The sequence below is a fragment of the Ranitomeya variabilis genome, chromosome 6 (assembly GCF_051348905.1).
Source record: "Ranitomeya variabilis isolate aRanVar5 chromosome 6, aRanVar5.hap1, whole genome shotgun sequence".
Classification (NCBI taxonomy): domain Eukaryota; kingdom Metazoa; phylum Chordata; class Amphibia; order Anura; family Dendrobatidae; genus Ranitomeya; species Ranitomeya variabilis.
The window spans coordinates 14,077,820-14,149,908 of record NC_135237.1 but is presented as its reverse complement, the minus strand read 5'-3'; the positions used below and the strand labels follow the sequence as shown (position 1 = coordinate 14,149,908).

The 72,089-nt window shown below is 48.7% G+C and overlaps 1 protein-coding gene across 2 annotated transcripts; it reads right to left on the bottom strand.

The window, feature by feature from the left end:
* Nucleotides 1-35,494: 35,494 nt before the first annotated feature.
* LOC143783358 (uncharacterized) lies at nt 35,495-60,178 on the bottom strand. 2 transcript variants are annotated; one of them, XM_077271764.1, is made up of 4 exons: nt 59,936-60,178; nt 38,666-38,767; nt 38,499-38,579; nt 35,495-35,926 (listed from the first exon to the last, which is right to left on the bottom strand). In XM_077271764.1, exons 1-4 carry the CDS (start codon nt 60,110-60,112, stop codon nt 35,717-35,719), a joined length of 570 nt encoding a protein of 189 aa, XP_077127879.1. In that variant the 5' UTR covers nt 60,113-60,178; the 3' UTR covers nt 35,495-35,716. The 2 variants fall into 2 exon arrangements, with proteins under 2 accessions (XP_077127879.1, XP_077127878.1); XM_077271763.1 differs by lacking the exon at nt 59,936-60,178 and adding an exon at nt 44,481-44,839.
* Between the last annotated feature and the right edge of the window lie 11,911 nt (nt 60,179-72,089).

Sequence of the window (72,089 nt, the reverse complement as noted above, 5' to 3'; positions counted from 1 at the left end):
ACTGAGCACTCCTCCCATCACCATGTGGTTTTTAATTGCATCTCATCACACTTGGTCCCGGCCAACCCATATGTAGGCTTTGCTGAACAGAGGTGTGCACATTCACCCAGGCATACAGACATTAGCCTTCGGTAAGTGTTCACATTTGGACAGGGAGGTCAGGGACCCATCAGTTTTATGAGACCACCTTGACAATTGGTTGATGGGCTCACACTATTTGATTATATCAAATTCTGTGCAAAATGGAAGGAGTATCATACCACTGCAAATCTACCAAGACCCGGCCGTCCCTCTAAACTTTCATCTCAAACAAGGAGAAGACTGATCAGAGATGCAGCCAAGAGGTCCATGATCACTCTGGATGAACTGCAGAGATCTACAGCTGAGGTGGGACAGTCTGTCCATAGGACAACAATCAGTCGTACACTGCTCAAATCTGGCCTTTATGGAACAGTGGCAAGAAGAAAGCCATAAGCCAAAGATATCCATAAAAAGTGTTGTTTAAAGTTTGCAACAAGCCACCTGGGAGACACACCAAACATGTGGAAGAAGGTGCTCTGGTCAGAGGAAACCAAAATCAAACTTTTTGCCAACACAGCTCATCACCCTGAACACACCATCCCCACTGTCAAACGTGGTGGCAGCTGGTGGCAGCATCATGGTTTGGGCCTGCTTTTCTTCAGCAGGGACAGGGAAGATGGTTAAAATTGATGGGAAGATGGATGGAGCCAAATACAGGACCATTCTTGAAGAAAACCTGTTGGGAGTCTGCAAAAGACCTGAGACTGGGACGGAGATTTGTCTTCCAACAAGACAATGATCCCAAACAAAAAGCAAAATCTACAATGGAATGGTTCACAAATAAACGTATCCAGGTGTTAGAATGGCCAAGTCAGAGTCCAGACCTCAATCCAATCGAGAATCTGTGGAAAGAGCTGAAAACTGCTGTTCACAAACGATCTCCATCAAACCTCACTGAGCTCCAGCTGTTTGCCAAGAAAGAATGGGCAAGAATTTCAGTCTCTCCATGTACAAAACTGATAGAGACAAACCCCAAGAGACTTGTAATCGCAGCAAAAGGTGGTGCAACAAAGTATTAAGTTACAGAGGCCGAATAATATTGCACGCCCCACATTTCAGTTTTTGAATTTCCACAAAAATGTAAAATAACCAATACATTTCGTTGAACTTCACAATTGTGTTCCACTTGTTGATTCTTCACCAAAAATTTACATTTGGTATCTTTAACCTATATTGGGGACAGAGAAGAACTGTGAGGACCTTATCAGACGCTATAGGCATTAAGGGACTACAAGACCACCGCGCTATAGGAAGGTTTTCATCTCCAGCTGGTAAATGGGAACTCTGGATTCGTTTCCAAGCCGGCCGGACCCTGCCTGTACCGGGGATCTGGTGCCCTGGACTGTGGCTGCCTGCTACCATCAGTAAACCAGGTAAAGAGACTGCACCCCTGTGTCCTCTGTTCTTTACTGCATCGTTCACCTTCTCCATCTACACATGGGAGCCCTGGGGACCTACTTCACCTGTGGGAAGTTGTACCATCTAGCTGCCATACCATCACCCCAGAGGACCCCTTTAAGCAGCGTCGGTCCCTACTGACCGAACACCACAGGTGGCTTCACGAACAAACTTTATTCCTAAAACCCCTTTAAAGACTTTCCCTTTTACATGAGCGCCGAGGGCCACAGACCGGGTCGCCGCCACCATGACATCCCTCTTTAAGCTAACCAGACCCGGTGCTGAGTACCCCACGTCCCTGGCGGGCGTCTCACTTTGGTGTCACGAACAGGATGGACTAACCCTGAAACCCAGGTCATGTGCGCCTAAGAGACTGTGCCTAAGGCCGGCCTCACACTTGGCGTAAGACAATACGCCACGTATTATACGTCCGTACTACGGCCGTAATACGGAGAAATGTTCCCAAAATAGTGATCCGTAGTCAGGGTGTGTCAGCGTATTTTGCGCATGGCATCCTCCGTATGTAATCCGTATGGCATCCGTACTGCGATATTTTCGCGCAGGCTTGCAAAACCGACATCTAATGGATTTATGTGCTCAAATGTTCGGGAAAACATATATACAGTATATATATATATATATATGTCATTGAGACACACATATATATATTCTGTATTTAGATTTCATTCAGCGCGATATGTGTTAAAAGCCGGTAATTCAATTGCCGGCTTTTCATTTCTCCTGCACAAACCCGACAGGATATGAGACATGATTACATACAGTAAACCATCTCATATCCCTTTTTTTTGCATATTCCTCACTACTAATGTTAGTAGTGTGTATGTGCAAAATTTCAGCGCTGTAGCTGCGTAGCTGCTGAAATAAAGGGTTAAATGGCGGAAAAAATTGGCGTGGGCTCCCGCGCAATTTTCTCCGCCAGAATGGTAAAGCCAGTGACTGAGGGCAGATATTAATAGCCAGGAGAGGGTCCATGGTTATTGGCCCCCCCGTGGCTAAAAACATCTGCCCCCAGCCACCCCAGAAAAGGCACATCTGGAAGATGCGCCTATTCTGGCACTTGGCCACTCTCTTCCCACTCCCTGTAGCGGTGGGATATGGGGTAATGAAGGGTTAATGCCACCTTGCTATTGGAAGGTGACATTAAGCCAGATTAATAATGGAGAGGCGTCAATTATGACACCTATCCATTATTAATCCAATAGTACGAAAGGGTTAAAAAACACACACACACATGATTAAAAAGTATTTTAATGAAATAAACACAGCGGTTGTTGTAATAATTTATTGCTCTCTCAATCCATCAGGAACACCCTCGCTTGGCAAAATAATAAACGCACAAGATACATACCTTCTGATGTCCGATCACGTCCCACGATGTAATCCATCTGAAGGGGTTAACTAATATTACAGGCAGGAGCCCTGCTAAATGCAGCTGTGCTCCGTGCCTGTAATCCCCGGAGAATGAAGGAAATGTAGGTCATTGACCTACATTTCCTTCAGTCGCGGTGATGCGCCCCCTGGTGGATGTCCTCATATGACCTGGAGCGTGGGAAAAAGTTCCCAGGCTGCAGTTCATGAGAACATCCACCAGGGGGCGCATCACCGCGACTGAAGGAAATTTAGGTCAATGACCTACATTTCCTTCATTCTCCGGGGATTACAGGCACGGAGCACAGCTGCATTTAGCAGGGCTCCTGCCTGTAATATTAGTTAACCCCTTCAGATGGATTACTTCGTGGGACGAGACGGTTCACCAGAAGGTATGTATCTTGTGCGTTTATTATTTTGCCAAGCGAGGGTGTTCCTGATGGATTGAGAGAACAATAAATTATTACAACAACCGCTGTGTTTATTTCATTAAAATACTTTTTAATCATGTGTGTGTGTGTTTTTTAACCCTTTCGTACTATTGGATTAATAATGGATAGGTGTCATAATTGACGCCTCTCCATTATTAATCTGGCTTAATGTCACCTTCCAATAGCAAGGTGGCATTAACCCTTCATTACCCCATATCCCACCGCTACAGGGAGTGGGAAGAGAGTGGCCAAGTGCCAGAATAGGCGCATCTTCCAGATGTGCCTTTTCTGGGGTGGCTGGGGGCAGATGTTTTTAGCCACGGGGGGGGGGGGGGGGGCAATAACCATGGACCCTCTCCTGGCTATTAATATCTGCCCTCAGTCACTGGCTTTACCATTCTGGCGGAGAAAATTGCGCGGGAGCCCACGCCAATTTTTTCCGCCATTTAACCCTTTATTTCAGCAGCTACAGCGCTGAAATTTTGCACATACACACTACTAACATTAGTAGTGTGGAATATGCAAAAAAAAGGGGGATATGAGATGGTTTACTGTATGTAATCATGTCTCATATCCTGTCGGGTTTGTGCAGGAGAAATGAAAAGCCGGCAATTGAATTACCGACTTTTCACTAACACCGCTGCGTATTTCTCGCAAGTCACACTGCTGGTCCGTGTGGAATCCGTATTTTTCTCGCCCCCATAGACTTTCATTGGCGATTTTTTTGCGCAATACGGTGACAAACGCAGCATGCTGCGATTTTGTACGGCCGTAGAAAGCCGTATAATACTGAACCGTAATATACGGCTAATAGGAGCAGCCCCATTGAGAATAATTGTGCCGTTTATTTTGCGAGTTTTACGGACGTAGTTTATGCGCTCATACGTCCGTAAAACTCGCTAGTGTGAGGCCGGCCTAACTGTGATTTATTGAGAGACTGTGGATTGTGAATTGCCGCCAAAACTGCCGCCATTATAGCGCCATGGGGAGCACGAGGGAAGAAGGGGCGTACCTTCATGGGCGGAGCCAGCCAAAAAGAGCGCAAAGAAGGAAACGTGTGCCGCGCTGCTGGAGGAACGCAGAAAAGTGAGGACGCCGTGCAGCAGAGCCGGAGGTGAAGACGCCGTGCAGAGGCCCTAGATAGAGGGCCAGCAGAAGCGCCCAACGCAAAGGAATTGCTGCAGACCGCTGACAGGAGGAACCGCTACAGACTCCGGAGGAGAGACGCCGGCTCCTATAAGATTAGCAAGGGGGATAAGCCATGTCTGACCTGGGAGGAGAGTTGGCGGCAATTGCAGCCACAGGCCCTGTGATGCCCCAAGACCCTGCAGTGGACGCAGCCGCAGGCCCCATACTGCCCTCGGGCCCGCAGGGCCCACAGCTTCTACTAACCGGCCGGATCCTGCTGCAGCTACACTGCCCATCATGCCACTGTCCATGCCCTATATTCCTGGAGCGGCCTGGCTTCCACAATATTCCGGGGAGTCCCATACATTAAGTGACTTTAAGGAAAGGCTCTGCAACCTATTTGAGGTATATCCCCTGGCCGAGCATCAAAAGGTCAGCATCTTAACTAGCCAACTGATTGGCGCGGCCCTAAGAGAAGTAAAATCCTGGCCAGATATAGAAAAATGAACTGTGCTGCAGATATTTGCCAGACTTAAAACCACCTTTGACACCCTCACCGCTGCAGAAATCAAATGAAGTTTTTTTGGGTGCAAGCAGAGAGCACAGGATAGCATACGGGACTATTCCCTTAATCTACAGGAGGCACTGCGAGCCATCAGGAGGTGGAACCCTGCCATCAGGTCCCAGTTGAGGCCGACGCAGAGATCCTGGATGATGATCCCTCAGCAGGACTGCACTTCCAGGTCCAGAAACTGACTAAAAGCATAGCTGCACTAGCTAAGACTGTGCAGTCCCTGCAGGAATCTCCGAAGGAGAAGATCAAGCTGGCTTCCAGACCGGAGGACGTCCCCTGACGTCGACGGAAGAGGATCCCGCCGACCAGAGGAAGGGACAACAATTGCTATCAGGATGGACGACCCATCTGCTTCCGCTGCGACCAGACCGGACACATCGCAAGGTACTATCATTTAAACGAGCAACCCCTGGGGCAGAGGGCCAACCCCCAGGAGTAGGATGATCAGGCCCACAAAATTGGCACGCCAAGTACGTCGGAGGACGAATGATCCTCCCTATTGTGATCGACGGCATTCCGATGAACGCTTTACTGGACACTGGCTCTCAGGTGATGACTATGCCTTATGTTCTCTATAAATGATATTGGGCTGGCACAGACATTACTCGTGGCCCAGATAGTGATTTGACAATAGTAGCCAGTAATGGTCAGCCGTTGCCACAGGTGGGGTATAAGGAAGTCACCATTAAAGTGGGGTGGGAGAATTGAAGGCCCAAGGAATGGTGATTGTTGATATTGACCGGCGAGAATGTAACCCCATGATGACTATTGGTACTAATGTTATTGAAAATTGTCTTGCAGAGGTTATTGTCTTATTACAACAGGTGGCTGAAACTGCTGGTTCCAGTGAGCAGAGAGTCCTGCAAAAGGAAATCAGAGCTCTGGTGCAGAGACAGCAGGTAGAACTATCTGGTGGAGAAATTGGCTGTGTCACTGTGAGTGATTCAAACCCCATTGCGATACCCCCCAGGAGTGAGATGTTAATATGGTGTCGGGCAGCGATAGGCTTCAGAGGTAAAGACTACCAGGCCCTGGTAGAACCCGTATATTCAGACAGCAGGCCCACAATCCTGACAGCCAGAGGAGCGGTTGAAGTCCGCAAGGGGAGGGTGCCAGTACGTGTCCTTAACTGTGGAGAGAAGGAGGTCCACCTAACCAAATATGCCACACTTGCCAAACTGTTTACTGTTGATAATAATGTGATACAGGCAACAGAACCCTTGGTTCGTTAGACCAGGCGGAGGACAATGGCTCTGCAGGACAGTTAGAGGATTGGTGCCAGAATTTACACATGGGCACTGACTCTGCCCCATCACACCAGAAATGTGGGGCTTACCGGGTGGTTCATGAGTATGAGCGGGTATTCAGCAAACACTCAATAGATTTTGGGCAGGTAAAAGGGATTCAACATCATATCCCCACAGGAGATCATCCGCCCATTAAAGAGAGATACCGTCCTGTACCCCCAGCTCATTATCAGTGCGCCAAAAACATGGCGGGCGACTCAGAATGCTCTCTACGTACAGGTTGTTGGCCCTCTACGTGGAGATTGTATGTTCTCCACGTGAACAGTGTATGTTCCCTAGGTGGAGGGTGTATGTTCTCTAGGTGGAGGTAGCATGTTTTCTACGTGGAGCTTGTAATTGCAAGTTCTCTATGTGGAGGTTGTACAGTATGTTCAGGTTGTATGTTCTCTTTGTGAAGACTGAGTGTTCTCTTCCAGGAGTTTGTGCATTTTATTTTCGGTGTGTGGAAGTGTTTACAGTTTTTCAGGACATACAAGTGATTACAAAAAATAACGTTCTTATTTCAATGTATTAACAAGCCTTCAATTAAGACACAAACAAGAACATTCATCAGTGTCTACATAGAGGAACAACGAGAACAAGAATATGACGTGGAGCGAAAAAGTGCAATTTACACATAGTAATAATTGAAATATGAAGGAGAGATTAAAAATTTGAGCTGGATCTTCAGACTGATGTCCTTGAACCCTTCTTCTAACCTGATCTGGACTTACTATTTTGCTCGATGTTTTTCCAGCCTAGACTGGACTTTTTGTCTGTTGTTCTTGCATGATCTGGCCTTTGGTTGTCCTAGAAAACTTCTAACCTGATCTGCATCTTCTGACCTTATTTTGTTCTAGATACATTTTTGTAACCTAGTCTAGCCCCTTTGTTTGGTGTACTTAAAACTTTCTCCTTCTCCTAACCTCATCTGGTCCTTCTGTGGTGAAAGATACCTTCTTCCAAGCCAAGACTTGGCCTTCTGGCTATTGTCCAAAATGTATTCTCTTCGCCTGGACTAAACCCTCCTTCTATTCCATCCTAGAAACTTTTTTTTAGCTGATCTGGATCATTCTTTTATGCTGAATTCCTTCACCTAACATAAACTGGACATTCTGGCTGTTGTCCTAGATACCTTCTCTTAGTTTTTACTAGACCTTTTGTTCTTTTAGTTACATCTGATTTTTTATATCTGTTGTCCTATATATTTTTTCCTGGCCTGGATTCCTCTTGCTTTTTTTAATTACACTTCATTGGCTTTTATTAATTTTCCCGTCAGTCTCTGGCGCAATTTCGACTCTGTATAGTGCTACGCCCATTGCTGCAGAAGAACATATTAAGCTAAAGACACACTCTCAGTTCTGAGTTTATGAGAGTTGCCGGCCATTGTGTTGTCTTTTCCTATAAGTGTGAGATTAGTTCTCACTTCTACTAGTGTACAGCTGTACAGCCTTCTACACACAGCAAAATGGTGTCTCCGGTGGTACTCGCAAAATCTGCCCACATCTCCTGGGGATGATGACACGAGACTGTTAATCAAGGAGTTGTGGTAATAGCGACTTCAGCTCCCTAGACAAGGCATTCCTGCCCGGACAGGTTGACATTTGCATATGTTCAGCGTTCCTTCCTTGACTGGTAATAGGAATAATTAGTGCTTGAGGGAAAGTCCAGGCGACATTGCTGAATCCCACAGGTGTCAAAATTTAATAATGAAACTGTGCTGACACATTAAGTAGTAAGAATAGACAGTTCTTAAAGTTGCAGAGAAGCTTCTCAAGCAGCTCATCCCTGAAGACCCACTACTCTGGAGCAATGGTCGGCAGTCTTGTCTCATTTCCGCTTGGTTGGTCTTGTCTTTTGTCCAATTTTGGGGATTCATCATCCAATAAAGGAAAACAAATGAGTTAAACAAAACTGTATTACTAATAGAGATAAGGGAACTTGTTCAGAAAACGTTCACCAATCTCAAATTTGGCCCCAATATAACATATTCCGATTCGTGTTCGTATCCCTGAGCATTTTTCCGCAGAGTTGGTAAAATTCGGTCATAGTTCGGTAAATAATGATATTTTCAGCTTTTGTTAAAACTTTGGCTTGGATAGTGGTGCTGAATGATGACCGCGGTACGGGGGGATGTGGTTTTATGAGGGGAGGGAGTGGTCATAGGTCATTGGAGCAGGAGTCCACATTTCGTTTGCGCTAATAGTGTGTTGCAGTCAGGATTCAGGAGGTCACATTTCCTAATCAAAATCATTTGAGATAATAATCTGATGCAGGCAACAGGCCTCATTTCATAATCAAAATATTTTGTGCTAATTCCGTGGTCTCACTACCAGTCCACATTCAACATATAAATCTTTTATTCTAATTCTGTGGTCTAGCCATACTATATCAGCTAATAAATGCTGATTATTATCTTGGAGACAGGTGACAGACAGGTCTGGGCTTAGGGTTGTAAAACAGCTGGATAAAAGAGGGGAAGGGTACATCCAACATGAAAGCAAAATGCAAGGTTGTGGTGGAAGGGAGAATAGGCTCGGTGCTCTAGGTAGACGTGGGGGAGGTGATAATGTTACTGAAAGCCCTAATGAACAAACACCGGCTCCTTCTATCCAAAGACAACTGACAACTTGTGTTACTGGACGGGATACTTGACTCCCTTTCTTTGGCAACCACACAGCGGTACGCCTTATATATGAGGGCCAAAAAGAATATATGCTCCAGTGGATGGCAAGCACTGCATCAAGTGGCCTTTCCGCCTCTTCCTCCACTTTATCATCAAACACAGCACAATCCTCAGTGGTGGCACTCCAATCAGCCTTGTTTCCCCCCACATCACAACTCTCCAAACTCCCAACTGAACCAGAGGATGCATGGGGCAGGGCCTGGGACAGGGCTTGGGGCAGCATTTCTAGCTTATACATTGATCAGTAACAGGAGGATGAGTGACAGGTGTAGGCCTGGTGTTCTGAGAGTCCTGCCAAATTTAGGCCACTAACATGAAGGAGACCCAACTTGGAGTCCAAACATTTCCAAACATTTGTGGCAGACTCCACTAAAGTGTCAATTTTTCCAGAGTAGAAATAGTATAATGGAGCTCTAACACACCTTCCATTTCAGGCAACTCATCAGATGGAAACACAACTTGGAGTCTCCAACTTTCAAAAACTTGTAAGTAACATCAGCAGCAGTAGCAACAGCAGACACAGAAGACACCACAAAGATGTAACAAGCTGCAATAATGTGAGATCAATACATGACACTAAAAACTACAACATCGCCTAGTTTGCCCAGTCTGCGACTGGGGTGCAAAAGTCATTGGAGATCTATGAAAGTTAGGCAGTCTACACTTTAAGGGGACAGCCGGCTGCGCTTAACCCGTCAGGACACCACCAGCAGCACTGAAGACACTTTCTGAGAAAACACTGTCTGTCGAGCACAATAAAACCCCCAGGGCGTGACAGGTGAGCTCAGACCACCCTTTCATTTTTGAAGACCAAAATTAAAAAGGGTCCAAACCCCCCTGATGGCATTGATATTGAGCTCCAGATACTCCTGTACCATCCTCTCCAGTCGTTCACAACATGTCAGACTTGTACTCTGTTCTGCTGGTGCACGGACTGGTCTAAAAATGTGTAAAATGACTCTCAGAAATTGCTTATGCCACTTACACCACTGCTGCTGCTAATGTTTTTGTGTTGACGTCTTGATGTTCCAGGGGTTGATGTCTAGAACTGGGATGCGAACTGTGTGCCTCACTGCTATCTTGGGGAAAACCACTCTTAAGATTGTCTACAAGCGTGTTTCGATACTCCAGCATGCGCGCGTCCCTTTCCAGGCAAAATGTAATCTTGTATAGTACATCTAACAGAATGGCAACCCAGTATTCAGCACTATTTATAATCCTAACAATAAGGGCAATATGTTGCGGATCGTGAAGCAAGAGTGCACTCATGTGTCGGGTGTTTCCATGAGGTCCAAGTTCACGATGTGTTGGTGGCTGGGTAATACTCCCGCCAACCACGGACAACAGAGAGGGGATCATTATCCCCTTCATTGCCTGATTGTTGGACAACCAACACCTCATCCTCTTTGACCTCCTCCATTTGTTCCTCAGCTCCTGCACCTTCACTAACAGTTTGTCTGGTATCATGACCCCCTCTAGATCACTGTAATCCAGCCTCCCATGGCACTCGTGTAGCGCCCCCACCGCCGCAGGGCCGAGGGGTACCCGGTACCGGGCCTCTGAGTCTCTGCTTCTGGGGTTGTCACGGCGGCTAGGCCCCGGTCCGTGACCCTGCCGTGGGGCGCACAGTGAATGTCTGGGTGTGGATGTCGGTGGTGCAGTTGTGGGGTGCAGGTCGCGGTCAATAACGAGGACACCAAGTTGCAGTCTCTTTACCTCTTTACTGGAGATCTCTGAGTCCTCAGTCCAGAGTAAGGTCCACCAGGCTACGCAAGTCCGGCCGGTCCAATGGCACCTCCAGAGTTCACTTCACAGGTGGAAATCGGTGCCTTCCTTCTTAGCGCTATGTGTTGTAGTCCTTCCCTGCTATGCTTACGGAAAGTACCCCACAACCGTTGTGTCTGTTTCTTAAGTTCCCTCACAACTCGATTAAATGATGTTCTTCTAATCTTCCGTCCCTTCCTGATGTTACAGTTAGAACGGCACCCGTTTGTCGGGTAGGCCTGGAGTTCTTCCGGGACCCTAGAGACGCCCCTCTCCCGCAATTGCCTCCCAAGACTTCATAGGTGATTTAGGTGAGACAGCCCGCCTTAAACTGACTGTCCTGCCGCTGTTTAGAGTATTGCTTGAAGCTGATTATTGTAATACTCCCTCGGTGTTCCGGCCACCGGTAGTGCGCCTCAGTAGGATGTTGCTCCGGTCTTACAGCACGACCCCTACTGGTATTCTCCTATTGCTTGATCTCGTTTCTCACTCAGCACAATCTATCTCGCTTCTAGTCCTTTCTTGGGTCCCGCCGCTTCCCGGAGCTGGCGCGGACCCGTTACGTTCTTTTCAATGCCAAGCCTCTGTCAGGATCCCACCCCTGACAGAGACCCTACTGTCTCTTCCTCCACAACACCCTCTGCCACCAGGTGTTGCTTCGTCCAATCCAGTCAGCTTTCTGATCTAACTTCCTGCCTGACCCCCAGTTTACCCACTATGGTGGGGAGTGGCCTAATGAATAGCACCCTTAGCTCCCCCCGGAGGGCCAGCTGTGAAATGTATTGGTGTCTGTGATACCTGATCAGATGAACTCCTTCAGTGCCATCGGACGCACCATGGCTCCCCATAGTGGCGGAGCCACAGTACTGCAACGACCAGGACTCTGGGGCGCTGCACTCGCATTTGTGATGACAGTAGATTACGGAATTCCACAAGCTTGCTGCTTTGAGGTAACCCTGGACTCTGATGTCTTCTTCAAAACACACATCCAAGCTCTTTCCACCTCCTGACAACTACAGCTCAATAATATTTCCCAGATCCACACATTCCTTAATCAAGAATCTGCAAAAAACACTAGTGCTTGCCCTCATCATCTCCCGCCTCGACTACTGCAACCTACTGCTTTGAGCCCTCCCTTCTAAGAATCTTGCACCCCTCCAATCTATCCTAAACACCGCTGCCCGACTAATCCACCTGTCCCCCGCTATTCCCCAGCCTCTCACCTCTGCCAATCCCTTCACTGGCTCCCCATTATCCAGAGACTCCAGTTCAAAACCCTAACCATGACATACAAAGCCATCCACAACCTGTGTCCTCTGTTATGATCTGGTGACCTTGGAGCCGCATGAAAAGTTTCTCTGGAGTCGGTGGAACCTGTACTGACTGCAAATCCTGAACTAACACCGCAACTAGAAGTAGCCGTGGGGTGTGCCTAACAAACCCTAGACACCTCGACACAGCCGGAGGACTAAATACCCCTATAGATGGAAATAGGAATGCTATCTTGCCTCAGAGCAGACCCCTAAAGGATAGGCAGCCCCCCACGAATAATGACTGTGAGTAGGAGAAGAATAGACACACGCAGGTAGAAAACAGGATTTAGCAAAAGAGGCCACTCTAGCTAAATAGGAAAGGATAGGACAGATTACTAGGCGGTCAGTATTAAAACCCTTCCAAAAATATCCACAGCAGATAATACAAAAAGTTCCACAATCTAACTAAAGACATGGAATGTATATCTGCCACTCCAGAGAATCCAACAAGACTGAGAAAATACTGACACAGTCTAAGCTGGACAAGAAAACACAAAGATGAGCACTGAATTGTGAAGCACACAGCATGTGTGCAACAGGAAAAAAAAACCAGACACTTATCTTTGCTGATTTGGCAGAAAGGCAGGAGGAACCAGGTCAGAGGTCCAACACCTCCCAACAATTGACAACTGGCAAGGACTAATGAATCCTGCACGCTTAAATACCCCAGTCAGAACTGCAATCAGCAGAAACACCTGACCAGGACTGCAACCCAGGGACAACTGCATTACCACCTACTACCACCGGAGGGAACCCAAAAGCAGAATTCACAACAGTCCTCCATACATCTGTGACCTCGTCTCCCGCTACTTACCAGAACACAACCTCCGATCCTCACAAGATCTCCTTCTCTACTCCCCCCTTATTTCCTCTTCCCACAATCACATACAAGACTTCTCTCGTGCTTACCCCTACTCTTCAACTCTCTACCCCAACATATCAGAATCTCGCCTACCATGGAAACGTTCAAAAGGAACCTGAAGACCTACCTCTACCGTCTCGCCTATAGACTGCAGTAACCAAACCACTGCACGACCAGCTCTACCCTCACCTACTGTACCTTCACCCATCCCTTGTAGATTGTGAGCCCTCATGGGCAGGGTCCTCTCTCCTCCTGTACCAGTCGTGACTTGTATTGTTTAAGATTATTGTACTTGTTTTTAATATGTACAGTTGAAACCAGAAGTTTCCATCCACTGTATATAAAGACACATCTGCAGGTTTTTCTCAATATCTGACATGAAATCAGAATAAACCTTTCCCGTTTTAGGCCAATTAGGATTACCATCATTATTAATATTTGCCATATGCCAGAATAATGAGAGAGAGAATGTTTGAAGGCATTTTTATTATTACTTACTATAAAGTCACAAGTTTCCATCCATTTCATTAGTATTTGGTCCCATTGTCCTTAACCTGAATGACTTGGGTCAGACATTTGGGATCTCCTTCCACAAGCTTCTCACAATAGTTGGTTGGAATTTGGGTCCATTCCTCCTGAGAAAACTGGTGTAACTGATCCCAGTTTGTGGGTCGCCTTGGTAGCACCGGACTTTTCAGCTTGACACATTCATTTTCAATAGGATTGAGATCAGGGCTTTGTGGTGGAGGCTCCAAAACATTGACTTTGTTATTCTTAAGCCACTTTGTTACCATTTTGCAGCATGGTTTGGGTCATTGTCCATTTGTAGGACCCATTTCCACCAAAGCTTTTATTCCTGGCTGATGTCTTGAGATGTTGCTTCAGTACTGCCACATAATCTTCTTTTCTCATGATATCATCTATTTTGTGAAGTGCACCAGTACCTCATGCAGCAAAACAACCCCACAACATGATGCTGCCTCCACTGTGTTTCACAGTAGGGATGGTGTTCTCAGGCTTCCAAGCTTCTCTCTTTTTGATGATCATTATGCCCAAAAAGTTCAATATTAGTTTCATCAGACCACAGGACATCTCTCCAGAAATTAAGGTATGTGTTCCTGTGTGCATTTGCAAATATTAATCTGTCTTTTTCATGTTTCTCTTGGAGTAATGGCTTCGTGGCCTTTCAGCCCATGTTGATACAGTACTCAATTCACTGTGGACATTGACACAATCTTACCAGCTACTGCCATCATCTTCACAAGGTATTTTGCTTTTGTCCTTGGGTTGATAAGCACATGTCGAACCAAAGCACATTCATCTCTGGGACACAGAACCCGTCTGCTTCCTGAGCAGGATGATAGCTGGACATTCCCATCTTGTGTATATTTGCATATAATTGTTTGTAAAGGTGAATGCAGCACCTTCAGATAAAGTTGTGCTCAAAAGTTTACATAGCCCGGCAGAATTTTTGCTTTCTTGGACTTTTTTCAGAGAATATGAATGATAACATCAAAACCTTTCCTCCACTCCTGGTTAGTGATTGGATGAAGCCATTTATTGTCAAACTACTGGGTTTTCTCTTTTTGAATCATAATGACAACCTAAAACATCCAAATGACCCTGATGATAAGTTCACATACTACATTTCTTAATACCATGTAATGCTCCCTCTAACATCAATGACAGCTTGAAGTCTTTTGTGGTAGTTGTAGATAAGGTTCTTTATTTTCTCAGATGGTAAAGCTGCCCACTCTTTTTGGAAAAAAGCCTCCTGTATATGTAAATTCCTGGGTTGTCTAGCATGAACTGCGCTTGTGGCTCAATGATACTGAGGTCAGGAGACTGAGATGGCCACTCCAGAACCTTCACTTTGTTCTGCTGTAGCCAATGACAGGTCGACTTGGCCTTGTGTTTTGGATCATTGTCATGTTGGAATGTCCAAGTATGACCCATGCGCAGCTTCTGGGCTGATGATTGCAAATTTGCCTCCAGTATTTGCTGATAACATGCTGTATTCATCTTTCCTTCAACTTTGACCAAGTTTCCTGTGCCTTTGTAGCTCACACATCCCCAAAACATCAATGATCCACCTCCATGCTTTACAGTAGGAACGGTGTTCAGACAATAAATGGCTTCAACTAACCACTAACCATGAGTGGAGAAAAAGGTTTGGTGTTATCATTCATATTCTCTGAAAAAAGGCCAAAAAGTTCAGCCGGGGTATGTAAACATTTGAGCACAACTGTATCTGGAAATTGTACTGTCTGTCTGGATGATCCAGACTTGTGCAAGTCCACAATTCTCTTCCTGATATCTTGGCTGATTTCTTTAGACTTTCCTATGATGCTGCGCAAAGAAGAAGTGCGTTTCAGGTGTGCATTAAAATACATCCACAGGTGTCTCTAATTAACTCAGATGTTGCAAAAAAAAACAGAAGCTTCAAAACACATGATATCCTCATATGGGCAGTCCAGAATTGTATACAGCAGGGATGGGGAATCTTTTTTCTGCCAAGGGCAATTTGGATATTTTATACCGTCCTTCGGGGGCTGTACAAACTCTGCCCACACAGTACAGCCTGACTCTGACTCTGGTGTCAGGACGTGATCTTTCATTGCATGCCCTTCAGTGTTCAGTAGTGAACACTGTGTGTGCTAACAGAGCAAGAAGAAATTAATGAGCTGGTGGCAACCAAAACACAGCTCCCTGCCCAAGAATGCGGTCCCTGAGAATCTGCACGCGGGCCTGATAAAAGGTCATCGAGGGCCATTTGGGGCCTGAGGTTCCCCACCCCTGGTTTAAAGGCATAGTCATCTTAGTGTATGTAACCTTTTGACTTTGCAGTAAATAATAAAAATGCCTTAAAACTTTCTCTCTTTCATTATTCTGGCATTTGGCAAATATTAATAAATATGGTAATCCTAATTGGCCTAAAACGGGAAAGGTTTATTCTGATTTCATGTCAGATATTGGTTTTATCTGCATACCCCTTTTCACATGTAAAGCTCGTGGAATAAATGGCGCTACAATAATAAATAGTAGTAATAATACCGCTGTGCGACTGCCAAAGAAAGGAAGTCGAGTAGACCGTTCAGTAATAAAAGTTGTCAAAAAGCTGCGCAATTATATTATTTCTACTCCGTGGAAGTTGATGACACTTTACTAGTGTGTGACAATCATTTTTGGAAATGTTTGGACTCCACGTTGGGTCTCGCTCATGTGTTTTTCTTGTAGCAGTATGGCTTCCAGACCGGCAGGCCCGCACTTACTTCCAGTAAATTACAGTGTTACAGTGTTACTATCCTTAAATGTTTGTACTAATAGTAGCCTACAAAGAGTGTGGCTCAGCCTGAAAGCAGGTACAGGTGTTGCATGTGGTATCAGGAATCCCAGCACAGGGGTCTACACCGACCCCTCACCCAGCACAGGAGGCCGACACCGATCCCCCTCCCAGCACAGGAGGCCGACACCGATCCCCCTCCCAGCACAGGAGGCCAACACCGATCCCTCACCCAGCACAGGAGGCCGACACCGATCCCTCACCCAGCACAGGAGGCCAACACTGATCCCTCTCCCAGCAAAGGAGGCCGACACCGATCCCTCACCCAGCACAGGAGGCCGACACCGATCCCTCACCCAGCACAGGAGGCCGACACTGATCCCTCTCCCAGCACAGGAGGCCGACACCGATCCCTCTCCCAGCACAGGAGGCCGACACCGATCCCTCACCCAGCACAGGAGGCCTACACCGATCCCTCACCCAGCACAGGAGGCTGACACCGATCCCTCACCCAGCACAGGAGGCTGACACCGATCCCTCACCCAGCACAGGAGGCCGACACCGATCCCTCACCCAGCACAGGAGGCCGACACCGATCCCTCACCCAGCACAGGAGGCCGACACCGATCCCTCTCCCAGCACAGGAGGCCGACACCGATCCCTCACCCAGCACAGGAGGCCTACACCGATCCCTCACCCAGCACAGGAGGCCTACACCGATCCCTCACCCAGCACAGGAGGCTGACACCGATCCCTCACCCAGCACAGGAGGCCGACACCGATCCCTCACCCAGCACAGGAGGCCGACACCGATCCCTCACCCAGCACAGGAGGCCGACATCGATCCCTCACCCAGCACAGGAGGCCGACACCGATCCCTCACCCAGCACAGGAGGTCTACACCGATCCCTCACCCAGCACAGGAGGCCGACACCGATCCCTCACCCAGCACAGGAGGCCGACATCGATCCCTCACCCAGCACAGGAGGCCGACACCGATCCCTCACCCAGCACAGGAGGACTACACCGATCCCTCACCAAGCACAGGAGGCCGACACCGATCCCTCACCCAGCACAGGAGGTCTACACCGATCCCTCACCCAGCACAGGAGGCCGACACCGATCCCTCACCCAGCACAGGAGGCCAACACCGATCCCTCACCCAGCACAGGAGGCCGACACCGATCCCTCACCCAGCACAGGAAGCCTACACCGATCCCTCACCCAGCACAGGAGGCCGACACCGATCCCTCACCCAGCACAGGAGGACTACACCGATCCCTCACCCAGCACAGGAGGCCGACACCGATCCCTCACCCACCTCGTCTTCCTTGAAACGTCAATTTCAAGCTGTAAATGCTGTCTGGACCCCGATACCTCATGCATGGTCCATGGCTGACTGCTGCTGTGCTATTATCACATTTCTACTCTGTGTCAATTGATTCTACTTTTCCTGGTGTCTGCCCCTAATTTTTGGAAATGTTTGGACTCCACGTTGGGTCTCCTTCATGTGTGTTGCCTGAATTTGGGAAGGCTCTCAGAGCACCAGACCTACACCTGTCACTCATCTCCCTGTTACTAATCAATGTTTCAGCTAGAAATGCTGCCCCAAGCCCTGGCCCTTGCAGCCATGCTGCACAATTATACTATTTGTACTTTTGGGTCCATTGATGCCACTTTTCCTGGTGTCTTCCCCTAATTTGGGATGTTTGGGAAGCTTTTTGACCACCTTAAGGTGTTGTCTATACGTTTGGTTTTGCCTCCCATTGAAATAAATGTGGCTTGGGTACGTTTGGTGAACATTGTCAGTGAACAGCGGGACGTTCGCCGAACCGAATTTTGAAAGTTTTGCTCATCTCTAATTACGAACACCATCAATGAATGAGGGCAGTAAGGGGTCTGGGCACTATCCTCTAACCCATTGTATCTAGTAATTGTGACACTATAGGGTCTGGTCACTTTTTCATCTGTACCATTATTTCTAGCAAGCAAGCAGCAAAAGGTTTGGGCATTGTTTCTTCTAAATAACTTTACTTAAATGGGCAGTAATGAGTCTGGGCACATTTTTCATCTAAGTCATTATATGGCATCTAGTGAGTGGGGCAATAAGGGGTATGGGACCTGTTTCTTCTATTCCATTTTAGGTAATGAGTAGGGACAATAGGGGTTTAGACACAGTATTGTACCTGCCACTGATCTCTCTAAGCCATTGTATCTAGTGCATTGTACAGTAATGGGTCTGGATCTGATCTCTCTCCTCTAAACCATTGTACCTAGTGTGGGGGACAGTCATAGGTGTGGCACTATTCCCACTAAGTCATTGTACCTAGTGAGTAGGACAGTCATGGGTCTGGCACAGATCCTTCTCTAAGCCATTGTACCAAGTGAGTGGTACAGTAATGGGCATGGAGCTATTCCCTCTAAGCCATTGTATCTAGTGAGTGGTACAGTAATGGGTCTGACACTGATCCCTCTCCTCTAAGCCATTGTACCTAGTGAGTGGGACAGTAATTTGTGTGACACTAATCCCTATCCTCTAAACTATTGTACCTAGTGAGCGGGACTGGCACTGATCCCTCTCCTCTAAGCCATTGTACCTAGTGAGTGGTACAGTAATGGGTGTAGAGCAATTCCCTCTAAGCCACTGTATCTAGCGAGTGGTACAGTAATGGGTCTGGCACTGATCCCTCTCCTCTAAACCATTGTACCTAGTGAGTGGGACAGTAATGGGTGTGACACTAATCTCTATCCTCTAAACCATTGTACCTAGTGAGTGGTACAGTAATGGGTGTGACACTAATCCCTATCCTCTAAACCATTGTACCTAGTGAGTGGGACTGGCACTGATCCCTCTCCTCTAAGCCATTGTACCTAGTGAGTGGTACAGTAATGGGTGTGGCACTGTTCCCTCTAAGCCATTGTATCTAGCGAGTGGTACAGTAATGGGTCTGGCACTGATCCCTCTCCTCTAAACCATTGTACCTAGTGAGTGGGACAGTAATGGGTGTGACACTAATTACACAGGCCAACAAAAAACAACTTTTTTTATGTTTCTTTGATGAAAATAGGCAAATATTACTAATTTTGGGTCGAGAAACTCAAATATACCCACAGAATTGTTTAATTAGCTCTCGTTTTTTAGATACACGCCATGGAAGTATGTGCTGTAGGTAGCGAGAAGAATTCATTACAAGAGTATAAATTGCACAGTACAGTACACATATTTAGTATCGCCGCGTCCGTAACGACCCAACCTATAAAACTGTCCCACTAGTTAACCCCTTCAGTAAACACCGTAAGAAAAAAAAAAAAAAAACGAGGCAAAAAACAACGCTTTATTACCATACCGCCGAACAAAAAGTGGAATAACACGCGATCAAAAAGATGGATATAAATAACCATGGTACCGCTGAAAACGTCATCTTGTCCCGCAAAAAACAAGCCGCCATACAGCATCATCAGCAAAAAAATAAAAAAGTTATAGTCCTCAGAATAAAGCGATGCCAAAATAATTATTTTTTCTATAAAATAGTTTTTATCGTATAAAAGCGCCAAAACATTAAAAAATGATATAAATGAGGTATCGCTGTAATCGTACTGACCCGACGAATAAAACTGCTTTATCAATTTTACCAAACGCAGAACGGTATAAAGAAATTCATGAATAGCTGGTTTTTGGTTATTCTGCCTCACAAAAATCGGAATAAAAAGTGATAAAAAATGGTCACGTGTCCGAAAATGTTACCAATAAAAACGTCAACTCGTCCCGCAAAAAACAAGACCTCACATGACTCTGTGGACCAAAATGTGGAAAAATTATAGGTCTCAAAATGCCACGTATATAAGTGCCACGTATTTAAGTGCCACGTATAAGTGCCACGTATTTAAGTGCCACGTATAAGCAAAGTAATGATGGTAAGCAGTCTTCACAAGTGGAGTAATTGGTCTTCTTTGGTTGGCAAATGTCACATAACCACACACGTAACAAAAATTGTTAACAATATTTGCACATTTACGAGGCATTTTCAAAGTGTAAATTCTCTCCACAAAATTACTGCAACAAGAGAAAGAGACTTCAATTAGTACAAACTATGCAGACACAATTTATAAAATGGCTGACATTGGTTCAACAGGTCTGTAATCAGGTTTACCAATACACATTTGTTGAAAATTCAAAATTTCCCTATTTTCCTGCATAATAATCTTAAATGACCTGTATCTCAGCAACAAGAGCTAATAATGATTTTTAAGTAACATATTCGTTTTTAGGATGCTAAAATTATTACAAACCAGCTATTTTCATTTCAGAAACATTTTCACTGTTGGCCAGTGTTATCCTCTAAACCATTGTACCTAGTGAGTGGTACAGTAATGGGTGTGGCACTGTTCCCTCTAAGCATTGCATGTAGTTTAATGATTCTGGACACCAGCCATTTTCTGTAATGCAGGACAGATATGGGGTCTAGACATTGTTTTTTTTTTTTCAATCTATTGCATTTTTCAGAAAGTAAAAGGGTCTTTACATTATTTTATCTAAGCTATTATATCTAATTATACAAATCTATAATATTATAAATATATAAAATAATACACACCTAAATTATGTCCATTAAATGATTACATAGATCCTTACGAAGCACAATTACATTGTATATCAATGAAAAGTTGTAACTGCAGTACCAATATGATAAAAGGCTCTACGGTGGGTACATAATCATCCAATAATTTCCAAGCACATTTTGATGTGGTATTCCATAATGGATAAGCGCAACCAATTCACCACCTCCCTGCAGGAGTTATGTCAGGCGGCCTCCTAGGGAAGTCACTGACATAGTGAAACGCGTCTTAAGGATAAAGCTTTTTACAATTTCCACTGTAAAGTCGCGGGGCAAGTTATGAAGGATATTCTACTAGGTTAACTTTTTCTATTATTGTATTTCAGATCCTCGTTCTACAGTGTCTTGCGAAAGTATTCAGCCCCCCTGGAACTTTTCAACCTTTTCCCACATATCATGCTTCAAACATAAAGATACCAAATGTAAATTTTTGGTGAAGAATCAACAAGTGGAACACAATTGTGAAGTTGAACGAAATTTATTGGTTGTTTAAAATTTTTGTGGAAATTCAATACCTGTAAAGTGGGGCGTGCAATATTATGTTCCCTCCCCAGTGTCAGGTGACTCATTAGTGTTACCAGGTGTCAGGTGTGAATGGCGGCAGGGGTGGAACATGGGCTGTTATTGCTCCCACACTTTCACAGTGGTCACTGGCTCCTCATGGCAAAGAACTCTCTGAGGGTCTGAAAAAAAAGAATTGTTGCACCACAAAAAGATGGCGGAGACTATTAGAAGATTCCCAACAGCCTGACACTGCGCTGCAGGACGGGGCCAAGACCATACGGACTGATCCAGGAGACATCTGTGCAGCTGGTCACTCCTGGAGGATTGTCTGGACTGGACACATGGTAACACACAGGGCCGGACTGGCCATCGGGCACTTCTGGCAAATGCCAGAAGGGCCGGTGCCAGTAGTGGGCTGCTGAACTGTTCCTCCCCCGCCAGTGCCGCCGCCGCCGCATTTAACTATACCGGCGTCTATGACGCCGGTATAGTTCAATGCAATGATGGAGGAGAGAGCGTCACCTGACGCCCCCTCTCCCATCATTCCCCGCTCCGCCTCTGACAGTACACTGCGGGTGCGCGATGACGTCATATCATCGCGCACCTGCTGTGTCCCGGGCAGACTGCAGCCGCGGAGACAAGAGACAGGAGCCAGGAGCAGCGCGGGCAAAAGGAAAGGTGAGGAGAGTGTTTTTTTTTTTTTTAACTGGACTGTGGGCCATTATCGGGGGGGGGGGGGGGATGTGGACTCTGCTGTATATACCCCTGTGTGGGCTCTGCTGTATACACCCCTGTGTGGGCTCTACTGTATACTGTGTGGGCTCTGCTATATACACCCCTGTGTGGGCTCCGCTGTATACACCACTGTGTGGGCTCTGCTGTATATACCCCTGTGTGGGCTCTGCTCTATATACCCCTGTGTGGGCTGGGCTGTGCTCTGTATACCCCTGTGTGGGCTGGGCTGTGCTCTGTATACCCCTGTGTGGGCTGGGCTGTGCTCTATATACCCCTGTGTGGGCTGGGCTGTGCTCTATATACCCCTGTGTGGGCTGGGCTGTGCTCTATATACCCCTGTGTGGGCTGGGCTGTGCTCTATATACCCCTGTGTGGGCTGGGCTGTGCTCTATATACCCCTGTGTGGGCTGGGCTGTGCTCTATATACCCCTGTGTGGGCTGGGCTGTGCTCTATATACCCCTGTGTGGGCTGTGCTCTATATACCCCTGTGTGGGCTGTGCTATATTATGCAGGCTGTGCTATATACTATAGGGGGTATATTATATTCTATGGGGGAGGCCATGTTATATACTATGTGGCTGTGTTATATACTATTGCGGGGGTATATTATATTCTGTAGGGGAGGCTGTGTTATACTATGGGGGTATATTATATTCTATGGGGGAGGCTGTCTTATACTATGGGGGGCTGCATTATATATTATGGGGAGGTGGGCTGTATTATATTCTATGGGGGGCTGTATTAGATTTTATGAGGGATGATTGCATCATACTCTGATGGGGCTGCATTATATTCTATGGGGAGGAGGTGGGCTGTATTCTATTCTATTTGGGGCTACATTAAATTCTATGGGGGGGGCTGTATTATATATATATTCTATGAGGGGTGATTTCATCATACTCTATTGGGGGGGCTGCATTATATTCTATGGGGGGTTACATTATACTCTGTAGGGTGGTGGCTGCATTATACTGTATGTGGGCTGCATTATACTGTATCGAGGACTATGGGGAATACGTTATACTATATGAAGAACTATGGGGTGCATTATACTATGGGAAGTGAATTGTACTACATGGATGACTATGGCGGTGCATTATACTATATGGAGCACTATGAGGAGTGTATTATGCTCTGTGGAGGACTGAGCAGTGTATTTTAATATATGGAGGACTATGGTGCACATTATAATATATGGAGGACTATGGGGTATATTTTACTAAACAAGTAAAATGCTGCATATTCAGATTGTTTTTGCCGGAACAAAAATCATTGTTCTCAGCAGCACATCGCCAGCGTAAACTGTAGATGTGCTGCTGATAACATGATACTGTATGGTCATCTGTTAGTGATCTATTAGTGATCGTTCTGTCCCATCATTCTGTCTCAGACGGTGGAAAGAGGCCGGGAAACAAGCGTTGAACAACTTCAGTATTGTCGATCAAACTCATTTAGCGGCCTGAGATCAGCGCATGTAAATACAACCGAAATGCTTTTGTGTGATGTGCAATATGTTAGCATTTGGGGCCCCATTTTAATCTTTGCCTAGGGCCCCACTTTGCCTAAAACCGTCCCTGCCTACAAGTGTACAAAGGTATTATACAGTCACCGTGTGACAAGTGGGCCTGTGTAACTTCAAATGCCAGGGCTGAATTTTAGTCCCAGTCCGGCCCTGGTAACACATGATCCCCCACAAACATCCAGAGACCCCACAAATATTCACAGACTCCTCACAAGCCTCTGATACTGTTGGAGGCAGATTCTGGGGTTGTAGTGACCTCTACAGGTGAAGTGCAGTATTACCTGTGACCATTTGTGACAGCTGCTGCTTGTTGTTTGGTGGCTGCACAACTGTCGGTGACATAAAATATATATTACATATAAAAAAAGGAATACAATGAACATCAGGAAGTTTTATTAAGTTTATTCAATAAACTGTTCACCTGAAAGTGGCAAATCTCATCTTGTATCATTGTGGCAGTACCAGATACGTCCAGCAGAGGGCGGCACTGAGCTCCTGTCAGCACAGATCAGCGCTCATCATTATAGAATATGGACATATAATATGGGTACATATAATTATATATAATATGAAGGGAATGAACCGATCTCAGATCAGTCACTACAAAACCAAACCGGTCCGTGCCCCCGATAGACGGCGTCGTGGTGTATTCATCCTGCACACGACATCTCAGCCCTGAATTGTATCTATTTCATGAAGGAAACAAAGATGTAAATCTGTGGTAATGAATGTGCGTTCTGTCTGATTTAGCGGCAGACCCGGTCATTTTCGGTGGAGCGTTAGTCGGCGTCCAATCTCCATGCGATGCGTTTAGCAGAACGCGGAGATTTCCCGCTGACGAAGGGAAACACGAGGCTGAAAAGGCAGAAGAAGTATCCGGGGGCCGCAGCAGGAGCGTCATCACTTCCCCTCTTCGTCTTCAGGCTCTTTCCCATTTTCACACCTCTGCTTGCTGTCAGTAAATAGGAACGTTCTTGTTTACACCCAGAGGCTAACAATCTGCATTTAATATTTCTTTGTTACAATATATCAGTACAGACCATCCAATGTTACAATCCTGACACTGACACTTTGTAACAAGCCCTCACCTGTGAGAATAGGGGGGACCGGACCATGGTGGGATTCTGTCTGAGGGTCTGCTACAATCCTCATTGAGCTAAGCTGCCAGAACTGCAGACTGATACATTGTAACAAACACTGACACATTGCAGTATACAGAGTATATAGCTGCTCGTATACGGAGGGCGCTGTGTGGTTTGATGGTGTCGCTCCGCGCAGGAAAGCTGAAAGGCACCGTGTACAATGCTGGAAGTAAGTTCCACCACGTGTGCCAGTGATGTAGAGAAGACCAGGGGTGGACAGATGATGGGTGCAGCGGTACAGGGGCCACATCCACCGCAGGCGGCATATATTCGGAGCTGTCGGCTGCAGGGGGCCCAAATATTGTTCCCTCACAGGGGTCTCTTCTACCCACCAGTGGAAAGACAACACGTGATCCCGGCCGAGCGCCCGGTCCCCCAGGAGGATGCAATACTCTCCACTGAGCTTTTGGTGTCTGGTTGGAAGCAAAGAACGTTTCCATTCACTGGCAGCAAGCAGCACATTTAATATGGAGGAATTCACAGTGTTCTGGAATATGGGCGACGATTCCTCGGTGCTGGGCAGTGGATGATGTGACATCCTAGATACAATCAGACGGGTGAAGGGGCGACCACTGTAAGACCCCCGTGACTCGGGAGGAGGCTGAAGATACAGCCCAGACATTGCTGCTTAGGAAGCTTCCCTGGGTCCTGGGAGAATTCAGAAATCTGCGTCCCGATCGTTACGGCCTTCACAGCGTTCTGCAAAAACATCAAAGCATTAGACACAAAATGTATCTGATGTTGTGGAACTACGTAATGCTAAGACCTCTGCTGGCTGTCAGTGAATGGACGCATTCTAACAACCCGCCCTAATCGCAGTGAAGGGACAGAATTCACATGCATTGTAATCACAGTAGGATCATTGAGGGGCCGGGATGGCGCACAGTGATGGGTCCAGCAGAAGACCACCGGGTGCAGGTGACACTGGAGCAATCACCAGCGTCTACCGTGGGACGAGTCTGTGATCCGACCTTACAGGTGATCTGTCCGGTGTGTGCCGCCGGGATAAATGGAAACACCAGAGCCGCTCGTACATTTATCATGTGAAATCCTGGATATTGTGTAACTCCGGGGCCTGAAACTTCTGTAACCGAAATGACCTCATTTGGGAGCAGGGAGAACTTTTGGGGTCCAACACGGCACCATAGAAGCCCCTCATCTCCTGAGCCCAGAAATCCCGTCTGAGCAGCTCATGAAGAACAAGGAAGACGCTTTCTAATCACTCATTTATGGACATTATGCTGATTTCTGTCCTGTGTGTGGATTTGTTGTTCCTGATATCTGGGGAGAATTTCATGTCACTAGCACCTTTACCAATAGATTTACTGAGAATATTGATGACGTGTTCAATCCTTATTTCACTGCTGTATATATGTGTGCGCGTCAAATATGTCTTATATTCTAGGTTCTTCAAAGTAGCCACCTTTTACTTTGATGACTGCTTTGTACACTCTTGGCATTCTCTTGATGAGCTTCAAGAGGTAGTCACCGGGTAGTCCCAGAGGTCAAACAATTCGTCTCCTTGATGGAGAATTTCAGAACTTTCCTCCCTGTAGATGATTCCTGAAAAAAGTAAAGAAAGAAATAGAAAAGGAAACTCGCCATCCGGGAGCGACATCAATTGTTCAAAATGGAGAAATAAAAACCCCAAGTTTTAATATACTTTCTATTCTAATTCTCTATATTTCAAGATCTCCGCTTGCTGTCAATCAGTAGGAGCCTTCTGGTGGATTGCGATGTGTCCTGGTTACATTTATCGGAGCCGGCCAGCTGAGCGGCCATCACATCACTTACAAACATTCTCCTTCATTGACAGAAAGCAGAGATCCTGAGAATTGTGACGATTTGATGGAAAGTGTATAGGGACATTGCAGATCTAGATAAATAATGACATGTATGTACTAATAGTGAAATATTCCTGTCTGATGAGAGCTTCCCCCCATGCAGCCGCCATGTTACCACTCACCTGCACATCTTCAATCTTCAAGAGCTTAAATAGGAAATCCTGAGCCCACAATGTGCTACCAAAATGGACAATGTCTGCAATGAGATTGTGAGGGGGGATGGGGGCGGCCGCCATGGAGAAGACGTGGCTGCAGAGGAGCAGACACTGGAGGGAGCGGTCCATCCCTGGGGTCAGAAGCTGCAGCGAGGCCCCCGCTATCACCGGCTGATGTTCGAGGACTCACAGTCTCAAGGGTCTGGTCAGCAAACACTCGCGGCTCGGGTGCACATATTTCTGAGGACAGGGTGCGGCGATGGCGGGAACACCCCCATGATATTACAGGATGGCCCGGACGTGTGATACTTTGTATCTTTCTGTGTGAAATAGAACCTTCTGAAATCTGAATCATTTCACTGTTGCGATCCTTCCTTATTTCAGTGTTTCTTTGTGTTCTACTTCAATTAAAGGGGGTTGCCATGATTTTTTTCCTCCCAGAAGTGTCGTACATGTTCACAGTAATAAACGGAGCCGATTCTCCCGCTCCCTGGTCCGGTGCTGCCGCTCCACAACTGACCTGTTCCCTGCATGCCACAGTGATGTCACGACGTCAGCAAACATGACCGCTGCAGCCAGTCACTAAGCTCAGCAGCTCCACTGATGTGGACGGCACAACGGCTTGGCTACGGCCATGATGGGCGCTGTAGTTATGATGTTACCGCTGCAGCCAGTCACTAAGCTCAGTGGAGCGCCCCGTCAGGGCAAGGGGGTACTCCGTACCGAGTCCTGCGGTTCACAGGGGGATGTCACGGTGGCTGTGGCCCGGTCCGTGGCCCTGGGACGTCCGTATAAAAGGTGAAGGTCTTTAAAGGGATAAAGTTTATGTTTGTGACGCCACCTGTGGTATTCGGTCAGGGTGACCGACGCTGCTTAGGGGTCCGCTGGGGTGATGTTATCGCAGCTAGATGGTATACCTTCCCACAGGTGAAGTATATCCCCAGGGCTCCCGGTGTGTAGATGGTGGATGGTGTGAGGCGCAGTGAAGAACGAGGACACAAGGTTGTAGTCTCTTTACCTTTACTGAAGGCTTCAGCATCCACAGTCCAGGGCACCAGATCACAGGGCAGGCAGAGTCCGGCCGGTTTGGAGGCAAGTCCAGAGTCCCCTTATCCAGGTGGAAATCAGTAGCCTTCCCTTGCGCTGCGGTGGTGTAATCCCTTACTGCTTAAGCTTCACATAAGGGTCTCACAGATGTAATGTCTCACTCTGTCCCCCATATATGATAGGACAAACCCGTATGACTGGTGGCTTGAGGAGGTTTATAGGGACTCTAGCATGCTCCGGCCTCTGAGGAGTGCCACTGTGCCTCCTGGGTGTAGGTGCGGACAGGTAACATGCAATTAGCTGTCCTACCAGTCTCTGAAGTAAGGCATAGAGGTCCTTACTACCTCGGTGTTCCAGCTACCAGTGTTCTGCGCCTCAGAAGGAGGAAGCCTGTTCGGGGCTGGTCCCCTTCTGGTATCCTCTCCCGTGCTTTGCTTTCCTTCACGCTCACTGCAATACAATTCTGCCTTCAAAATGTTTCTTTCTGGGAGCTGCAGCTCTTAGGGCATGCACAGCTCCGTGGACCCTCTGTCCTCCTCAGACGGCTGTCTGGAACTGACTGTGTCAGGAACTCACTAACTTTCCCTACAGACTACCAGTTATATATGCAGAGTCACCTAGTAAATAGGATCAAAAGCTCCCCCTAGTGGCCTGGAGTGTGAATGTGTTGCATGTTTGTGATACCTGGATGCAGTTATTCTTCCTTGCCTCCTTCACGCTCGCTGCAATACAATTCTGCCTTCAAAATGTCTCTTTCTGGGAGCTGCAGCTCTTAGGGCAGAGGTCCCCAACGTTTCTGACCTTGAGAGCCACATTCAGCTCTGAGAGACGGTCGGGCACCACATCCAGCCTTGAGAGAGGGTTGTGAGCCATATTCAGATCCCGCCCCCTCACAATAGTGGCAACCAAAGCCCCCATACAGGCATAATGGTTAACCAAAGCTTTTTCACAAAAATCACGCCAAAGCCGTATACTAAGATCCAGGGGTTCCCACAATACCCCTGCAGCGCCCCAGAGTCCTGGTCGTTGCAGTACTGTGGATCCGCCACTAAGGGGAGCTATGGTACGTCTGATGGCACTGAAGGAGTTCATCTGATCAGGTATCACAGACACCAATACATTTCACAGCTGGGCCTCCGGGGGGAGCTAAGGGTTCTATTCACTAGGCCACTCCCCACCATAGTGGGTAAACTGGGGGTCAGGCAGGAAGTTAGACAGAAAGCCTACTGGGTTGGAACCAGGCAACACCTTGTGGCAGAGGGTGTTGCGGGAGAAGATTCGGTAGGGTCTCTGTCAGGGGTGGGATCCTGACAGAGGCTTGGCAACTTGAGCGAACGTAACGGGACCGTGCCTGCTCAGTATAGCGGCGGTGCCCAAGGAAGGATAAGAAGCTAGATAGATTGTGCTGAGTGAGAAACGAGATCAAAGCAACAAGGAGAATACCAGTAGGGGTCGTGCTGTAAGACCGAGGCAACATCCTACTGAGGCGCACAACCGGCGGCCGGAACGCCGAGGAAGTATTACAATATCTAGCTTCAAGAAATACTTCAAACCAACGGCAGGACAGTCAGTCACAGGCGGGCTGTCTCACCTAAATCACCTATGCAGTCTTGGGGGGCAACTTGTGGAGAGGGGCGACTCTAGGGTCCCGGAAGAGCTCCGAGCCTACCCGTCAAACGGGTGCCGTCCCAACTGTAACATCAGGGAGGGACGGAGGATTAGCAGAACATCATCTAATCGAGTTGTGAGGGAACTTAAGAAACAGACACAACAGTTGTGGGGACTTTCCGTAAGCACAGCAGGGAAGGACCACAACACACAGCGCTAGGAGGTAGGCGCAGATTTCCACCTGTTAAGAGAACTCTGGAGGTGCCATTGGACCGGCCGGACTTGCGCAGCCTGGTTATCCGGACTCCGGACTGAGGACCCAGAGATCTTCAGTAAAGAGGTAAAGAGACTGCAACCTGGTGTCCTCGTGATTTATTGCACCGCACCACTACAGCCTCACCACCACCATCATCCATCATATCTTTCACTGTAACGCCCCTCAGCAGGGTCACGGACTGGGCCTAGCCACCGTGACAACCCCAGAGCAGAGACTCAGAGGCCCGGTACCGGGTACCCCTCGGCCCTGCGGCAGTGGGGGCGCTACAACTTGGCGTCACGAACAGGATCTACTTAAGCCTGAAGAATCAGGTCATGTGTGCCTTGGAACTGTGATTTATTGTGCTTGGACTGTGCTTTATTGCAAGGATTGTGCTGCGCCATTTACTGCCAAAATCTGCTGCCATTACAACGCTGAGGAGAGCGCAGGAGAAGAAGAGGGGCGTGGAGTGGGCGTAGGCAAGCTGGAGAGCGCGAAGGACAATGACCGCCCAGTCTAAATATTTCTGTGTCCTGAGGACGTGTCCGTCAACAGCCGAGGTCCGCCTCCTGATCTTGTTTGGAGGGTGGAGACCATGGAGACGGGGCCGCCCACGAAAGAGACCACGGGAAGAGGACACTGGAGAAGAAGAGAAGATGACGACGCCGGGAACACCCCGTGGGACTGACCCGATTCGGTCTGAGGCTGCACGACCCGACACAGCTCCAGAGGCACCAACGTTGCGCGGACTGACCCTCACAGAGTCACCGATGGGCTGACCCCCCTTGCCACCGTCTGAGGAGTGTGCGGCTGCAGCCGAGGCCCGACAGATAGCACGCCGCTTGGAGGCTGATGCCCGCGTGCTCGCTCGGCTGGGCCAGCCCACGGAGGTCCGCTTGTCTCCGGTGTCCCCTGCTCCGCCCAACCCAGCCGCGGCTGAAGGTACGCTGCGGGCGCAGGGCCTGAGGATCCTGCCAGAGGCAGAACATCTGCGGCGCCTAATGGCAGCCTGGCGGAGCAGGCCTCAGCCTGCGGCCCAGATTGATCTAACCAGTGTGGAAGAGACCCCACCGTCACACTGGGGCGTGGTGGTATCCTTTAACTGCCGACACAGAAGGGGAGTTATCCAGGAGATCGGGGAGCCACTGCAGGTCCGTGTTGACCGCGAGGAAGTCGAGCCCTGTGGAGGGAGGTATGACTCCGACCTGGAGCCTGGCGACACCGTGACCTACACCCGGTGGAGGAAGGAAGCGGGTGGAACCGGCTGGATAGCGCGGGGCGTCCAGCGGTGCGTCGCCCTGCAGGCTGCTACCGGAACGCTGGAGGATGAGCCTTCTGCGGAGAAGATGCCAGAACCAGCCCCCGAGGAATCTCAGGAGGTCCGGGTCCACCGCGTGCCTCTGGGTCGCGCTCGCCCACACGCAAGGAGGGCATCCCGGCGTGGGATCCTGTCGCTGCTGGAGCCAGGACCGGCCCTTACTACCCCAAGGCGACCCGTTGGCCGGGTGAGGCCTGGAAGAAGGCCGTCCCCTGCACAAGAAGACTGAGTAAGCATAAATGCTTTATTAATGTAAATAGTTAACTGTTTCTCTGCTGTTTTGCTGCTAAAACCCATCTAGGGTTAACTCTTAAAGGGATCCCTTTGTTGACCCGGGATCCCTATTGTTTTGTTTGTTTTTCCAAGTTTTGCACAAGTTTCCAGAACTGCCGCAATCATGAACAGTGCATGATACAAACTTTCTGTAAATAGTTTGCACCTTCTTAAAGGTGCTCCCTACTGGTTTTACTTAAAGAAGGACTCTTTGTGAAGATACCGCACCGGAGCCTTTGCTGAGTATGGACTGGTAGCTTGAGAAGATGTGCTACCTCATAAAGACTTGGTCCCCTCTTAAAGGGGATGTTCACTTGTTGCACTTAAAGAATGGTATTGCTTTAAAACTGAGAGATAGCGATAATGTCTTGACAAAAATAAAGTGATGATGCTTACATGTGAAAGTTATGTGTATTTAACAAGTTAATTGTGAAAGATGTTTTATAATGTTGATGGAAGAACGAGGACAGAAAGTGAGCCCGTCTGGGGTTAGTTAGTGAGTCCTCTTAAGAGCCATATAGAGATGGCCCATTGGTTCTCAACAGAAGGAAAAATGTTATGTTCTATACTGTGTATAGTAGTTGAAAAGACAGAAGGCTCGGGCTGAAAGGAGCGGTCCTGTAAGAAAGGAGAGGCAGTAGGTCTGGTGCCGTTAGGACAGGCGGTCCTGCAGATTTAAAGAAGGAGAATGTAAAAGTTAAATTACCTTATAATGTGATTATAAGAAGGTCTTTAGTGGATTCAGAGTGTACGTCCTTAAAGGCAATGTTAAATTATTGTTCAAGAATTTGTACTAAGTAGAATACCCGGTTGGGTAAGAAAAGTTATTTATAGCATGTTGCTATGATAATTAACCATGTTTGTAACGTTCAAGTGTCCTCACCTCTCATAAAGGGAAGCTCTGTTTAAATATACTTATTGTTATTGCACTCAACAAAATTGTATGTCTTTTTGCTAACCTGTATTGTTGTTTTCTTCCCAGTCCCGGAGTACTGGATTTAACCGGGGGGAAGTGCAGCACCCCAGAGTCCTGGTCGTTGCAGTACTGTGGCTCCGCCACTAAGGGGAGCTATGGTACATCTGATGGCACTGAAGGAGTTCATCTGATCAGGTATCACATACACCAATACATTTCACCGCCGGGCCTCCAGGGGGAGCTAAGGGTTCTATTTATTAGGCCACTCCTCACACACTGGTAAAACTGGGGGTCAGGCAGGAAGTTAGACAGAAAGCTGACTGGGTTGGAACCAGGCAACACCTTGTGGCAGAGGGTGTTGCGGGAGAAGATTCGGTAGGGTCTCTGTCAGGGGTGGGATCCTGACAGAGGCTTGGCAACTTGAGCGAACGTAACGGGACCGTGCCTGCACGATATAGCGGCGGTGCCCAAGGAAGGATTGAAAGCGAGATAGATTGTGCTGAGTGAGAAACGAGATCAAAGCAACAAGGAGAATACCAGTAGGGGTCGTGCTGTAAGACCGAGGCAACATCCTACTGAGGCGCATAACCGGCGGCCGGAACGCCGAGGGAGTATTACAATATTCAGCTTCAAGCAATACTTCAAACAGCGGCAGGACAGTCAGTCTAAGGCGGGCTGTCTCATCAAAATCACCTATGCAGTCTTGGGGGGCAACTTGTGGAGAGGGGCGACTCTAGGGTCCCGGAAGAGCTCCGAGCCTACCCGTCATACGGGTGCCGTTCCAACCGTAACATCAGGGAGAGACGGAGGATTAGCAGAACATCATCTAATCGAGTTGTGAGGGAACTTAAGAAATGGACACAACAGTTGTGGGGTACTTTCCGTAAGCACAGCAGGGGAGGACCACAACACATAGCGCTAGAAGGAAGGCACAGATTTCCACCTGTAAAGAGAACTCTGGAGGTGCCATTGGACCGGCCGGACTTGCGCAGCCTGGTTATCCAGATTCTGGACTGAGGACCCAGAGATCTTCAGTAAAGAGGTAAAGAGACTGCAACCTGGTGTCCTCGTGATTTATTGCACCGCACCACTAAAGCCTCACCACCACCATCATCCATCATATCTTTCACTGTACGCCCCTCAGCAGGGTCACGGACCGGGGTCTAGCCACCGTGACAACCCCAGAGCAGAGACTCAGAGGCCCGGTACCGGGTACCCCTCGGCCCTGCGGCAGTGGGGGGCGCTACACCCCCATTCAGTATTCTCCTATAAAGCCCTCCCAATACACTGGCACATCCGGCTTCAAACATCTCCTCTGACAGGTGGTGTCATCTTGCCTCCAGCGTACCATACTTAAATCATCTCTAAACCCCTAAGACCAGAATACATGTGCGTCCAGATCTGATCTTCTGTGCAGGGCTGCTCACAAAATTCACCATTTTCAGATTTGCTCTTCATACCTGTTTGCTGGAACTGGAGCTAATTCACCAAGCTGACAGACAGCCGCGAGCCACAATTCATGGGACCGCGAGCCACATGTGGCTCCTGAGCTACAGGTTGGGGACCCCTGTCTTACAGCATGCACAGCTCCGTGGACCCTCTGTCCTCCTCAGACGGCTGTCTGGAACTGACTGTGTCAGGAACTCACTAACTTTCCCTACAGACTACCAGTTATATATATATGGGGAGTCACCTAGTAAATAAGAGCAGAAGCTCCCCCTGGTGGTCTGGAGTGTGAAGTGTTGCATGTTTGTGATACCTGGTTGCAGTTATCCCTTCTTTGCCTCCAAAGGTAGCATCACTCTCCCCGTGAGGAAAGCAATACCACTGCGACGACCAGGACCTTGGGGCGCCACATCAGCAGCTCCACTGATGTAGATGGCACAGCAGCTTGGCTGCGGCCATGATGGGCGCTGTAGTTGTGATGTTACCGCTGCTGCCAGTCACTAAGCTCAGCAGCTCCACTGCTGTAACATGCCATCTGGTTGCTGGTCTTCCTCTTTGCCTTGTTTCTCCTAATTTTTCCCACCGTGATGTCCTTCTCCAGTGACTGTAAACTATGTAGATCATGTAAGTGTTTTCCTTCCCCCTCTCTCTTCTACACTTCTATCAATCCTTCCCTTATTATATTATACTTTTACCTCTAACAATACTTTATTCTTGTCTACCTTCCTTCTTACGTTTTTCTTCTTTTTTTTCTTTTTCCTTTCTTTCCTCTTGCTTTCTTTATCTTTTTGCCCACCCTTTCTCTTTTTTCATCCTTCCACTCTTTAAATTGTTCCTTCTTTGTCATTCCTTTTAATCTTTACTCTGCTTTTCCTCCTTTTCTACCTTTCTCTTTTTGTCCTTCCTTTCTTGTCATTCTTGTCTCTCCAACTCCTCTATTCATCCCCTTTCCCTTCCTTTCTCTCTATCTCTTTTCATCTTTCTTTTCTGTTTCTTTTTGATCCTTTCTTTCTCTCTTTCCATCTTTTTTTCCCTCTTTTTGTTCCTCCTTTCTTTTCATTCTTGTCTCTCCGACTCCTCCATTCATCCCCTTTCCCTTCCTTTCTCTCTATCACTTTTCATCTTTCTTTTCTGTCTTCTTTCTCTCTTTTCATCCTTTTCCCCTCTTTTTGTTCCTCCTTTCTTTTCATTCTTGCCTCTCTGACTCCTCCATTCATCCCCTTTCCCTTTCTCTCTCTTTTCATCTTTCTTTTCTGTCTTTTTTCATCCTTTCTTTCTCTCTTTTCATCCTTTTTCCCTCTTTTTGTTCCTCCTTTCTTTTCATTCTTGTCTCTCCGACTCCTCCATTCATCCCCTTTCCCTTTCTCTCTCTTTTCATCTTTCTTTTCTGTCTTTTTTCATCCTTCCTTTCTCTCTTTTCATCCTATTTTCCCTCTTTTCGTTCCTCCTTTCTTTTTGTTCTTGTCTCTCTCCCACCATTCATTCCCCCTTCCGTCCTATACTTTCTTTCTTGCCCCATCGTTTCCTCTTTTACTTCCCTCATTCGCATTCTTCCTTCCTCCCATTTTGAGAGACGGATAGACGGAGGAGACGAGACAAAGGATAAAGTGAAGATGACAATAACTGTAGGCTTATCCCGTGTAAACGCTCATCTCACGGCCTTGGCTGAATGTGATGCTTTGCCGGCAGCTGCCTGGCGTTGGGTGATCTGGCGCAGGACACAATCTGCCTGATTCCTGACCCCTTTAGCCGTTTTCTGTGTCTCCTGCTCAGTAACAGCTGACACCTTTTATCTGCACTGATACATTGTAACAAGACCATAATACAGTCACTGTTTTCCAGTGTGCAGGCCCATCAGCTGTGCTAGCAGGACTGAGCCAGTGCTGGTTTTCATTCACTGACAGCAAGCAGAGAGATCTCATTCCTAAACTTTATTTAGTTTCTCCTTGAGCCGACACCATCAAAAGACAAAACTCCAATAATCACAGGCGTAGAAGTGGTTACAATGATTCAGTATCAGAGAGAACACATGAAGCTGCTGCCTCATCCTGCCGGGGTGGCTGTCATCTGTACACGTTAGGAGTAGTAGTTCCTATTAATCTACAGGGTTTCTCCTCTCGGACGACGTCTGGACGACATTATTGACCTGAGACGTTTGGGTTCCTATTTGAATTGAACATCTCGAAGATGCAGGCGACGCAGGAGGACACGGCGTGGCTGCCCACAACGCTCTGGTCATCAAACTGACGGAAGTTGGTCTCCACTTTCTTTTTGCCGCTTTTTAAAAGCTTTAGAAAGTGATGAGTCTTCGTGCTTGACTTGTGCTCTCCACTCTGCGAAGCTGCAACCTGTGAAGGACACGAGATTGTGACATCTTATGTAAAGAGTGTGGTTATTCATATACGAGAAAGTAAGTCTGGCATGAGATAATAAGTCAGAGGTCAGAGTGAGATAGTAACTCAGGTCAGAGATAATAAGTCAGAGGTCAGAGATAGTAACTCAGAGGTCAGAGATAGTAAGTCAGAGGTCAGAGATAGTAACTCAGAGGTCAGAGATAATAAGTCAGAGGTCAGAGATAGTAACTCAGAGGTCAGAGATAATAAGTCAGAGATAGTAACTCAAAGGTCAGAGATAGTAAGTCAGAGGTCAGAGATAGTAACTCAGGTCAGAGATAATAAGTCAGAGGTCAGAGATAGTAACTCAAAGGTCAGAGATAGTAAGTCAGAGGTCAGAGATAGTAACTCAGGTCAGAGATAATAAGTCAGAGGTCAGAGATAGTAACTCAAAGGTCAGAGATAGTAAGTCATGAGTCAGAGATAATAAGTCAGAGGTCAGAGATAATAAGTCAGAGGTCAGAGATAGTAACTCAAAGGTCAGAGATAGTAACTCAAAGGTCAGAGATAGTAAGTCAGAGGTCAGAGATAATAAGTCAGAGGTCAGAGATAGTAACTCAGGTCAGAGATAATAAGTCAGGTCAGAGATAGTAAGTCAGAGGTCAGAGATAGTAACTCAGAGGTCAGAGATAATAAGTCAGAGGTCAGAGATAGTAACTCAAAGGTCAGAGATAATAAGTCAGAGGTCAGAGATAGTAACTCAGAGGTCAGAGATAATAAGTCAGAGGTCAGAGATAGTAAGTCAGAGGTCAGAGATAATAAGTCATGGGTCATACAGTAGATAATAGGTCAGTGATCAGAGATAAGTTAGAGGTCAGAGATAATACGTCAGTGATCTGAGATAATAAGTCTGAGGTCTGAGATGGTAAGCTGGTGATATCTCAGACCTCGGACGTAACATCTCAGACCTGTCTGGTTACACACTACAAGATAAAAAAAATAATTTCTCTCGGCAGCCAATTATTAGACAGAAATGTTTTTTTTAAAGTCATTGTATTGGGAAATCCTCTTCTTCACTTGATAGAATCATTACTGACCTCGTCCACTGCAGTTGATCACTATTGATCTCCATCACTTCCTTCAGCCTGATACTACTGACCACCGCACTTCAGCTGATCACCAGTGACCCCTCAGCCGCCCCTCATTTCTGCTTCACGCTGGCTAATCGTTATTGACACCTCCACCTCATCAGTAACGACCCGCATCTCTCAGATGATCAATATTGATCCCCTCCACCTCACCTGATCATTATTGATCCTCTTCATCTCAGCTGATCACTATTGATCCTTGTCCTCTCACTTGATCACTATTGATCCTCTTCATCTCACCTGATCACTATTGATCCTCTTCATCTCAGCTGATCACTATTGATCCTCTTCATCTCAGCTGGTCACTATTGATCCCCTCCACTTCACCTGATCACTATTGATCCCTTCCACATCACCTGATTACTATTGATCCCCTCCACTTCACCTGATCACTATTGATCACCTCCACCTCAGCTCATCACTATTGATCCCCTCCACCTCACCTGATCACTATTGATCCTCATCATCTCAGCTGATCACTATTGATCCTCTTCATCTCAGCTGATCACTATTAATCCTCTTTCTCTCAGCTGATCACTACTGATCCTCTTCATCACAGCTTATCACTACTGATCCTCTTCATCTCAGCTGATCACTATTGATCCCCTCCACTTCACCTGATCACTATTGATCACTTCCACCTCACCTGATCACTATTGATCCCCTCCACCTCACCTGATCACTATTGATCCTTGTCATCTCAGCTGATCATTATTGATCCTCATCTCAGCTCATCACTATTGATCCCCTCCACCTCACCTGATCACTATTGATCCTCTTCATCTCAGCTGATCACTATTGATCCTCTTCATCTCAGCTGATCACTATTGATCCCTTCCACATCACCTGATTACTATTGATCCCCTCCTCATCACCTGATTACTATTGATCGCCTCCACCTCACCTGATCGCTATTGATCCCCTCCACCTCACCTGATCACTATTGATCCTCATCATCTCAGCTGATCACTATTGATCCCCCCACTTCACCTGATCACTATTGATCCCTTCCACATCACCTGATTACTATTGATCCCCTCCTCATCACCTGATCAATAGTGATCCTCTTCATCACAGCATATCACTACTGATCCTCTTCATCTCAGCTGATCACTATTGATCCCCTCCACCTCACCTGATCACTATTGATCCTCTTCATCTCAGCTGATCACTACTGATTCTCTTCATCTCGGGTGATCACTACTGATCCTCTTCATCTCAGCTGATAACTATTGATCCCCTCCACCTCAGCTGATCACTACTGATCTTCTTCATCTTAGCTGATCACTATTGATCCTCATCAGCACAGCTGATCACTATTGATCCTCATCATCTCACTATAGATCTCGTTCACATCAGATGATCACTGTAGATTCCCTCCACTTCAGTTATTCATGAGATGGCAATAATCAGGAGCCCTAGGAGGGCAGGACACTTACCGAGGAGTCCATATCCTGGCAGATGACATCTAGACGCTTTCTGTCTTTCCCGGGCAGTGACGTTGTGCAAATTTTCACAACCTGCAAAACAAAATGTCAAAATTGGGGCTAAAGTCTATGGCGAAATCTCAGGTGTGAACGGTGCCGCTCTGCAGCCTCGCACTCACCCCGTCCTCCTTGAAGGGACAGCTTCCTTCTTTTTCTGCTGATTTGGAGCAAATCGTCTCCTTGATGATAAACGCCATATTCTCGCCGTCACGTGATGCGTCCTGAGGAGAGACGGCATGAGTTACTGTCTTCTAATCACCTTGTTTAACCCCTTCCTGGCTGGTTGGGGGGCACAGACTTGAACACGAGGTGTCTTAGGTCTGTCTGCGCTCCTCCATATACCCGTGTAACACCCCAGGTAGCCGGTTGTTACAGTGATGTTGCCTTCCTTTCGGGAAGGGCGATATCATGCTTGGAGGTAAGGGGGATTCCCTTTACCAGGTAGTACACCTACATGCAACACATTCTGAATCCAGGCCAGAAGGGGGAGCTCTGAACCCAGATTCAGGGGAGCTTCCCTCAGATATATGTGTTCTGGTCTGGAGGAGGAGTTAGTGAGTCTGTAGCAGACAGTGGAGGAGAGAGGAGTGAGAGCAGAGAGTGGAGCCGTGCAGCCAGGACTGTGCTGCAGCTCCAGGAACAGAAGATAACCTGAAGGGTTGGATTGTTAGTGAGCATCTGAGGAACGAAGCACAGGAGAAGGAAGGAGCTTAGAGGGGAACTGTGACCGGACACCCTCTGAGCTGAAGCGCGGGAATTGGGCACCGGGAGCCTGAGGCTGTGTTCAACTCTAGGTCGCACAGCAGAACCAGAGGACAAAGGATTTTATGTGATTTGCCCGCACCCACACCTGAAGGTGCAGCAGTACACGAAGAGCCCGGGTCGTGATAGAGACCCTATAAAAAGGCTCACACTGCCCACCATACAGATACCTGTCCCAGGACAGGAGAGAGGACATTGCCACAAAGCCACAGGCAGTGAGGACCTCGCATACGAGCGTGAGCAGGAAGGCTTACGGACCTCACCTGGGAGAGGGACCCACCTTTGCCTCCAGGCCGGCTGGACCACATTACTACCCATTGCTGGAACCCTGGACTGTGGCCTGATTCAACCAGTAAACCAGGTAAAGACTTTACAACCCTGTGTCCTCCAATTATTTGCCGGCATACACCATCCCTGAGCAGCACACCGGGAGCCCTGGGGACCCTGCTTCACCTGTGGGAAGCAATACCATCTTTCTGCCGTACCATCACCCTCAGAGGACCCCTTTAAGCAGCATCGGTCACTCCTGACCGAGTACCACAGGTGGCGTCATGAACTTTCATTACTTCACCAATCCCTTTAAAGACTTTCCCTTTTACTTGGGCGCCCAGGGCCACGGACCGGGTTGCAGCCACCGTGACCTCCCCTTTAATAACGATTGGACCCGGTACTGAGTATCCCCATGGCCCTGGTGGGCGTCGCACCTACACGGTTCCTCCTGGAAATGTCAGACATTTCTCTGGAAAATACTTAAGTTTCTGTCTGGAAGAATGAAGAAGCTCAGCAATTTCCCGCAAGTGAGACCCTGCAGTCACCGCACACATTAGATGGCCGCCGGACGATCGGGGCTTCAGCCGTGGTCTCTCCCGACTCACAAGCACTGGAGCGATCGCTCGGCCGCACTCCGGCGTCCTCCATGGGAAAGAGATCATACTACATGACATCGACTGCTGGGTGGTGGAAGATCAGGGCTCCGGGACCCCCAGGATCAGTAGCGTAGCTACTGGGGGGGCAGAGGGGGCCATTGCCCCGGGCCCAGTCACCTGAAGGGGCCCTCCGGGAGATCCACTGCGGAGTCTGAGGTGTCAGGAGAGAGCAGCACAATGCCGGCTGCAGAGCCTCCCTCCGTGCAGAGTGCAGTGTGGTCTCACCCCAGGAATCTCTTCCTGGCTGTCAGCAGCTGCAGTTCCTTTCTGGCTGTGCAGTGTGTGCACGCTTGGTTTGGCTGAGGCACGCTGGGTCCTAGTGCCCTCCTTGCATCTATCTGGACACTTCCTGGTTCTCCTCACTGTCTGCCTGAAAACTTCATCAGTAAGTGGGGATAGAATTTATTAGAGTAATTCTATTTAGGCACATCATGGTCACTGTGGGGGTGAATGGAAGAGGATTGTGGTATTGTGGGGGCTGAAGTGGGAGAGGAAGACAAGGCACTGTGGGGTAAATGTGAAACGATAGGGGTTATTGTGGGTGTGCAGGGGGACAGGGCACTGTGGGGGTGAATGAGAGAGGATGGTGGTATTGTGGGAGGGGGACAGGGTACTGGGGGTGAATGGGAGAGTCTGAGGGTATTGTGAGGGCTGACGTGGGTAAGGGGGCACTGGGGGGCTGATTATTCTTATACTGTTTAATGTTATGAGATATTCACTCCATCATATGTGAGGGTATGTGTCCCCGAGGTGTATTGGCAGCGCTTTGGACGCAGCAGATACCCCGCTCCACCCAAAGCGCTGCCCCCTGTTGTACGTGCAGTGATTCCGCATATATTCAGGTGGAATCACCGCATCCTATTCATAGACTGTTTTATTTATCTTGTGGAGACGGAGCATCTCCACAAGATATATAGACATGCTGCTGTCTAGAAAGACGCGCCACATGTCCGGTTATGCAGGTCTGCCACCTGCGTCTATGTACGCATAGTGGAGATGGGATTTCATAAAATCCTCTCCACTATGCTGTAACATCTGGAAGCTGCGGATGTACACAGCGTCCAATCCCCAGCAAAAACCCAAGCAATACTCCCTGTGGAAACATACCCTAATAGTTGCTGTCCTGGGGGCTGGAGATGGGGAGGTCGGGGGCTTTTTATTATTGCGAGCTGGGTCTTTTATAAGTATTAGTTAAACAAGCATAGCAAAGAAGGTCAATATTACTATAACAAGGATAAGTATTAACATAAGGGTGCAGACAGACACTGTATAACTCATGCGACGATCGCATTGCAATCCTCGGACTGGCCCTGACACCTCTCCTGACATAAGCTTGCTTGACAGCGCGATAGATTACTATGCAACTGTCAGCCTCAGATCAGGAGCGCCGACGGTCAGTCCGAGGATTGCGATGCGATCCTCACATGAGAAATACATCAGTCCGTCTGCCCCCTAACAAGTATAACAGTACAGTGACCACAGGCTGCATTCTATGTTATAGGAATACATTGCTTATAATTAAATTATTAAAGGGAACCTGTCACCCCCCCCCAGTGGCTACTAAGGTAATAGAGCCAGCCACCTTCAGCAGCGCTAAGTCTGCATTCTGTGAAGGTGGCTCTTATGTTTTTGATCCCTAATAACGCTGAAATATTCACTTTTATAAATTGCGTGCCATGCCCGTATTGAGTCTGGGGGGTACGTCTTTTGTCCCCGGACACAACCGCCTCCCAGCCGTCCATCATCCCACCGGGCGCCGATGCCTGGGCTGGGCTCTTATTTTTCGGCATGCGCCGTGTGCGCTGCCCTGGAACTCACATCAGCTGATGTACTGATATCGCGCCTGCGTGTAGCGGAGGACCGAGATGAACGGCTGCGAGGCGGCTGAGTCAGGGGGAGAAAACATAGCCCCCGGACTCAATACTGGTATGGCGCACAATTTATAAAAGTGAATATTTCAGCGTTATTAGGGATCAAAACCCTAAGAGCCTAAGGTGGCTCTTTTACCTTAATCGGCCCTGGGGGGGTGGCAGGTTCCCTTTAAGTTATTAAAGGCTTGGGATAATTGTCTGCAGTCACTCTACAGACTACCAAATCATGATGGGGTGCACCTGCCGTCATGAGACCCCAAGACCACTGGTGTGATCAGGCGGTCATGCGACCACGTTTGCTATTTGCACATATGGACTAGACAAGTTTGACTTCTCTCAATAGAAGAAAATCGTCACCCGACCTCCTGCTCTCATCAGCGATGCCGGGGCCATTATTACTGTACATAGGGGGACTCCTAAATATTAAGTAGGCACTTATGAAGCATTGAAGCCTAACTACTGGGTGGCAGGTAGTGCTGTACCGGCTGTCAGTCTGTCCCGGGGCATCAGTTACAGCCGCCACTCTCTATACACAGAACGCTGACTGAAAAATGTTGAAGTAATAGTATACACAGTTTGTCAGTCTGGGCCAGGTGGAAAAGATGGGAAAAGTGAATGGCTCCACCGGAAAGAACGTCCTCTGTAAGTCACCATCAATGACTGTACTGTGATCTCTCTATGTCATGCAGGACTGGGATCTACCACTATATGGTATTACTGTATGGCGGTAATATCAGTGCTGGTTATTGTATAGAGATTTATTTTCAATAACAGTGCGGTCATCTCCTGAGGTTCCCCTATACCCACCGTAGTTGCAATCATGGTTACCTGGTTAAGGGCCACAGGTGGACACAGACAGAAAAGGGCCCATGTGCAAGAACAATTAAGGCTACTATCACACTAGCGTCGTGCACTGAACGTCGCTATGCGTCGTTTTGCAGAAAAAACGCATCCTGCAAAAGTGCTTGCAGGATGCGTTTTTTTCTCCATAGACAAGCATTAGCGATGCAGTGCGACGCATTGCCACATGTCGCAACCATCGTGCGACGGTTGCGTTGTGTTGCGTCGGACCGTCGGCACAAAAAAACGTTACATGTAACTTTTTTTTATGCGTCGTCAGCGTCTTTTCCGACCGCGCATGCGCGGCCGGAACTCCGCCCCCGCCTCCCCGCACATCACCATGGGGCAGCGGATGCGATGTAAAACTGCATCCGCTGCCCCTGTTGTGCGGCGATTTCACTGCTAGCATCGGTGCGCCACAACGTCGCATAGTGACGTGCGGTGCACGACGCTAGTGTTAAAGTAGCCATATGGGCCCTTTGCAGCCCAAGAACTTCTAAAACTACAAAATTGCACCTTATTTAGAGGTAGAAATGGGCCCCCTTAACTCTTGGGCCCATGTGCTGCCGCATAGTTTGCACTAATGATATGTCCGCCTGTTAGGGGCCCACTCACATGTTTCGCCCCCCCTGAGCTGAACCCCTAGCTACGCCTCTGCCCAGGATGCCTCCTTACTAGTAACAATGGCGGGATATTGGGGGTCATGGGCTGCAGGATAAATCTGGAGTCAGACGCCTCCAGATGGGATCACATGATGGGGAAGAATCCAGCGGGTCTGGGATCACATGAAGGATCAGACAAGCCTCATACCCAGGAGATCCGGGGTCAGGTCTACAAGAAGTGATGGAGGCTACGGCCGGCCACCAGATACTGATGATGGAGGAGACGGGCGGTCACCAGATACTGATGATGGAGGTGATGGGTGGTCAGTGGTCACCAGATACTGATGATGGAGGTGATGGGTGGTCAGTGGTCACCAGATACTGATGATGGAGGTGACGGGCGGTCACCAGATACTGATGATGGAGGTGACGGGCGGTCACCAGATACTGATGATGGAGGCTACGGCCGGCCACCAGATACTGATGATGGAGGAGACGGGCGGTCACCAGATACTGATGATGGAGGAGACGGGCAGTCACCAGATACTGATGATGGAGGTGACGGGCGGTCACCAGATACTGATGATGGAGGTGACGGGCGGTCACCAGATACTGATGATGGAGGCTACGGCCGGCCACCAGATACTGATGATGGAGGAGACGGGCGGCCACCAGATACTGATGATGGAGGGGATGGCCAGTCACCAGATACTGATGATGGAGGCGATGGGCGGTCACCAGATACTGATGATGGAGGGGACGGGCAGTCACCAGATACTGATGATGGAGGTGATGGGCGGTCACCAGATACTGATGATGGAGGTGATGGGCGGTCACCAGATACTGATGATGGAGGAGACCGATGCTCGCTAGATCCCAGTATATAGAGTAAGGAGGCATTATACATAGTTATTTATATACAGTTATACATACCTGGAGTATCCCGAACAGAAACCCGGTAGTGCCCAGATACTTATTATATGCATCTATGGCCTCGTCCACCGATCGCTCCTGCGGGGGGCTGCTGTGGGGGGCAGAATACATCATGGCTGCCACCTGCAGTATCAGACCCAGCTGCAGACAGCTCTCCATGCTCCTCCGGTACATTCTCACCAATCAGTCCTGATAGAAATGATCCTCCAGTGAAGACTATAACTACTTGTACCTCGCCGTGCCGTCACTCCAGTGCATCTAAGCTGGGGATGCCGCGCAGTGTCTTCAGTAGCCGGAGGGTATCTCAGCTCATGGTTCCTTTGTGCAATATCTTGGGAGGGTCTCAGCCTGCCCTGTCCCTGTTTGTGCCCGGTCTGCCGTATTGTGTCTGCAGCACCCGGCTTTATATTCTGTGTAATTGCACAATATCCAGAGAAGCTTCTTCTTATTATTATTATTAGTTTAACCAGGAAAAATCCAACGACAGGAAATCTTATCTTTACCACAAAGCTACAGTCACCGCTGAGGACACTTCGCATTAATCAGATAGAGAAATTCCATTCATGACCATGACTATGGGATTGTCTCCATCATGCGATTACTGGAGCTCTGCCTATAGATGGGGGTCCAAAAAGATCTCCACCGACGGTGCAGGAACACTCGGTCTCACATGGTCTATGGCAATAGAAATTTAAGGGGTAAAAGTGTTGACCGTTTTGCTGTTCTCCAAGGACCCATAGGGTTACCTGTGCTACTAGGGATTTGGATCCAATCCATAGACTGGGATGAAAATAGGAGAAAGCTCCAACCTTCTGGCAGAAGAATGAGGAATAAAAGGTGAACCAGTCCCAAGAAATTCTGGAAAAAATGTCTCCAAGATCTGAATGGAGGTCAGAGAAAGTCATGAAAGCCAAGCTATGGGGCCCTGGAAGAATGCGGCCAAGTCTTGTTTGGTCCTTTCTCTTTACCTATAGGGTGTTGTCCAAAACTCTCCTCTAAGAGGAGCTGCAAGGGTGTAAGAACTTGGAAAAATGAACAAGGAAGGACTACTCTTCATGGATAGTAGGGATTCTTACTGGCTGATGGGAACATTTTTTCCATACAAAGTTATCCATGAAGTGAACTTCAAAGGTCGTAATAATTGGGCATCCACCAAACCCAGATCTGGCACCGGAAGCTGCATTCTATGAAATACATTTCCTGCACCCAAGATCATAACTGTGGTGTTCTGGTCCTAAGGGAAGTGCATGACGTTCTCCTGAGAGTACAGCTGTAGGTATCTCACAACCTTGGCCACCATCTAATGAGGAATCATGGTGGACATAAGGGCAAGAACAGGACAAGAAGCCACAATGAAAAACAGTCAACACGAGACAGAGATCCACCAAGCCTCCATAATAGAGTTCACGGCCTCGACATGTTCTTCAGATCTTGACGTTGGATGTGTCCTTGTCTTGTTGCTTTTTCCACTGGTGGTTTGGAACTTGATATTAAACATTGTACCTTTTTAGCATTTTTGTGATTCTTCTTTCCTTCCTCCACGCTCACGATGTGCAGCGTCCTCATCTATGGCTGGCGTGGAAGGTGGCAGCTGATTTTGGTGAGGTGGTACAGGCATCACATAACGTCACTGCTATATGTCTCTCGTCACGGGCACACCAACATCTGCTGTTGGCCTCTTATTTGCCAGCAGCGCGTGTTGCTGTGTCGGGAGCCGGCAGGTCTCTGTGCAGCGCCCCAGAGTCCTGGTCGTTGCAGTACTGTGGCTCCGCCGCTAAGGGGGGCTATGGTACGTCTGATGGCACTGAAGGAGTTCATCTGACCAGGTATCACAGACACCAATACATTTCACAGTCGGGCCTCCAGGGGGAGCTAAGGGTGCTATTTATTAGGCCACTCCTCACCGTGTGGTTAAACTGGGGGTCAGGCAGGAAGTTAGCTGAGAAAGCTGACTGGGTTGGAACCAGGCAACACCTTGTGGCAGAGGGTGTTGTGGGGGAAGATTCGGCAGGGTCCCTGTCAGGTTTGGGACCCTGACAGAGGCCTGGCAACAAGAAAGAACGACACGGGACCGTGCCTGCTCAGCATAGCGGCGGTGCCCTAAGAAAGGATCAGAAGCGAGATAGATTGTGCTGAGTGAGAAACGAGATCAAAGCAAGAAGGAGAATACCAGTAGGAGTCGTACTGTAAGACCGAGGCAACATCTTACTGAGGCGCACAACCGGCGGCCGGAACGCCGAGGAAGTATTCATATATCTAGCTCCAGGCAATACTTCAAACCAACGGCAGGACAGTCAGTCATAGGCGGGCTGTCTCACCTAAATCACCTATGCAGACTTGGGGGGCAACCTGTGGAGAGGGGCGACTCTAGGGTCCCGGAAGAGCTCCGAGCCTACCCGTCATACGGGTGCGTCCCAACCATAACACCGGGAGGGACGGAGGATTAGCAGAACATCATCTAATCGAGTTGTTGTGAGGGAACACGAGAAACAGACACAACAGTTGTGGGGACTATCCCGTAAGCACAGCAGGGGAGGACCACAACACATAGCGCTAGCAGGAAGGCACAGATTTCCACCTGCAAGGAGAACTCTGGAGGTGCCATCGGACCGGCCGGACTTGCGCAGCCTGGTGAACCGTATTCCGGACTGAGGACCCAGAGACCTTCAGTAAAGAGGTAAAGAGACTGCAACCTGGTGTCCTCGTTATTTACTGCACCGCACCACCACCACTATCTACATCTATCATTTGCTGTACGCCCCTTAGCAGGGTCACGGACCGGGCCTAGCCACCGTGACAACCCCAGAGCAGAGACTCAGAGGCCCGGTACCGGGTACCCCTCGGCCCTGCGGCAGTGGGGGCGCTACAACTTGGCGTCACGAACAGGATCTACTTAAGCCTGAGGAATCGGGTCATGTGTGCCTTGGAACTGTGATTTATTGTGCTTGGACTGTACTTTATTGCAAAGACTGTGCTGCGCCATTTGCCGCCAAAATCCGACGCCATTACAGCGCTGAGGAGAGCGCAGGAGAACAAGAGGGGCGTGGAGTGGGCGTAGGCAAGCTGGAGAGCGCGAACGACAATGGCCGCCCAGTCTAAATATTTCTGTGTCCTGAGGACGTGTCCGTCAACAGCCGAGGTCCGCCTCCTGATCCTGTTTGGAGGGTGGAGACCATGGAGACGGGGCCGCCCACGAAAGAGACCGCGGGAAGAAGACGCTGGAGAGGAGATAAAGATGGCGACGCCGGGAGCACCACGTGGGGATGACCTGACTCGGCATGGAGCCGCATCACCGGACGCAGCCTCGGAGACGCCATCGTTGCGGGGACTGGCTCTCACGGAACCACCGATGGGTCGACCTAACTGGCAGATGTCCGAGGAGTGTGTGGCCGCAGCCGAGGCCCGACAGATAGCCCGCCGCTTGGAGGCTGATGCCCGCGTGCTTGCTCGGCTGGGCCAGCCCACGGAGGTCCGCCTGTCTCCGGTGTCCCCTGCTCCTCCCAACCCGACCGCGGCTGAAGGTACGCTGCAGACACAGGGCATGAGAATCCTGCCGGAGGCCGAACACCTGCGGCGCCTGTTGACGGCGTGGTGGAGCCGGCCCCAGCCTGCAGCCCAGATTGACTTGACCAGCGTGGAAGAGACCCCGCCGTCACACTGGGGTGTAGTGGTGTCCTTTAACTCCCGACATGGAAGGGGAGTTATCCAGGAGATTGGGGAGCCGCTACAGGTCCGTGTAGACCGGGAGGAAGTAGAGCCCTGCGGAGGAAGGTTCGCTCGCGACCTGGAGCCAGGTGACGCTGTAACCTACACCAGGTGGAGGAGGGAAACAGGTGAAGCTGGCTGGATAGCTCGGGGCGTCCAGCGGTGCGTCGCGCTTCAGGCCGTTGCCGGAACATCAGAAGACGCACCTCCTGCTGAAAAGGCAACGGAACCTGTCCCCGCGGAGCAGCAGGGAACCCGGACCCACCACGTACCTTGGGGGCGTGCCGGTCCATTAGTGAGAAGAGCATCACGGCGAGGGATCCTGTCACTGCTGGGGCAGGAGCCGCTCCTTGGATCGGCAGCGCGGCCCGTTGGTCTGGTGAGGTCCGGAAGGAAACCACCTTCTGCACCACAAGAGTAAGATCTTAAAACTCTGCATGACCTGTAAATAGTTCTTCAAACTGTTTGTTTCTGCTACTTTGCTGCTAAAACCCGTCCAGGGTTAACTCTTAAAGGGATCCCTTTGTTGACCCGGGATCCCTATTGTTTTTGTTTGTTTTCTACGTTTTGCACAAGTTATCAAAGAACTGCTGAATCATGAACAATGCATGATACAAACTCCTTGTACATAGTTGCACCTTCTTAAAGGTGCTCCCTACTGGTTTTACTTAAAGAGGGACTCTTTGCGAAGATACGGTTATTGGAACTTGTACTGGAGTCCTTACGGTGTACGGACTGGTAGCTGAAGAAGCTGCGCTACCTCATAAAGACTTGGTCCCCTCTTAAAGGAGATGTCTACCTGTGCACTTAGGAGTAGAACTGTCTTAAACCAATAAAGTGATAATGATGTCTTGAAAGAAAGTAATAATGCTGATATGAAAACGTTAAATGTAACCAACTAGTTAATTGTGAAAGGTGTTTGATAATGTTGATGGAAGAATGAGGACAGAAAGTGAACCCGGATGGGGTTAGTTGGTGAGTCCTCCTAGGAGCCATATAGAGATGGCTTGTTGATCCTAAACTGAAGGAAAAAGGATATGTTCTATACTGTGTATAGTAGTGGAAGGACAGAAGGCTCGGGCTGAAAGGAGTGGTCCTGTAATAGAAAGGAGAGGCAGTAGGTCTGGAGCCATTAGGACAGGCGGTCCTGCAGACATAAAGTAGGAGAATGTAGCACAGTTGCTTAAGCCTTATAATGTGTTATAAGAAGGTCTTTAGTGGATTCAGAGTGTACGTCCTTAAAGGCAATGTTAAATTATTGTTCAAAGATTTGCACTAAGTAGGATACCCGGTTGGGTGAGAAAAGTTATTTATACTAAGTTATTCAAAGTATTTAACCATGTTTGTAACGTTTAAGTGTCCTCACCTCCCATAAAGGGAAGCTCTGTTCAAATATGCTTATTGTTATTGCACTCACAAAATTGTATGTCTTTTTGCTAACCTGTATTATTGTTTTCTTCCCAGTCCCGGAGTACTGGATTTAACCGGGGGGGAATGCAGCGCCCCAGAGTCCTGGTCGTTGCAGTGCTGTGGCTCCGCCGCTAAGGGGGGCTATGGTACGTCTGATGGCACTGAAGGAGTTCATCTGACCAGGTATCACAGACACCAATACATTTCACAGTCGGGCCTCCAGGGGGAGCTAAGGGTGCTATTTATTAGGCCACTCCTCACCGTGTGGGTAAACTGGGGGTCAGGCAGGAAGTTAGCTGAGAAAGCTGACTGGGTTGGAACCAGGCAACACCTTGTGGCAGGGGGTGTTGTGGGGGAAGATTCGGTAGGGTCCCTGTCAGGTTTGGGACCCTGACAGAGGCCTGGCAACAAGAAAGAACGTCACGGGACCATGCCTGCTCAGCATAGCGGCGGTGCCCTAAGAAAGGATCAGAAGCGAGATATGTTGTGCTGAGTGAGAAACGAGATCAAAGCAAGAAGGAGAATACCAGTAGGAGTCGTGCTGTAAGACCGAAGCAACATCCTACTGAGGCGCACAACCTGCGGCCGGAACGCCGAGGAAGTATTCATATATCTAGCTCCAGGCAATACTTCAAACCAACGGCAGGACAGTCAGTCACAGGCGGGCTGTCTCACCTAAATCACCTATGCAGACTTGGGGGGCAACCTGTGGAGAGGGGCGACTCTAGGGTCCCGGAAGAGCTCCGAGCCTACCCGTCATACGGGTGCCGTCCTAACCGTAACATCAGGGAGGGACGGAGGATTAGCAGAAGATCATCTAATCGAGTTGTGAGGGAACACGAGAAACAGACACAACAGTTGTGGGGACTATCCCGTTAGCACAGCAGGGGAGGACCACAACACATAGCGCTAGCAGGAAGGCACAGATTTCCACCTGCAAGGAGAACTCTGGAGGTGCCATCGGACCGGCCGGACTTGCGCAGCCTGGTGAACCGTATTCCGGACTGAGGACCCAGAGACCTTCAGTAAAGAGGTAAAGAGACTGCAACCTGGTGTCCTCGTTATTTACTGCACCGCACCACCACCACTATCTACATCTATAATTTGCTGTACGCCCCTTATCAGGGTCACGGACCGGGCCTAGCCACCGTGACAACCCCAGAGCAGAGACTCAGAGGCCCGGTACCGGGTACCCCTCAGCCCTGCGGCAGTGGGGGCGCTACATCTGCACCACAATACATTTCAGCAGAATGTACCTCTGAAGATGCACATCCAGGTGAAATTGGTGCTGGCATCCGTGGGCCCTCCTCCTGCCCCCTCTGCGACTATGATTATTGCACCACTGGTCACAACATAAGACGGCCAGTTGATTTACTAACAGATTTGACTTCACCCACGGTGATCCTGTAAATAGTTGAACCCCCCTCAACAATTAAAAAACCTTTCTCAAGTATCCTAAGTCTGGGTAAGTAGTGGGGTGAGGGCTTCTCCTGCTGTATTTAGGAAGCAGAGAAGCTACAAAGAGCGCATTACACACACGCTATGTAATTCCTCATGTCTCCTGCGGAGGAGCTGTAGGAAGATGGAACACTTACTGCTGGGATCAGATCATAGCTGATCACTGCGGCTCCCGGCAGGAGGACACTGTGTGATCACAGAGCAGGCTGCCAGGGCATGCTGGAATTTGTAGTTGGAGAATCAATTATCTATTGATTTCTGTTTTTTTCTGCTATCTTTATAAGATTAGTCCCATGACTGAGAAAACAAAGATGTGATCGAATTGTGAAACCTGTGAAGTCATCGGAATCGGAGTTTTTAGAACTGTCCATCATCGGACATGATACAATGTTTCGCCCCGGGGTTTTCCACCATGATTCACCCTCTTACATCTGACGTCCACGGTCCTGGTGATTAATAACATTCTGCCATTGTCCTGAACCGTGAAGCGTCCGCTCATCACTCTACAGCCGCGCTGTTCTGTTGTTACTGGAAACAGTCAGCAACTGGTAGAGATAGGAAAGCTCAACTGACTGCTGATTTCTTATGTTTTACTGCTTTTTCCAAATCATTTTAGTTATGTTTGTGTCACTATACCCTGACAGGTAAACTTCTATAGAAACACGTCGGTGGAGCCCTGGGGGGATTTGTTTTTCAGGCTGACTTGAAGGGTTTTGTACCATTTTGGGGTAGATACAACTTTTTGATCATTTCATTATTTGATTTTTTCATTTATTTTTTAGTAAACTGAAGTTACTGAACAAAAGGAAATTGTGGCGTCTTATTTTCCCGCCCTGCGTTCAGTGTGTGGATTACGGCAGCAGCGGCTCAGCATTGGGGGGACAGTAGGATGGGGGCTTGTGCAGGATGTCAATAGATGGGGAACATATATACCAGAATGGGGGGCCCTGTCCAAATCCTGCACTGGGGCCCATCAGACCCTAGTTATGTCACAGATGTGCCTGTGCTGTAATCTCTGCAGACGAGTCCTGGCTGGGGAAGTTGTCATGTCGGTCTGGGCCAGATGGAAAAGACGGGAAAAGTGAAGGCCTCCACCATGAAGAACATCAGCGGTAAGTCACCTACTATATAACTGTACGGTGAGCCCTAGAATGCTCTGCAGCACTGGTATCCATCACTATACGGGCACCGTATGGCGGGGTGTAGAGATGAACTCAGTTACAGCGCGGTCATCTGCTGAGATTGCCCTATACCCACAATTAGGGGCCACCACCATGGGTGTAACCCGATAAGGGGCCCCCTCAGATTTAGGAATCCAGCATTATATAAAACTGACAGGAGATAAGGGGCTGCCCCGTCCAGTGCCACAAAATAACCCAAAATGCATGAGGTTTGCTCCTTATCACTCCCCCAAAACGCACTTATACTTCACTTATTCTCACATTAAATTGCTGATGACTGGGCCCCCTGGGCCCCTCAGTGATCCCGAGGATCCCGAGGATGGGGCTTTGTAGCTCTGGTGGGATCGAGCGCAGAGTGACCTCCACTCCATTCATTGTTAATGGGGCTGCCTGGAGGAAACAGTACAGCCTCGGCTTTCTCCCACACTCCCATAGACTTGCTGTAGTTCTGATGCTTGATTAACAGAGATTCTACTAAGGCACCTGGGGGGAGAAGGCGTCACAGGTGACGGGAACTGAAATATCCAAATCTCTTGTCGTGGGTGAGCCGGACGTCCGGGCGAAGACACACGGAATTATACTTGTTGTTTATCTGAAGATTTATGTCTTCCTGACATTTTATGTTTTTCTGGAAATCTCCTGTCAGTATCTCTAGAAAGTGACGGAACGTTCCAAAGACGCCGATCTGCCTAAACCAACAGAAAACGGACAGAGAGCGGCGCTGACATCCGGCTCTGAGACTTCCTATTGGCTGCGGCTCAAATCTGATGGAAAATGTTCTTCACCAGCCAAATCCATCGTATAAGACCCGTCCTCTCTGCATCTCCCGAGATTCTTGGTGTCTCACTGTGACTCCAGCTGTCCTGCATAGTCTACTGGAGTCTGAGGTTGTCAGATCTCATCCTCAGCCAAGTGCTGCCAGTAGAGTGCCCACAAAAAAGTGCTGTCAGTAGAGTGCCCACTAACAAAAAGTGCTGACAGCAGAGTGCCCACTAACAAAAAGTGCTGTCAGTAGAGTGCCCACAAAAAAGTGCTGTCAGTAGAGTGCCCACAAAAAAGTGCTGTCAGTAGAGTGTCCACTAAAAAAAGTGCTGTCAGTAGAGTGCCCACTAACAAAAAGTGCTGACAGCAGAGTGCCCACTAACAAAAAGTGCTGACAGTAGAGTGCCCACAAAAAAGTGCTGTCAGTAGAGTGCCCACAAAAAAGTGCTGTCAGTAGAGTGTCCACTAAAAAAGTGCTGTCAGTAGAGTGTCCACTAAAAAAAGTGCTGCCAGTAGAGTGCCCACAAAAAATGCTGTCAGTAGAGTGGCCACTAAGAAAAGTGGTGACAGAGTGCCGACAAAAAAGTGCTGTCAGTAGAGTGCCCACTAACAAAAAGTGCTGACAGTAGAGTGCCCACAAAAAAGTGCTGTCAGTAGAGTGCCCACAAAAAAGTGCTGTCAGTAGAGTGCCCACAAAAAAGTGCTGTCAGTAGAGTGCCCACAAAAAAGTGCTGCCAGTAGAGTGCCCACTAAAAAAATGCTGTCAGTAGAGTGCCCACAAAAAAAGTGCTGCCAGTAGAGTGCCCACTAAAAAGTGCTGTCAGTAGAGTGCCCACAAAAAAGTGCTGCCAGTAGAGTGCCCACAAAATAGTGCTGTCAGTACAGTGCCCACTAAAAAAAGTGCTGTCAGTACAGTGCCCACTAAAAAGTGCTGCCAGTAGAGTGCCCACTAAAAAAGTGCTGTTAGTACAGTGCCCACTAAAAAAAGTGCTGTCAGTACAGTGCCCACTAAAAAGTGCTGTCAGTAGAGTGCCCACAAAAAAAGTGCTGCCAGTAGAGTGCCCACAAAATAGTGCTGTCAGTAGAGTGCCCGCAAAAAAGTGCTGCCAGTAGAGTGCCCACAAAAAAGTGCTGTCAGTAGAGTGCCCACTAACAAAAGTGCTGTCAGTAGAGTGTCCACTAAAAAAAGTGCTGCCAGTAGAGTGCCCACTAAAAAAGTGCTGTCAGTAGAGTGTCCACTAACAAAAGTGCTGTCAGTAGCGTGTCCACTAACAAAAGTGCTGTCAGTAGAGTGTCCACTAACAAAAGTGCTGTCAGTAGCGTGTCCACTAACAAAAGTGCTGTCAAAAGAGTGTCCACTAAAAAAAGTGCTGTCAGTAGCGTGTCCACTAAAAGTGCTGTCAGTAGAGTGTCCACTAACAAAAGTGCTGTCAGTAGCGTGTCCACTAACAAAAGTGCTGTCAGTAGAGTGTCCACTAAAAAAAGTGCTGTCAGTAGCGTGTCCACTAACAAAAGTGCTGTCAGTAGAGTGTCCACTAGCAAAAGTGCTGTCAGTAGAGTGCCCACTAAAAAAAGTGCTGTCAGTAGAGTGTCCACTAACAAAAGTGCTGTCAGTAGTGTGTCCACTAAAAAAAGTGCTGTCAATAGAGTGGCCACTAAAGAAAGTGCTGTCAGTAGAGTGCCCACTAAAAAAATTGCTGTCAGTAGCGTGTCCACTAAAAAAAGTGCTGTCAATAGAATGCCCACTAAAGAAAGTGCTGCCAGCAGAGTCCCCATTAAAGAAAGTGCTGTCAGTAAAGTGTCCACTAAAAAAGTGCTGAAAGTAGAGTGCCCACTAAAAAAATGCTGTCAGTAGCGTGTCCACTAAGAAAAGTGCTGACAGTAGAGTGCCCACTTAAAAAAGTGCTGACAGTAGAGTGCCAACTAAAAAAATGCTGTCAGTAGAGTGGCCACTAAGAAAAGTGATGACAGTAGAGTGCCCACTTAAAAAGTGCTGTCAGTAGAGTGTCCACTAAAGAAAGTGCTGCCAGCTGAGTGCCCACTAATAAAAGTGCTGTCAGTAAAGTGTTCACTAAAAAAAATGCTGTCAGTAGAGTGGCCACTAAGAAAAGTGCTAAAAATTAGCACTCTCCTGTTTAGGAGAATGCCAATTTATAAACTGTAATATCAATAGAGTTCCCATTGAAAAACAGGGCTCTGAGTAGAGTGACCACTCATCAACAGGACTATCAATACAGGACCCTCTGATAACAATACTGTCCTTAGATTTGCCACTTATAAACATTCCAGTCAGTAAAGTGCCCACTGAGAAACTGTAGAGCGCTCTCTGATAAATAATACTGTCGTAAGAAAGCCAGCTATAAAGCAGTATTGTCAGTGGGGTGCCCTCTGATATAAAGTATTGTTATAAGATTGCCCACTGATAAACTGTACTGCCAGTAGATTGACCACTGATGAACAATACCAAAAGAGTGCCCCAATAAATAGTCCTAAATGGCTATTAGAGTGTCATTGAAGAAAGAGTACCGTCAGTAGAATAACCACTGCAAAGTGTGCCTACATAAACAGTGCAGCAGAGCGCCCGTTTAGAAATAGTACTGTCAGTAACGTGGCCACTAATAAACAGTGCCAGTACGGTGCCACCCAAAAATAACACTGTATGTGGAGTTTCCCAAAAAAGACTTTGCCAGAAAAGTGTCCCTTGATAAACAATACGGTCAGCAGAGTGTCCCCAATAAATAATACTGGTAGTAGAGTGCCCCCAACAAATAATACTGGTAGAGTTCCCCCACAATAGCACTGGTAGTACAGTGCCCCAATACATAATATTGGTTATAGAGTGCATCCAATAAATAGCACTGGCAGTAGAGTGCCCCCAATAAATAATACTGGTAATAGAGTGCCCCCAATAAATAACGCTGGCAGTAGAGTGCCCCAATAAATAATACTGGTAGTAGAGTGCCCCCAATAAATAATACTGGTTATAAAGTGCCTCCAATAAATAGTACTTGTTATAAAGTAGATCCAATAAATAGCACTGGAAGTAGAGTGCCCCCAATAAATAATGCTGGTAGTAGAGTGCCCCTAATAAATAGTACTGCTAGTAGAGTGCCCCCAGTAAATAATACTGCTAGTAGATTGTCCCCAATAAATAATACTGCTAGTAGAGTGCCCCCATAATATCTGGCAGTAGAGTGCCCCCAATAAATAATATTGCTAGCAGAGTTCCCCCAATAAATAATACTGATTATAGAGTGCCCCCAATAAATAACACTGGTTATAAAGTAGATCCAATAACTAGCACTGGAAGTAGAGTGCCCCCAGTAAACAATGCTGGTAGTGGAGTGCCCATAATAAATAATACTGCTAGTAGATTCTCCCCAATAAATAATACTGCTAGTAGAGTGCCCCCATAATATCTGGCAGTAGAGGACCCCCAATAAATAACATTGCTAGTAGTGTTCCCCCAATAATACTGATTATAGAGTGCCCCCAATAAATAATACTGGAAGTAGAGTGCCCCCAATAAATAATATGGTTATAAAGTGCATCCAATAAATAATACTGGTAGTAGAGTCCCCCCAATAAATAATACTGGTAGTAGAGTGACCCCAATAAATAACACTGGCAGTAGTGTGATCCCAATAAATAATAGTGGCAGTAGAGTGCCCCCAATAAATAATACTAGTAGTAGAGTGCCCCAATAAATAATACTGGCAGTAGTGTGCCCCCAATAAATAATACTAGTAGTAGAGTGCCCCCAATAAATAATACTGGCAGTAGTGTGCCCCCAATAAATAATACTAGTAGTAGAGTGCCCCCAATAAATAATACTGGCAGTAGTGTGCCCCCAATAAATAACACTGGCAGTAGTGTGCCCCCAATAGGGCTGTCAGTAGCGTGCCCCCTGACTTGCCAGCATCTTGTCACACACAGGTGTCACTTGGTAACAGATATAACTAGAATTGAATTACGGGAAAATTTTCCCACAAGGTTAAAAACGAAACTCCACAAATATTTCATATTAATTCTCAGTGTATGTTCACATGCTGCGTTTTTGCAGAGTTTTACTTGTGTTTTTACCCATTCATTTGAATGCAGGAAAAGTGCAGGAAAAATGCTGAATCAGCACACTGCTTACAGGCAAAGACGCAGAAGGGTCAATGATGAGCGGAAAAAGAAAACCAGCGCGTGCACGAGCTTTCAGGAGTCTCACTGACTCTGCGGCTGCTGTAAAGTGCTGTGGACTTTATGCACCAGAACGCTGCAATATCCCAAGTGTGAGCACGCCCTTATATTTATAGAGGAAATGTACATTACTGATAACCATCCGATAAAAGAATCCAATGTAACATGATGTTTACACAGGGGCACTCACCTATAGGGGCACTCTACTCAGGGGGGACTCACCTATAGGGGGCACTCACCTCAAGGGAGCACTCACCTATAGGGGGCACTCTACTCAGGGGGGCACTCGCCTATAGGGGGCACTCACCTCAGGGGAGCACTCCCCTATAGGGGGCACTCTACTCAGGGGGGACTCACCTATAGGGGGCACTCTACTCAGGGGGGCACTCACCTATAGGGGGCTCTCTACTCAGGGGGCACTCACCTATAGGGGGCACTCTACTCGGGGCACTCACTTATAGGGGGCACTCACCTCAAGGGAGCACTCACCTATAGGGGGCACTCTACTCAAGGGGACTCACCTATAGGGGGCACTCTACTCAGGGTAGCACTCACCTATAGGGGGCACTCTACTCAGGGGGCACTCACCTATAGGGGGCTCTCTACTCAGGGGGGACTCACCTATAGGGGGCACTCTACTCAGGGGGAACTCACCTATAGGGGGCTCTCTACTCAGGGGGGACTCACCTATAGGGGGCACTCTACTCAGGGGGACTCACCTATAGGGGGCACTCTACTCAGGGGGCACTCACCTATAGGGGGCACTCACCTCAAGGGAGCACTCACCTATAGGGGCACTCACCTATAGGGGGCACTCTACTCAGGGGGGGCACTCACCTATAGGGGGCTCTCTACTCAGGGGGGACTCACCTATAGCGGGCATTCTATTCAGGGGGGACTCACCTATAGGGGGCACTCTACACAGGGGGGCACTCACCTCAGGGGAGCACTCACCTATAGGGGGCACTCTACTCAGGGGGGCACTCACCTGTAGGGGGCACTCTACTCAGGGGCACTCACCTATAGGGGGCACTCTACTCAGGGGGGCAGTCACCTATAGGGGGCACTCACCTCAGGGGAGCACTCACCTATAGGGGGCACTCTACTCAGGGGAGACTCACCTATAGGGGGCTCTCTACTCGGGGGACTCACCTATAGGGTCACTCTACTCTGGGGGGACTCGCCTATAGGGGGCACTCTACTCAGGGGGCACTCACCTATAGGAGGACACTCACCTCAGTCAGCATTCACCTCAAGGGGACACTCACCTAAGGGTGACACTCACCTCAGGAGGGACACTCACCTAAGGGTGACACTCACCTCAGGAGGGACACTCACCTCAGGGAGGGAGCATTAACCTAAGGGGGACACATCTCAGAGGGACACTCACCTCAGGGAGGACACTCACCTCAGGGAGGACACTCACCTCAGGGAGGACACTCACCTCAGGGGGCACTCACCTCAGGGAGGACACTCACCTCAGGGGGCACTCACCTCAGGGGGCACTCACCTCAGGGAGGGAGCATTAACCTAAGGGGGACACACCTCAGAGGGACACTCACCTCAGGGAGGACACTCACCTCAGGGTGGACACTCACCTCAGGGAGGACACTCACCTCAGGGGGGCACTCACCTCAGGGAGGACACTCACCTCAGGGGGCACTCACCTCAGGGAGGACACTCACCTCAGGGGGCACTCACCTCAGGGAGGACACTCACCTCAGGGGGCACTCACCTCAGGGGGCACTCACCTCAGGGAGGGAGCATTAACCTAAGGGGACACACCTCAGAGGGACACTCACCTCAGGGAGGACACTCACCTCAGGGTGGACACTCACCTCAGGGTGGACACTCACCTCAGGGTGGACACTCACCTCAGGGGGACACTCACCTCAGGGGGCACTCACCTCAGGGTGGACACTCACCTCAGGGGGGCACTCACCTCAGGGGGGCACTCACCTCAGGGGAACACTCACCTCAGGGGGGCACTTACCTCAGGGGGGACACTCTTCTCAGTGGGGACACTCATCTCAGGGGGACTCACTCACCTCAGGGGGCATTCATCTCAGGGGGACACTCACCTCAGGGAGGGAGCATTAACCTCAGGGGGACACACCTCAGGGGGACACTCACTTCAGGGGTCACTCACCTCAGGGTGGACACTCACCTCAGGGGGCACTCACCTCAGGGGGCACTCACCTCAGGGGAACACTCACCTCAGGGGAACACTCACCTCAGGGGGGCACTTACCTCAGGGGGGACACTCTTCTCAGTGGGGACACTCATCTCAGGGGGACTCACTCACCTCAGGGGGGCACTCATCACAGGGGGACACTCACCTCAGGGAGGGAGCATTAACCTAAGGGGGACACACCTCAGGGGGACACTCACTTCAGGGGCCACTCACCTCAGTGGGACACTCATCTCAGGGGGGACACTCACCTCAGGGAGGACACTCATCTCAGCGAGGACACTCACCTCAGGGGGCACTCACCTCAGGGGGACACTCACTTCAGGGGTCACTCACCTCAGTGGGACACTCATCTCAGGGGGGACACTCACCTCAGGGAGGACACTCATCTCAGCGAGGACACTCACCTCGGGGCACTCACCTCAGGGTGGACACTCACCTCAGGGGGGCACTCACCTCAGGGGGCACTCACTTCAGGGGAACACTCACCTCAGGGGGGCACTCACCTCAGGGGGGACACTCATCTCAGGGGGGATCACTCACTGCAGGGTGACACTCACCTCAGGGGGGGCTCCCATGAGTTTATAGACCTCTTCCCCATCGGACTCAGCGTTATAGAGGGCAGTAGCCTGGGACATGTAGTCCGCTCGCTGTGAGACTCTGGGTGGAATTGCGCGTCCTGCGGTTTGTGATGCGGCTGCCGCTAGAAGCACCGCTGAGAGGAGCCAGGCAGCCATAGTCACCTGCAGCCGGACCTATGAGAGCTGTTGTATCTGTGTGCCAGGAGGACTCGGGAGATCTCTGCCTCCTCCGCGCCACGTGCAGCATTAATATCAATCATTAATATTCTGAAGTTGGCAAGACGTTTCCTTGTCTTGATCTTCTGCTTATAATACACTGAGGATGAGACACCTGAGGAGGAAGAAGGCACCGCTGTGTAACACACATCTGTATGGTCAGCCTGCTGATTTACACTGCAGCACTGCTCCCTTAGGACACAGCTATAGCCTATAGTCAATGAACGCAGCTCAGCTGCATTGCCTACTGGAGTCTGAGGTCCTCAAAAGATCCACCTGTGAATACATCATACATGATATGAAGCGTTAAGATCATAAATCAGCACCAAAGAGCTCCAAAACGGACAGAGAAGCATTACAAACCCCCTCACAAAACGAACTCACTGTGAAATTTTCCTTCAACTCATTAAGCAGTCATGACTGTGCCAGGAAACAAGGAGCCAAATATGCAAGAATATGTGATAAATGGAGGATAGGTGACTGATCATATATCTCTGTATACAGGGAGCTCCCCCTAGTGGTGGCTGCAGACAGGACCTTATCATGTATCTATGTACACGGGGAGCTCCCCCTAGTGGTGGCTGCAGACAGGATCTTATCATGGATCTCTGTATACAGGGAGCTCCTCCTAGTGGTGGCTGCAGACAGGATCTTATCATGGATCTCTGTATACAGGGAGTTCCCCCTAGTGGTGGCTGCAGACAGGATCTTATCATGTATCTCTGTATACAGGGAGCTCCCCCTAGTGGTGGCTGCAGACAGGATCTTATCATGTATCTCTGTATACAGGGAGCTCCCCCTAGTGGTGGCTGCAGACAGGATCTTATCATGTATCTCTGTATACAGGGAGCTCCCCCTAGTGGTGGCTGCAGACAGGATCTTATCATGTATCTCTGCACACAGGGAGCTCCCCCTAGTGGTGGCTGCAGACAGGATCTTATCATGTATCTATGTATACAGGGAGCTCCCACTAGTGGTGACTGCAGACAGGATCTTATCATGTATCTCTGTATACAGGGAGCTCCCCCTAGTGGTGGCTGCAGACAGGATCTTATCATGTATCTCTGCACACAGGGAGCTCCCCCTAGTGGTGGCTGCAGACAGGATCTTATCATGTATCTATGTACACGGGGAGCTCCCCCTAGTGGTGGCTGCAGGCAGGATCTTATCATGTATCTCTGTAAACAGGGAGCTCCCCCTAGTGGTGGCTGCAGACAGGATCTTATCATGGATCTCTGTATACAGGGAGCTCCCCCTAGTGGTGGCTGCAGGCAGGATCTTATCATGTATCTCTGTATACAGGGAGCTCCCCCTAGTGGTGGCTGCAGACAGGATCTTATCATGGATCTCTGTATACAGGGAGCTCCCCCTAGTGGTGGCTGCAGACAGGATCTTATCATGTATCTCTGTATACAGGGAGCTCCCCCTAGTGGTGACTACAGACAGGATATTATCATGTATCTCTGTATACAGGGAGCTCCCCCTAGTGGTGGCTGCAGGCAGGATCTTATCATGTATCTCTGTATACAGGGAGCTCCCCCTAGTGGTGGCTGCAGACAGGATCTTATCATGGATCTCTGTATACAGGGAGCTCCCCCTAGTGGTGGCTGCAGACAGGATCTTATCATGTATCTCTGTATACAGGGAGCTCCCCCTAGTGGTGGCTGCAGGCAGGATCTTATCATGTATCTCTGTATACAGGGAGCTCCCCCTAGTGGTGGCTGCAGACAGGATCTTATCATGGATCTCTGTATACAGGGAGCTCCCCCTAGTGGTGGCTGCAGACAGGATCTTATCATGTATCTCTGTATACAGGGAGCTCCCCCTAGTGGTGGCTGCAGACAGGATCTTATCATGTATCTCTGTATACAGGGAGCTCCCCCTAGTGGTGACTGCAGACAGGATCTTATCATGTATCTATGTACACGGGGAGCTCCCCCTAGTGGTGGCTGCAGGCAGGATCTTATCATGTATCTCTGTATACAGGGAGCTCCCCCTAGTGGTGGCTGCAGACAGGATCTTATCATGGATCTCTGGATACAGGGAGCTCCCCCTAGTGGTGGCTGCAGACAGGATCTTATCATGTATCTCTGTATACAGGGAGCTCCCCCTAGTGGTGGCTGCAGGCAGGATCTTATCATGGATCTCTGTATACAGGGAGCTCCCCCTAGTGGTGGCTGCAGACAGGATCTTATCATGGATCTCTGTATACAGGGAGCTCCCCCTAGTGGTGGCTGCAGACAGGATCTTATCATGTATCTCTGTATACAGGGAGCTCCCCCTAGTGGTGGCTGCAGGCAGGATCTTATCATGTATCTCTGTATACAGGGAGCTCCCCCTAGTGGTGGCTGCAGACAGGATCTTATCATGGATCTCTGTATACAGGGAGCTCCCCCTAGTGGTGGCTGCAGACAGGATCTTATCATGTATCTCTGTATACAGGGAGTTCCCCCTAGTGGTGACTGCAGAGAGGATCTTATCATGTATCTCTGTATACAGGGAGCTCCCCCTAGTGGTGGCTGCAGACAGGATCTTATCATGGATCTCTGTATACAGGGAGCTCCCCCTAGTGGTGGCTGCAGACAGGATCTTATCATGTATCTCTGTATACAGGGAGCTCCCCCTAGTGGCTGCAGACAGGATCTTATCATGTATCTCTGTATACAGGGAGCTCCCCCTAGTGGTGGCTGCAGACAGGATCTTATCATGTATCTCTGCACACAGGGAGCTCCCCCTAGTGGTGGCTGCAGACAGGATCTTATCATGTATCTATGTATACAGGGAGCTCCCCCTAGTGGTGACTGCAGACAGGATCTTATCATGTATCTCTGTATACAGGGAGCTCCCCCTAGTGGTGGCTGCAGACAGGATCTTATCATGTATCTCTGCACACAGGGAGCTCCCCCTAGTGGTGGCTGCAGACAGGATCTTATCATGTATCTATGTACACGGGGAGCTCCCCCTAGTGGTGGCTGCAGGCAGGATCTTATCATGTATCTCTGTATACAGGGAGCTCCCCCTAGTGGTGGCTGCAGACAGGATCTTATCATGGATCTCTGTATACAGGGAGCTCCCCCTAGTGGTGGCTGCAGACAGGATCTTATCATGTATCTCTGTATACAGGGAGCTCCCCCTAGTGGTGGCTGCAGGCAGGATCTTATCATGTATCTCTGTATACAGGGAGCTCCCCCTAGTGGTGGCTGCAGACAGGATCTTATCATGGATCTCTGTATACAGGGAGCTCCCCCTAGTGGTGGCTGCAGACAGGATCTTATCATGTATCTCTGTATACAGGGAGCTCCCCCTAGTGGTGGCTGCAGGCAGGATCTTATCATGTATCTCTGTATACAGGGAGCTCCCCCTAGTGGTGGCTGCAGACAGGATCTTATCATGGATCTCTGTATACAGGGAGCTCCCCCTAGTGGTGGCTGCAGACAGGATCTTATCATGTATCTCTGTATACAGGGAGCTCCCCCTAGTGGTGGCTGCAGGCAGGATCTTATCATGTATCTCTGTATACAGGGAGCTCCCCCTAGTGGTGGCTGCAGACAGGATCTTATCATGGATCTCTGTATACAGGGAGCTCCCCCTAGTGGTGGCTGCAGACAGGATCTTATCATGTATCTCTGTATACAGGGAGCTCCCCCTAGTGGTGGCTGCAGACAGGATCTTATCATGTATCTCTGTATACAGGGAGCTCCCCCTAGTGGTGACTGCAGACAGGATCTTATCATGTATCTATGTACACGGGGAGCTCCCCCTAGTGGTGGCTGCAGGCAGGATCTTATCATGTATCTCTGTATACAGGGAGCTCCCCCTAGTGGTGGCTGCAGACAGGATCTTATCATGGATCTCTGTATACAGGGAGCTCCCCCTAGTGGTGGCTGCAGACAGGATCTTATCATGTATCTCTGTATACAGGGAGCTCCCCCTAGTGGTGGCTGCAGGCAGGATCTTATCATGGATCTCTGTATACAGGGAGCTCTGTTGTGAATTTGCTTTTTGCTCCCTCTAGTGGTTACTAGTTTTTTGACTCTGGTTTTTCTGTCATTCCTTTTATCCGCACCTGGGTCGTTAGTTAAGGGTGTTGCTATATAAGCTCCCTGGACCTTCAGTTCTATGCCTGGCAACGTAGTTATCAGAGCTAGTCTGCTGTGCTCTTGTCTACTGATCCTGGTTCCAGTTATATCAGCTAAGTCTGCCTTTTGCTTTTTGCTATTTGTTTTGGTTTTGTATTTTTGTCCAGCTTGTTCCAAATCTATATCCTGACCTTTGCTGGAAGCTCTAGGGGGCTGGTGTTCTCCCCCCGGACCGTTAGACGGTTCGGGGGTTCTTGAATTTCCAGTGTGGATTTTGATAGGGTTTTTGTTGACCATATAAGTTACCTTTCTTTATTCTGCTATCAGTAAGCGGGCCTCTCTGTGCTAAACCTGGTTCATTTCTGTGTTTGTCATTTCCTCTTACCTCACCGTTATTATTTGTGGGGGGCTTCTATCCAGCTTTGGGGTCCCCTTCTCTGGAGGCAAGAAAGGTCTTTTGTTTTCCTCTACTAGGGGTAGCTAGATTCTCCGGCTGGCGCGTGTCATCTAGAATCAACGTAGGAATGATTCCCGGCTACTTCTAGTGTTGGCGTTAGGAGTAGATATATGGTCAACCCAGTTACCACTGCCCTATGAGCTGGATTTTTGTATACTGCAGACTTCCACGTTCCTCTGAGACCCTCGCCATTGGGGTCATAACAGTTTGCCAGGCCAATATTAAATGTTTAATGCATTGCAGAAGAGGGATTATAAGAAAGAAGATTCTGAGTTTTTTTTTTCTTCTTCCCCTTTACCTCAGAGTGGCTATGCTTGCTGCAGACATGAATGTCCAGACCTTGATTACAAGTGTGGACCAGCTGGCTACTCGTGTGCAGGGCATACAAGACTATGTTATCAGAAATCCTAGGTCAGAACCTAAAATACCGATTCCTGAACTGTTTTCCGGAGACAGGTTTAAGTTTAGGAATTTCGTGAATAATTGTAAATTGTTTTTGTCCCTGAGACCCTGTTCATCTGGAGATTCTGCTCAGCAAGTAAAAATTGTTATTTCGTTCTTACGGGGCGACCCTCAGGATTGGGCTTTTTCGCTGGCGCCAGGAGATCCGGCATTGGCTGATATTAATGCGTTTTTTCTGGCGCTCGGTTTACTTTATGAGGAACCCAATCTTGAGATTCAGGCAGAAAAGGCCTTGCTGGCTATGTCTCAGGGGCAGGACGAGGCTGAAGTGTACTGCCAAAAATTTCGGAAATGGTCCGTGCTGACACATTGGAACGAGTGTGCACTGGCCGCTAATTTTAGAAATGGCCTTTCTGAAGCCATTAAGAATGTTATGGTGGGTTTCCCCATTCCCACAGGTCTGAATGATACTATGGCACTGGCTATTCAAATTGACCGGCGGTTGCGGGAGCGCAAAACCGCAAATTCCCTCATGGTGTTGTCTGAACAGACACCTAATTCGGTGCAATGTGATAGAAAAACCGCAAATTCCCTCATGGTGTTGTCTGAACAGACACCTGATTTAATGCAATGTGATAGAATCCTGACTAGAAATGAGCGGAAAATTCATAGTCGCCGGAATGGCTTGTGCTACTACTGTGGTGATTCTACACATGTTATCTCAGCATGCTCTAAACGTATAGCTAAGGTTGTTAGTCCGGTCACCGTTGGTAATTTGCAACCTAAATTTATTCTGTCCGTAACTTTGATTTGCTCACTGTCGTCTTATCCTGTCATGGCGTTTGTAGATTCAGGTGCTGCCCTGAGTCTCATGGATCTCTCATTTGCTAAGCGCTGTGGTTTTACTCTTGAACCATTAGAAAATCCTATTCCTCTTAGGGGTATTGATGCTACGCCATTGGCAGCAAATAAACCGCAGTATTGGACACAGGTTACCATGTGCATGACTCCTGAACACCGCGAGGTGATACGTTTCCTGGTTTTACATAAAATGCATGATTTGGTTGTTTTAGGGCTGCCATGGTTACAGACCCATAATCCAGTCCTGGACTGGAAGGCTATGTCAGTCTCAAGTTGGGGCTGTCGGGGTATTCATGGGGATTCCCTGCCTGTGTCTATTGCTTCTTCTACACCTTCGGAAGTTCCGGAGTATTTGTCTGATTATCAGGATGTCTTCAGTGAGTCTGAGTCCAGTGCACTGCCTCCTCATAGGGACTGTGACTGTGCTATAGATTTGATCCCAGGCAGTAAATTTCCTAAGGGAAGACTGTTTAATCTGTCGGTACCTGAACATACCGCTATGCGTTCATATATCAAGGAGTCTCTGGAGAAAGGACACATCCGTCCGTCTTCTTCCCCTCTTGGTGCGGGATTCTTTTTTGTGGCAAAAAAGGACGGATCTTTGAGACCTTGTATTGATTATCGGCTTTTAAATAAGATCACTGTCAAATTTCAGTATCCTTTACCGCTGTTGTCTGACTTGTTTGCCCGGATTAAAGGTGCCAAGTGGTTCACCAAGATAGACCTTCGTGGTGCGTACAACCTTGTGCGCATTAAGCAAGGTGATGAATGGAAAACCGCATTCAATACGCCCGAGGGTCATTTTGAGTACTTGGTGATGCCTTTTGGGCTCTCCAATGCGCCTTCAGTTTTTCAGTCCTTTATGCATGACATTTTCCGGAAGTATCTGGATAAATTTTTGATTTGTCGTTTTCGTCTGCTTTCCATCCTCAGACTAATGGACAGACGGAGCGAACCAATCAGACTTTGGAGGCTTATTTGAGGTGTTTTGTCTCTGCTGATCAGGACGATTGGGTGACATTCTTGCCGTTGGCTGAGTTTGCCCTTAATAATCGGGCTAGTTCCGCCACCTTGGTTTCGCCTTTTTTCTGCAACTCTGGTTTCCATCCTCGCTTTTCTTCGGGTCATGTGGAGCCTTCTGACTGTCCTGGGGTGGATTCTGTGGTGGATAGGTTGCAGCGGATCTGGAATCATGTGGTGGACAACTTGAAGTTGTCACAGGAGAGGGCTCAGCGCTTTGCCAACCGCCGCCGCGGTGTGGGTCCCCGACTACGCGTTGGGGATTTGGTATGGCTTTCTTCCCGCTTTGTTCCTATGAAGGTCTCCTCTCCCAAATTTAAACCTCGTTTTATTGGGCCTTACAAGATATTGGAAATCCTTAATCCTGTATCTTTTCGTCTGGATCTTCCTGTGTCGTTTGCTATTCACAATGTATTTCATAGGTCCTTGTTGCGGCGGTACATTGTGCCTGTAGTTCCTTCTGCTGAGCCTCCTGCTCCGGTGTTGGTTGAGGGCGAGTTGGAGTACGTGGTGGAGAAGATCTTGGATTCTCGCCTCTCCAGGCGGAGGCTTCAGTACCTGGTCAAGTGGAAGGGCTATGGTCAAGAGGATAATTCCTGGGTGGTCGCCTCTGATGTTCATGCGGCCGATTTAGTTCGTGCCTTTCATGCCGCTCATCCTGATCGCCCTGGTGGTCGTGGTGAGGGTTCGGTGACCCTTCACTAAGGGGGGGGTACTGTTGTGAATTTGCTTTTTGCTCCCTCTAGTGGTTACTAGTTTTTTGACTCTGGTTTTTCTGTCATTCCTTTTATCCGCACCTGGGTCGTTAGTTAAGGGTGTTGCTATATAAGCTCCCTGGACCTTCAGTTCAATGCCTGGCAACGTAGTTATCAGAGCTAGTCTGCTGTGCTCTTGTCTACTGATCCTGGTTCCAGTAATATCAGCTAAGTCTGCTTTTTGCTTTTTGCTATTTGTTTTGGTTTTGTATTTTTGTCCAGCTTGTTCCAAATATATATCCTGACCTTTGCTGGAAGCTCTAGGGGGCTGGTGTTCTCCCCCCGGACCGTTAGACGGTTCGGGGGTTCTTGAATTTCCAGTGTGGATTTTGATAGGGTTTTTGTTGACCATATAAGTTACCTTTCTTTATTCTGCTATCAGTTAGCGGGCCTCTCTGTGCTAAACCTGGTTCATTTCTGTGTTTGTCATTTCCTCTTACCTCACCGTTATTATTTGTGGGGGGCTTCTATCCAGCTTTGGGGTCCCCTTCTCTGGAGGCAAGAAAGGTCTTTTGTTTTCCTCTACTAGGGGTAGCTAGATTCTCCGGCTGGAGCGTGTCATCTAGAATCAACGTAGGAATGATTCCCGGCTACTTCTAGTGTTGGTGTTAGGAGTAGATATATGGTCAACCCAGTTACCACTGCCCTATGAGCTGGATTTTTGTATACTGCAGACTTCCACGTTCCTCTGAGACCCTCGCCATTGGGGTCATAACAGAGCTCCCCCTAGTGGTGGCTGCAGACAGGATCTTATCATGGATCTCTGTATACAGGGAGCTCCCCCTAGTGGTGGCTGCAGACAGGATCTTATCATGTATCTCTGTATACAGGGAGCTCCCCCTAGTGGTGGCTGCAGGCAGGATCTTATCATGTATCTCTGTATACAGGGAGCTCCCCCTAGTGGTGGCTGCAGACAGGATCTTATCATGGATCTCTGTATACAGGGAGCTCCCCCTAGTGGTGGCTGCAGACAGGATCTTATCATGTATCTCTGTATACAGGGAGTTCCCCCTAGTGGTGACTGCAGACAGGATCTTATCATGTATCTCTGTATACAGGGAGCTCCCCCTAGTGGTGACTGTGGACAGGATCTTATCATGTATCTCTGTATACAGGGAGCTCCCCCTAGTGGTGGCTGCAGACAGGATCTTATCATGTATCTCTATATACAGGGAGCTCCCCCTAGTGGTGGCTGCAGACAGGATCTTATCATGTATCTCTGCACACAGGGAGCTCCCCCTAGTGGTGGCTGCAGACAGGATCTTATCATGTATCTCTGTATACAGGGAGCTACCCCTAGTGGTGGCTGCAGACAGGATCTTATCATGGATCTCTGTATACAGGGAGCTCCCCCTAGTGGTGGCTGCAGACAGGATCTTATCATGTATCTCTGTATACAGGGAGCTCCCCCTAGTGGTGGCTGCAGGCAGGATCTTATCATGTATCTCTGTATACAGGGAGCTCCCCCTAGTGGTGGCTGCAGACAGGATCTTATCATGGATCTCTGTATACAGGGAGCTCCCCCTAGTGGTGGCTGCAGACAGGATCTTATCATGTATCTCTGTATACAGGGAGTTCCCCCTAGTGGTGACTGCAGACAGGATCTTATCATGTATCTCTGTATACAGGGAGCTCCCCCTAGTGGTGGCTGCAGACAGGATCTTATCATGTATCTCTATATACAGGGAGCTCCCCCTAGTGGTGACTGCGGACAGGATCTTATCATGTATCTCTGTATACAGGGAGCTCCCCCTAGTGGTGACTGCGGACAGGATCTTATCATGTATCTCTGTATACAGGGAGCTCCCCCTAGTGGTGGCTGCAGACATGATCTTATCATGTATCTCTGTATACAGGGAGCTCCCCCTAGTGGTGGCTGCAGACAGGATCTTATCATGTATCTCTGTATACAGGGAGCTCCCCCTAGTGGTGGCTGCAGACAGGATCTTATCATGTATCTCTGTATACAGGGAGCTCCCCCTAGTGGTGGCTGCAGACAGGATCTTATCATGTGTCTCTGTATACAGGGAGCTCCCCCTAGTGGTGACTGCAGACAGGATCTTATCATGTATCTCTGCACACAGGGAGCTCCCCCTAGTGGTGGCTGCAGACAGGATCTTATCATGTATCTCTGTATACAGGGAGCTCCCCCTAGTGGTGACTGCAGACAGGATCTTATCATGTATCTATGTACACGGGGAGCTCCCCCTAGTGGTGGCTGCAGGCAGGATCTTATCATGTATCTCTGTATACAGGGAGCTCCCCCTAGTGGTGGCTGCAGACAGGATCTTATCATGGATCTCTGTATACAGGGAGCTCCCCCTAGTGGTGGCTGCAGACAGGATCTTATCATGTATCTCTGTATACAGGGAGCTCCCCCTAGTGGTGGCTGCAGGCAGGATCTTATCATGTATCTCTGTATACAGGGAGCTCCCCCTAGTGGTGGCTGCAGACAGGATCTTATCATGGATCTCTGTATACAGGGAGCTCCCCCTAGTGGTGGCTGCAGACAGGATCTTATCATGTATCTCTGTATACAGGGAGCTCCCCCTAGTGGTGGCTGCAGGCAGGATCTTATCATGTATCTCTGTATACAGGGAGCTCCCCCTAGTGGTGGCTGCAGACAGGATCTTATCATGGATCTCTGTATACAGGGAGCTCCCCCTAGTGGTGGCTGCAGACAGGATCTTATCATGTATCTCTGTATACAGGGAGTTCCCCCTAGTGGTGACTGCAGACAGGATCTTATCATGTATCTCTGTATACAGGGAGCTCCCCCTAGTGGTGACTGCGGACAGGATCTTATCATGTATCTCTGTATACAGGGAGCTCCCCCTAGTGGTGGCTGCGGACAGGATCTTTTCATGTATCTCTGTATACAGGAAGCTCCCCCTAGTGGTGACTGCGGACAGGATCTTATCATGTATCTCTGTATACAGGGAGCTCCCCCTAGTGGTGACTGCGGACAGGATCTTATCATGTATCTCTGCATACAGGGAGCTCCCCCTAGTGGTGGCTGCAGACAGGATCTTATCATGGATCTCTGTATACAGGGAGCTCCCCCTAGTGGTGGCTGCAGACAGGATCTTATCATGTATCTCTGTATACAGGGAGCTCCCCCTAGTGGTGGCTGCAGGCAGGATCTTATCATGTATCTCTGTATACAGGGAGCTCCCCCTAGTGGTGGCTGCAGACAGGATCTTATCATGGATCTCTGTATACAGGGAGCTCCCCCTAGTGGTGGCTGCAGACAGGATCTTATCATGTATCTCTGTATACAGGGAGCTCCCCCTAGTGGTGGCTGCAGGCAGGATCTTATCATGTATCTCTGTATACAGGGAGCTCCCCCTAGTGGTGGCTGCAGACAGGATCTTATCATGGATCTCTGTATACAGGGAGCTCCCCCTAGTGGTGGCTGCAGACAGGATCTTATCATGTATCTCTGTATACAGGGAGTTCCCCCTAGTGGTGACTGCAGACAGGATCTTATCATGTATCTCTGTATACAGGGAGCTCCCCCTAGTGGTGACTGCGGACAGGATCTTATCATGTATCTCTGTATACAGGGAGCTCCCCCTAGTGGTGGCTGCGGACAGGATCTTATCATGTATCTCTGTATACAGGGAGCTCCCCCTAGTGGTGACTGCGGACAGGATCTTATCATGTATCTCTGTATACAGGGAGCTCCCCCTAGTGGTGACTGCGGACAGGATCTTATCATGTATCTCTGTATACAGGGAGCTCCCCCTAGTGGTGGCTGCAGACATGATCTTATCATGTATCTCTGTATACAGGGAGCTCCCCCTAGTGGTGGCTGCAGACAGGATCTTATCATGTATCTCTGTATACAGGGAGCTCCCCCTAGTGGTGGCTACAGACAGGATCTTATCATGTATATCTGTATACAGGGATCTACCCCTAGTGGTGGCTGCAGATAGGATCTTATCATGTATCTCTGTATACAGGGATCTACCCCTAGTGGTGGCTGCAGACTGGATCTTGTCATGTATCTCTGTATACAGGAGCTCCCCCTAGTGGTGACTGTAGAGAGAATGTTATCATGTATCTCTGTATACATGGAGCTCCCCCTAGTGGTGGCTGCAGATAGGATCTTATCATGTATCTCTGTATACAGGGAGCTCCCCCTAGTGGTGACTTCAGACAGGATCTTATCATGTATCTCTATATACAGGGAGCTCCCCCTAGTGGTGACTGCAGACAGGATCTTATCATGTATATCTGTATACAGGGAGCTCCCTCTAGTGGTGGCTGCAGACAGAATCTTATCATGTATCTCTGTATACAGGGAGCTCCCCCTAGTGGTGGCTGCAGACATGATCTTA

Excerpts from the sequence above, each read along its gene's own strand:
- LOC143783358 (XM_077271764.1), bottom strand. The coding sequence starts at position 60,112 with ATGGCTGCCTGGCTCCTCTCAGCGGTGCTTCTAGCGGCAGCCGCATCA. Across the intron at positions 38,580-38,665 it reads GTCCCTTCAAGGAGGACGGG|GTTGTGAAAATTTGCACAAC; the intron begins GTGAGTGCGAGG and ends TTTGTTTTGCAG. Across the intron at positions 35,927-38,498 it reads GCCAGGATATGGACTCCTCG|GTTGCAGCTTCGCAGAGTGG; the intron begins GTAAGTGTCCTG and ends TGTCCTTCACAG.